General features: G+C 46.0%; 1 protein-coding gene across 1 annotated transcript; it reads left to right on the top strand.

Moving 5' to 3' along the window:
* The first annotated feature begins 30,154 nt into the window (after positions 1–30,154).
* Positions 30,155–44,096, top strand: DYRK3 (dual specificity tyrosine phosphorylation regulated kinase 3). The gene is made up of 3 exons (XM_072733409.1): positions 30,155–30,394; positions 32,459–32,570; positions 37,946–44,096. Exons 1-3 carry the CDS (start codon positions 30,318–30,320, stop codon positions 39,518–39,520), a joined length of 1,764 nt encoding a protein of 587 aa, XP_072589510.1. The 5' UTR covers positions 30,155–30,317; the 3' UTR covers positions 39,521–44,096.
* The last annotated feature ends 10,129 nt before the right edge of the window (positions 44,097–54,225 follow it).

The following is a 54,225-nucleotide window of genomic DNA, read 5'->3' as shown; positions in this document are numbered from 1 at the left end:
CTTAAGATTCTCGCTCCTCCTCTCCAAAGTTTGTTTTTTTTCTGTCAAATAAACAATCTTCCTACATTATTGGGCTGGTTTTAATAATTGTAAACAAAGGCTTTTCTTTACCTTAATGTAATCTACCTAGAAAAACAAAGATTCTATGTTTTGTCTTTATCAGATCTTTGATTACTTACAAAAAACTAAGTCTATTCAATATTGAAAGAGCTAAGGCTTTGGTTCCCATCCAAGATGGCAACATACAAAGACCCTCATCTCCTGCACACACATGTCACCTCTATACCTATTTATAAAGCAGTTCTTCCTGAAGAACCACCAAGGGCTGACTGAACAAAAGATATTCTGCACAAAAGATAGGCCACCTAGAGAATGGTGAGGTAGAAACATGGTAATAAAGGGATACTCCCACCCCCACCCCATGCTGCAAAGTACAGTGGGAAAGGATGGCACTGAAGAACTGTGAGCTGATTTCCCTGTCCTGGGGCAAAGGGAGAAGAAATTTGTTCAAAAGAGCAACTAGTTTATAAAAGAACCATCCCTAGAACTCCACCAAATGTTGGGGGCCTGGTGAACATGGTTTACACTCCCTCTCCACCTTAGGACTGCAGATGGGACCAGAATTGAGGCACCATAGCTGGCCTGCGACCTCAATGATACCAGGGCCCTAGCCTGGGCACAGAATAAAAGCGACAATTTAAAACAGAAAAATAGAATATAAAGGAAATAGCCCTAGAATCCTGCCAGCAACTCTCCATGTCAAAGGAGTTGGTGAGCCCAATAATTTGTGTTCCTTCTCTACTTTGATAGCATGGACAGGATTAAGGTCCAGATGCCCTTACCAACCTACTACTTCAGTGAGCCCCAGGCTCCTAGCTGACACCGGCCCTAGCCATCCCACCAGGACAGTCCCAGCACGGTGCATACCAGGACACCGGGGGCAGTGCTAACTACAGCTCCAGCCATCACACCAAGGTGACACAGGCACAAAGCACCCTCTAACGCTCCAAGTCCATACCACTTAGGCTCCAGGTAGCCACTAGGGCACTGCCAGTGCAGAGTTCTCTGGGACCTTCTGGATCATGCCTGCTTCAGCGCCAGCCATCCAGCATCCAATATCCCATGCTGGCCCATTGTTGGCTTTGGTTCCAGTCACCCAGCCCCTGCACTGAGAGCCTAGTGGCACCACAGTCCATGCCCACTTCACACAGCTGTCCTGCCATGGTGCCTACTGTGTTGGGCAACCCAGAACCCCTCAGCCTATACCTACTTCAGTTCTCTTGCCAGGGAGCCCTCTGCAGGGAGAGCACAGGACCACCCTGGCATTCACCCACCTCAGGTTGAAAGCATATCACGCATGTTTTCCAACTGCAACAATATAAAACCAGAAATCAATCACAAGAAAAACATATTGGAAAAACGTAAACATCTTCAGGCTAAACAACATGTTACTAAAGAGCCAATAGGTCAGTGAAGAAATCCAAGAGGTCATAAAAAAAATACTGGAGACAAATGAAAATGGAAACACAACAGTTAAAAATATTTGGGACACAGCAAGGACAGTTCTAAGAAAGAAATTTATAGCAATACAAGCCTACCTCAGAAAACAAGAAAAAAATCTCAGTTTAACATTACACATAGGAACTAGAAAAAAGAATAACAAAGCTCAAAGTTAATAGAAGGAAGGAAATAATATTAGTAAAAATGAAATAGAGAACAAAACAGATACATACAAACATGCAAAAAAGATCAATGAAACCAAGAGCTGGTTCTTTGAAGAGAGAAAAATTTTTTGAAAAGATAACATCGATAAACTTTTAGATAGACTCGTTAAGAAAAAGAATGAGGGCAGAAATAAAATCAGAAACAAAAGAGAAGAACACCAGAGAAATACAAAGGATTATAAAAGAATACTCAAAAAGTATAAGCCAACAAATGGAACAAACTAGAAGAATGGATAAATTCATAAAAACATACAATCTTCTAAAACTGAATCAAGACAAAATAGAAGATCTAAACAGACCAATTACATGCTAAAAACTGTTAAAGTGGGTTTAGAGGGAATATACCTGAACATAATAAAGGCCATATGTGAAAAAGCCACAGCTAATATACTCAATGTTGATAAATTTTCATCTAAGATCAGGAACGAGATAAGGATGTCCATGCTCACCACTTTTATTAAACCTAGTACTGGGTGTCCAAGCCACAGCAATCAGATAAGCAAAAGAAATAAAAGGCATCCAAATTGGTAAGGAAGAAGCTAAACTGTCACTGTTTACAGAGGACATACGCTGTACATAAAAAGTCCTAAGGGCTCTACCAAAACCTATTAGAAGTAAAAATAAATTCAGTAAAGTTGCAGGATACAAAATGAATACACAGAAATTAGTTGTTTCTATACACTTATAAGGAAATAGAAGGAGAAATTAAGAAAATATGTCCATTTACAATTGCACCAAAAAGGAAATACCTAGGAATAAACAAACATAACAAAGGAAGTGAAAGACTTGTATTCTTGAAAACTACAAAGCATTAGTGAAAGAAATTGAACATAAGAGAAATGGAAGGATATTCCATACTCATAGATTGGAAGAAATAATATTGTCAAAATGTCCATACTACCCAAAGTGATCTACAGATTCAATGTGAACTCTATCAAAAAACCAAAAGCATTTTTTACAGGACAATAAAAAATAATACTCAATTGTTTATGGAACCCATACAAAGATCCCAAATAGCCACAGCAATCTTGAGAAAGAACTAAGTAGAAGGTATCAAAATCCCAGATTTCAAGATATAGTACAAAGCTGTAATAATCAAAACAGGATAGTACTGAAGCAAATATAGATACAAAGATCAATAGAACAGAGAGCCCAGAAATAAACCCACATTTACATTATTATCTATTCATCTACAACAAAGGAGGCAAGAATATCCAATGGAGAAAAGATAGTTTCTTCAATATAACAGTACTGGGGAAACCTGGACCACTTTCTTACACCATACCCAAAAATTAACATAAAATGGATTAAAGACCCAAATGTGAGACCTGAAATCATAAAACTCCTAGAAGAAAACATAGGCAGTAATTTCCTTTTTGGCTTTAGTGACATTTTTCTAGATCTATCTCCTGAGGCAAGGGCAAAAAAAGCAGAAATAAACTACTGGGACCACACCAAAATAAAAAGCTTTGCACAGCAAAAGAAAACATCCACAAAATGAAAAAGCAACCTACTGAATGGGGGAAGATGTTTGCAAATGACATATCTGATATGTGTTAATACCTAAAAAATATATAAAGAACTTACATAACACCAATGAAGAAAAAAATCTGATTTTAACACAGGCAGACAGGGTGCCTGGGAGGCTCAGTGGTTGAGCATCTGCCTTTGGCTCAGGTTGTGATCCCTGGGTCCTGGGATCAAGTCCTGTGTCAGGCTCCCCATGGGGAGCCTGCTTTTTCCTCTGCCTCTCTCTGTGTGTCTATCATGAATAAATAAAATCTTTTAAAAAAATAAAATGGGCAGAGGACCCAAATAGAAGTTTTTCCAAAGAAGATATATGATGGCAAAGAAGCACATGAAAAGATGTTCAATATCACTAATCATCAGAGAAATGCAAATCAAAACCATATAAGCTATCACTTTCCAGCAGAATGGCTGGTGGATCAAAAACACAAGAAATCAGTATTATCGAGGATGTGGGGAAAAGTGCAACTGTTGATGGAAATGCAAACTGGTGCAGCCAATATGATAAACAGTATAGCGTTTCCTCAAAAATAGAAATACCACATGGTCTAGTAATTACTGGGTATATTTATCCAAAGAATACAAAAACACTAATTCAAAAAAATATAGGCACTGCTATGTTTATCGCAGCATTATTTGCAATAGCCAAGACTGCCCTACTGTCTATGGACAGATGAATGTATAAAAAAGATGTGGCATATATATATATGAAGGAGAAAATATGTATTTTCTTGCTCTCTATCTTTGAGAAGTGTACACACACACACACACACACACACACACCATGGAATATTACTCAGCCATAAGAAACAATGAGATCTTGCCATTTGCAGCAACATGGGTGAACCTGGAGAGTATGATGCTAAGTGAAAAAAAGAAATACAAATACCATATGAAGTCCAAAAAACCCAAAAGAAATTTTAAAAAAAAGCAAAAGGAAAAACAGACTCATGAATACAAAGAACAAACTGATAGTTGCCAAAGGGATCCTGGGATGGGCAAAATGAGTGAAGGAGGGGGAGGTACAGGTTTCTAGTTATGAAATAAGTGACAGGGATAAAAGGTGCAGCATAGGGTAATAGTGTTTTGTGTGACAGTAGCTACACTTGCAAGCACAGCATGACATACAGAATTCTCCAATCACTCCCTTGTACATTTGAAACTAATATAACATTGTAGGTCAGCTACACTTCGATTTCAAAACAGGGCTAGGGCTTTTTACAATGATTTAACCTTCTGTATTTGCCTGCTAAGTCTTTAATTGCTACCTTGGCTAAGTGGATAACTAAATAGTTTTTTATAATGGTCCGTGATTCCATTTTATCCAATGTCCATCCAAACACTGATTTTTTTTTTTTACAAAGTTCCCCAAATCAAATCTTAAAATGAAGTCTTTTGACCCCAAATTTGAAATTTCCAGAGCGTCCCTGGAAAATTTCCAAAACTTTGTTCTCATAAAAGAGAGATGTTAAATTAGACATATTTAATATGTCAAATTACATAAGAAGCATTGTCAGATACGTGATGCTACTCCTTAGATTATAATTGTGCAAATATATGTTAAGGTCAAGTGTTCCAGAAATCATACAAAATTCCTAGAAATTTGCTTTGTCCTGGTGTGTCATCAGTTGTAATTTTTGTTACCTCGAAGTATAGTGTGTCACAGAAATAATCAAATTTCCTTGTCAGTTGCATTGTAATGAGCTAATCGGATCTTTAGGCACCGTCATTTTAAAAACTTTGTCATTTACAGTTATTGTTTTGCTGATATTTTTACAAAAGTGTTTCATCTTCAAGGAGATTCAGGAAAGAGACTCTGATACGTACTCTAGAATAAAGCTCTCTAATAACTTAAACCTCACACTAATTGAAGTGGGTAAGAATTTACAGAAGTCTACTGGAAGAACTGATAGTCTTGTAAAACTACTTTTAAAAGATTAAGAGCAACAAATATTAATTACGTGGGGCTGAATGATTGTAATTATCGTGACTTTTTGTTTGATAGATTGCCGACTCCTTAAATTTTATTTTCCAGATATAAGAAGCTAACTATGACTGACAGCAATTTGGTAGGCTATGCCTTTCAAAACATTGAAATATTTACCTTTTTTTCCTACTGGATTCCTCCATAATTAAGATACTCTCAGTATCTTATGTTTTCATGGCAATATATTTATTTGCATAAGTTCAGTAAGACTCTGTTCTCCTTGTAACAGGACATCATTACAAACATGGCTTATAGTACCGAGACTTTGTTTGACTTTGTTTAAAATGTCATTTTAAGAGAAAAATGCATAGACTCAGATATGGACAGACACATTTAAGGAACTAAGATTAACTTTATGGAGCCAATGAAAAGCTTCCTGGAAAATCAGCCTGATAACTCACAGAGTTCCTAGCAACCTCACCAGGGAGCAAAGATTACTTCCTGGAAGGTGCAAGAACCTCAGGATATTTTTAGGACCTCAAGAAGAGATAAAGTAACCCAAATCTATAGGTATTGCAGGTGAAGTTTAATAGCAAGTATTTGGCTTGGCTTCTTAGCCTCAAGAGGCTATGAGAGTTCAACGTGGGGACTTCTGGGGTTCAAGATGGCAATGTAGGAAGATTCTGGACTCACCTCCTCTATGGAACACCTATTTTACACCTATTAATAGAACAATTTCTCCTAAAAAAGAACTGAGGGCTGACTGTACAGCTAGTGAATGACCAAAGACAGAACAACTGGAGAGCTGGAGACATAGTAACAAAGGGAACCCACACCCCCAATTCTGCAAACTGTAGTGGGAAGCGATAGTACTGAGGTGCCAAGAAGAGATCCCTCTGTCCCTGGGCACAGAATAAAAACATGCAGTTTAAAAGAGCAACTAGCATATAAAAGAGACAGTGTTCGAACTCTGCCAAGTGGCAAAGAACCTGCAGGGATGCTCTCCAGCTCAGAGGGACTGGAGAACCACATGCTTTATGTTCCCATTCCACCTTAGGAGCCTAGACCAGAGGAGGGTCTGGACACCATGATGGCAGGTCCAGTCATCCCAGTGAGCTTGCAACTTGAGCAAGCCCAGTGTCCACAAGCCACACCAGCCCTAGATGCACTGGAACACAGAAAAAAAGAGCTGTGGTTTAAAAGGGCAGAGGAATTGTGGGAGTGTTGGCTCCACCTTGACCTCAAAAGCCAGGACTAGAGCAGAGTCTGGCCATGATGCCCTAATTGGAGGGTCCTGATGCCATAACTGGAAGGTCAGTTTATCACATAGAGCTTGCAGCCTCAGCCAGCCCAGGGTCCTGGAGCCCACACCAGCCCTGGCGGTGCTGGAGCACAGGGGAGGAAAAGCCATATTTGAAAGGGCTGAGGAACTACAGGAATATACTCTCTCCCTCCACCTCCCTCTTCCAGCTTAGCCTACTCAGGTCTGGCTCACAGTGAGCTTCCAACATGGGCCAGCCCAGGGTCCACAAGCCTGCACCAGTTGCACTGTGGTGTTGCCATAAGAAAACAAGTTGCAATTTTGTCTTTGTTTTAATCTTTACTACTTTATTTCTTTACTATTTAAAATTTGTCTTGTTTTTTTTTCTTTTTGGTTTTGTTCTTTCTTCTTTTATTCTTCTCCATTTCTTGTTTTTCTTTTTTCTTTTTTCCTATTTTGTAATAATTTTTATTTTTAAAATTTTCTCTGTAAAAAGTTATGGTTTAAGAGTAACTAGCATTAAAGCCACAGCTCCAGCCAGCAATAAAAGTCACCAGGCACACACAATCTGCCTAGAGGTCACCATACACAAGAATACTACTTCAACTTTAAGTAGCTGTTTTGCCTAATACATAGAGGGAAAAAACCACATAGAAAGTCAAACAAAATGGGGAGACAGAAGTGGTTCACTGCTTTTCTGTGAGGGCTCACTGAAAAGTAGGGGGAACAAATTTTCAGCTCCAAGGTTAGAGAGCGGGACACAACCCACCCATCTGGGCTGAACCCACCCATCTGGGCTAAAAGCCTTCAGGGAGCAAACAGAACCACTTAGTGGAGTCCAGGGCCACTTACACCGAGCCATGCCTCCTGTGCTCTGAGGGGCATGTGCAATAGGGCAAATCCACCTGAGAATCAGCACAACAGGCGCATCCCCCAAAAGACCACAACTCCCTCGCACCAAGTTCACTAATCATAGAGGGCTGCAAAGTTTCAGTTCTAGGGGAACTGAGAAAAAAATAATAAAAAACTAAAGAATGAAGATACAAAGACTTTTTTTCAGTTTTTTCTTATTTTTTTCTATTTTAATTTTAATATATATTCTATAGATGTTTTTAATTTTTTGGTGCCTTTAATTGTATCTTATTATTTATGTGTACTTTTTTCTTTCTTTCTTATTTTGGGATCTAAGTTTCTTATAACAAGCAGACCAAAACACATCCAGGATCTTGTTGTTGTTGTTGTTTTCTATTCTTTTTTTTTTTTCTGAACAAAATGAGGAAATGGAGAAAATCATGCCAGGAAAAATAACAGGAGATAGTACTCATGGCCAGGGATTTAATCAATATGGATAAATAACATGTCTGAACTAATTTAAAATTAGCATAAAGATACTAGTGGGGCTTGAAAAAAGCATAAAAGACACTAGAGTATCCCTTACTATAGAGATAAAAGAACTAAAAGCTAGTAAGGCCAAAATTAAAAATACTATAACCAAGATGCAGTCCCAAGTGGAGGCCATAAAAACAAGGATGAACAAAGCAGAAGAGCAAATTGATGATGCAGAAGATAAAATTATGGAAAATAAGGAAGCTGAAAAGAAGAAGGAAAGAAAACTATTAGATCACAAAGGTAGACTTAGGAAACTAGGTGATTCCATAAAGTGAAATAATATCTGTATTATCAGAGTCCCAAAAGATGAATAGTGGGGGAAAAGGTGGTAGAAGGCTTATTTGAACAAATTATACCTGAGAACATCCCTAATCTTGGGAAGGAAACAGGCATTCAAGTTCAATAGGCACAGAAACCTCCCCTCAAAATCAACAAAAACAGATCATATTATATTATAGTGAAACTTGCAAATTACAAAAAGAAAGAGAAAATCCTAAAAGCATCTCAGGATAAGAGCTCCTTAACCTACAAGGATAGACACATAAGGCTGGCAGCAGACCTGTCCACAAAGACCTGGCAGGCCAGAAAGGACTGGCATAATATATTCAATTTGCTAAATGGAAATATATACAGTCAAGAATACATTATCCAGCAAAGCTGTCATTCAGAAGGTGAGATAAAGAGTTTCTAAGACAAATAGAAACTAAAGGTAATTCGTGTACACTAAACCAGCTCTGCAAGAAATATTAAAGAGGACCTTTGAGTGGAACGAGAGACCAAAAGTAACAAAGACCAGGAAGGAACAGAGACAATCTACAGGAACAGTGACTTTACAGGTAAAACAATGGCACTAAAGTAGTATCTTTCAATAATTACTCTGGATGTAAATGGCTAAATACTCCAATCAATATATATAGGGTAGGGGCAAGTTGGTTGGTTAAGTGTCTGTCTTTGGCCTAGGTTATAAACACAGAGTCCTGGGATCAAGCCCTACATCTGGCTCTCTGCTCTGCAAGGAGCCTGCTTCTCTCTCTGCTTGCCACTCTGCCTTCCTATGCATTGTCTCTCTCTCTCTCTCTCTCTCTCTCTCTCTCTCTCTTTTTCTCTGTCAAATAAATAAAATCTTTAAAAAAATACATAGGGTATCAGAATCGATAAAAAAAAAAACCCACAAGATCATCCCCCCAAAAAAACACAAGACCCATAGATATGCTGCTTATAAGAAACTAATTTTAGATTGAAAGTGAGTGAATGGAGAACCATTTATCATGCTAATTGACATCAAAAAAAAGCTGGAGTAGCCATCCTTTTTTTAAAAAAGATTTATTTATTTATTTATTTATTTATTTATTTATTTATTTATTTATGATAGACATAGAGAGAGAAAGAGAGGCAGAGACACAGGAAGAGGGAGAAGCAGGCTCCATGCCAGGAGCCTGACGTGGGACTCGATCCCGGGACTCCAGGATCGCGCCCTGGGCCAAAGGCGGGCGTTAAACCACTGAGGCACCCAGGGATCCCGTGGAGTAGCCATCCTTATATCAGAAAACAAGATTTTAAACCAAAGAGTATATTAAGAAGTAAATAAAGACACTGCATTATAATAAAGGGGTCAATCCAACAAGAAAATCTAACAATTGTAAATATTTATGCTCCTAACTTGGGAATAGCCAAATACATAATTCAATTAATAACTAACTTTAAAAAATTCATTGATAATGATACAATAATAGTAGGAGACTTTAACACCCCACTCACAGCAATGGACAGATAATATAAGCAGAAGATCAACAAAGAAACAAGGGCTTTGAATGATGCAATGGACCAGATAAACTTAATCAATACACTCAGAGCATTTCATTCTAAAGGGGCAGAATGCACATTCTTTTCAAGTGCATATGGAACATTCTCCAGAATAGATCACATACCGGATCACAAAGCAGGATTCAACTGGTACAAGAAGACTGAAATCATACCACACATATTTTCAGACCACAATGCTATGAAACTTGAAGTCAGCCACAAGAAGAAATTTGGAAGAACTACAAATTCATGAATGGGTCAAACAGGAAATTAAAGAAGAAATTTTAAAAATACATGGAAGCAAATGAATATGAAAACATGACAGTTCAAAACCTTTGGGATGCAAGAAAATTCTCAAATACACAACCTAAGTTGACACCTAAAGAAATGGAAAAAGAACAGCAAATAAAGCCCACATCCAGGAGAAGATTAGAGCAGAAATCAGTGATATGCAAACTAAAAACAGACAAACAAAAAAAACCCAGTAGAACAGATCAATGAAACTAGGGGCTGGTTCTTTGAAAGAATAAAGTTGATAAACCCCTAGCCAGACTTATCAAAAAGAAAAAAAGACAGAAATAAATTAAATCAGGATTGAATGAGGAGAGATCACAACCAATATTGAAGAAATACAAACAATTATAAGAGAATAATATGAGCAATTATATGCCAACAAATTAGGCAATCTGGAAGAAATGGATACATTCCTAGAGACATATAAACTAACAAAACTGAAACAGGAAGAAATAGGAAACCTGAACAGACCCATAACCAGCAAAGAAATTGAATCACTAATCAAAAATCTCCCAACAAACAAGAGTCCAGAGCCAGATGGCTTCCCAGGGGAGTTCTACCAAACAGTTAAAGAAGAATTAATACCTATTCTTCTGAAACTCTTCCAAAAAATAGAAATAGAAGGACAACTTCCGAATTCATTCTATGAGGCCAACATTACCCTGCTCCCAAAACCAGACAAAGACCTCCCTAAAAAGAAGAATTAGAGACCAATATCCCTAATGAACATGGATTCAAAAATTTTCACCAAGATACTAGCTAATAGGATCCAACAGTATATTAAAAGGATTATTCACCATGACCAAGTGGGATTTATTCCTGGGCTTCAGGGGTGGTTCAACACCTGTAAATCAATCAACATTACACACCACATTAATAAAAGGAAGAATAAAAACAATATGATCCTTTCAAAGGATGCAGAAAAAGCATTTGACAAAATGCAGCATCCTTTCTCATCCTTTCTCTGCAATGTGGGGATAAAGAGAATATACTTCAACATCATAAAGGCCATACACAAAAGATCCATAGCGAATATCATCCTCAATGGGGAAAAACTGAGAGCTTTTTCCTTAAGGTCAGGAACACAACAGGGATACTCACTCTCCCTGCTATTGTTCAACATAGTATTGGAAGTCCTAGCCTCAGCAATCAGACAACAAAAATAAATTAAAGGCATCCAAATCACCAAACTTTCACTATTCACAGATGACATCACCACTATGTAGAAAACCTAAAAGACTCCACCCCAAAATTGCTAGAACTCATATAGGAATTCAGCAAAGTCACAGGATTAAAATCATCACACAGAAGTCTGTCGCATTTCTGTACTCTAACAATAAAGCAGCAGAAAGAAAAGTGAAGGAACCCATCCCGTTTACAATTGTACCAAAACCCATAAATACTTAGGAACAAAGCTAACCAGTTAGTCAATCAGAGAAGGACAATCATCATATGGTTTCACTCATATGGGGATTATAAGAAATAGTGAAAGAGATTATAACAGAAGGGAGGGGAAATGAGTGGTAAAAATTAGAGAGGGAGACAAACCATGAGAGACTTCTAACTCTGGGAAACAAACAAAGGGTTGTGGAAGGGGAGGTGGGTGGGGGAGTGGGGTAGCTGGGTGGCTGGCATTGAGGAGGGCATTTGATAGGATGAGCACTGGGTGTTATACTATATGCTGGCAAAGTGAACTTCAATAAAAACAAAACAGAACAAAACAAAACAAAAAGGAATAAACCTAACCAAAGAGGTAAAAGATCTGTACTCTGAAAACTATAGATCACTTATGAAAGAAACTGAGGAAGACACAAAGAGAACAACATTCCATGCTTACAAATATTGTCAAAATGAAGAACAAATATTGTTAAAACATTTGTGCTACCCAAAGCAGTCTATATAGTCAATGCAATCCCTATCAAGATACCACCATCATGTTTCACAGAGCTGGAACAAGCCATTCTAAAATTTGTACGGAACTAGAAAAAAGAAACAGAACCCCAAATAGCCAAAGTAATGTTAAAAAAGAAAAATCAAAGCTCAAGGCACCACAATTCAAGACTTCATCTATATTACATTGCTGTAATCAAGACAGTATGGTACTGGCACAAAAACAGACACATAGATCAGTGAAACAGTACAGCAAACCTTGAAGTAGACCCTCAATTCTATAGTAAACTCATCTCTGACAAAGCAGGAAAGAATATCCACTGGCAAAAAGATAGTCTCTTCAACAAATGGTGTTGGGAAAGTTGAACAGCCACATGCAGAAGAATGAAACTGGACCACTTTCTTATACCATACACAAAAAATAGACTCAAAATGGATGAAAAACCTAAATGTGAAACAGGAATCCATCAAATTCCTAAAGGAGAACACAGGCAGCAAATGCCTTGATCTTGGCCATGGCAACTTCTTACTAGACGTGTCTCCAAAGGCAATGGAAACAAAATCAAAAATGAACTATTGGGACTTTATAAGGATGAAAAGCTTTTGCACAGCAAAAGAAACTATCAATAAAACTAAGAGGCAACCTACAGAATGGAGAAGATATTCACAGATGATATCAAATAAAAGGCAAGTATCCAAAATGATAAAGAACTTATCAAATGCAACACTCAAAAAAAATCCAGTTAAGAAATGGGCAGAAGACATGAACAGACATTTCTCCAAAAGAGACATACAAATGGCCCACAGACACATGAAAAATGCTCAACATCATTCGGCATCAGGGAAATACAAATCAAAACCACAATGAAAGGGATGCCTGGTTGGCTCAGAGGTTGAGCATCTGCCTTCGGCTCAGGGTGTGGTCCTGGAATCCTGGGATCGAGTCCCACATTGGGTTTCCCTCAAGGAGCCTGCTTCTCCCTCAGCCTGTGTCTGCCTCTGTGTATGTGTGTGTCACTCATGAATGAATAAATAAAATCTTTAAAAAAACACACACAATGAGATACCATCTCACACCTGTCAGAATGATTAAAATTAACAACTCAGGAAACAACAGATGTTGGTGAGGATGTGGTGAAAGGGTAACCCTCTTACATGGTTGGTGGGAATACAAACTGGTGCAGCCACTCTAGAAAACAGAATGGAGGTCCCTCAAAAAGTTCATAATAGAAGTATCCTAACGACCCAGTAATTGCACCACTAGGTATTTATCCAAGGAATACAAAAATAGTGATTTGAGGAGACACATGTATTGCACTGTTTATAAGAGCAATCTCGGGATGCCTGGTGGTTCAGTGGTTGAGCATCCACCTTTGGTTCAGGGTGTGATTCCGGTTCAGGAATCAAATCCCACATCAAGCTCCCTGTGAGGAGCCTGTTTCTCCCCCTGCCTACTTCTCTTCCTCTCTGTGTGTCTCTCATGAATAAATAAATAAAATCTTAAAAAAAAAAAGAGGAATCTCCACAATAGCCAAAATACAGAAAGAGTCCAGATGTCCATTGACAGATGAATATATAAAGAAGATGTGGTGTATATATCTATATCTATATCTATATATTTATAATAGAATATTACTCAGCCATCAAAAAGAATGAAATCTTGCTATTTGCAATGATGTGGATGGAACTAGAGGGATTATCCTAAGTGAAATAAGTCAGTCAGAGAAAGAAATACCATATGATTTTACTCTTATATGGAATTTAAGAAACAAAAAGATGAACATAAGGGAGGAGATGGAAAAATAAGATAAAAACAGAGAGGGAAGCAAACCATAAGAAACTCTTAACTATAGGGAACAAACAGAGTTCCTGGAAGGTAGGTAGGTGAGGGGATGAGGTAATTGGGTGACGGGCATTAAGGCATTGATATTATGAGCACTGGGTGTTATATGCAACTGATGAATCACTAAATTTTACCTTGTAACTAATATAACAGTATATGTTAACTAAACTTAAATGAAAAATTTTTTAAATAAGCAATATGCCTGATAAAGACTTTAAATTCATGATTATAAAGATATTCACTGGACAAGAAAAAAGAATGGAAGAACTCAGTGAGACCTTCAAAAAAAGAGATAGAAAATATTTAAAAGAACCAATCAGAACTGAAGAATAGAATAACTGAAATGGAAAAACACACTATAGGAAATTAACAGTAGGTTAGAGGATTTAGAAGAATGTATCAGGGATCTGGAAGACAGTAATGGAAAACACATAAGCTGAACAACAAAAAGAGAAGAGAACTTTAAACAATGAGGATAGATTAATAGATCTCTTGGACAACATCAAATAAACACACATTCACATTATAGGGATTCCAGAAGAAGAAGAGAGAAAAAAGTAGAAAATTCGGAGAAATAGTAACTGAAAACATGACATCCAAGTTCAAGAATCACAGAGTATCAAAGAAGATGAACCTAGGAGGTCCACACCACACACAGCATTATAACAATTAAACAATTAAATAATAATAATAATAATAATAATGTCAAAAGTTAAAGAGAATCTTAAATGCAGCAAGAGAAAAAAATTACCTATATAGACATCCTATAAGACTGTCAGCTGATTTTTTCAGCACAAATGTTGCAAACCAGAAGAAAATGGCATAATATATTCAAAGTGCTGAAAAGAAAAAACCTACAACCAAGAATACTTAGGAAGGTTATCCTCAAGATTTGAAGGAGGATTGTTTCCTAAACAAAAGATAAAGGAGTTTATCACCACTAAACCACCCTTACAAAGTTAAAAGGACTTCATTAAGTAGAAAAGAAATGGCCATAATTAGACATAGAAGATATGAATAAAAAGATATAAACTATGACAACACATACATAAAGTATGGAGAAGAGAGCAAAAATGGAAGAGAAGGGGGAAAAGTTTTTTTCTTTTTCTATTTCGAACGTATTTGAACTTAAAAGACCGTCAAATTAATGTAGACTGCTATTTACATAGAATGTTATATGTGAACCTAAGCAGGAGTCATGGGATCAAGCCCCACATCAGGCTCCCCACTATGCAAGGTGTAGTGGGTCACCTTGAGATTCTCTCTCTCTCTCTGCCCCTCCCCCTGTTCACACTCTCTAAAAAAACAAACAAATAAAATATTTTAAAGAGAGAGAGAGAGAAATTGATAGTAATACAATAATAAGAGGTGACTTTGACATCCCATTAGATCAATGAATAGATTATCCAGATAATCAGTGAGAAAACAAAGTCTTTGACACAATGGACCAGATGGACATAACAGATATATACAGGACATTTCATCCAAAAACAGAATATACCTTCTGTGGAGTACAGATGGCTCATTCTCCAGAATAGATCATATTAGGCCATAAAACAAGCCTTAATAAGTTGAAGAAGACTGGAATCATACCATGTATCTTTTCCAACCACAACATTGTGAAACTAGAAGAAAGTCACATGAAAAAAGTGGAGAAACAAAGATATGAACACTAAAGAACATGTTACTAAACAACCAATGGGTCACTAAAGCAATCAAAGAAGAAATTTTTAAAAATACACAGAGAAAAATGAAAATGAAAACAATGGCCCAACATCTCTGGGACACAGCAAAAGCAGCTCTTAGAGGGAGGTATACAGGAATACAGGCCTATCTTAAGAAACAACAACAACAAAAAAGCTCAAATGATCTAATCTTATCTTACACCTAAAGGAAACAGAAGAAGAAGAAGAACTACAATAGGGAAAAGACAGTCTCAATAAATGGCGCTGGGAAAACTGGGCACCACCATGCAAAAGAATGAACTGGACCACTTTCTGACACCATACACCAAAATATACTCAATATGGATTAAACACCTAAATGTGAAAACTGAAGCCATAAAAGTCCTAGAAAAGAACACAGGCAGTAATTTCTCTGACATCAGCCATAGCATCAATTTTCTAAAGATATCTCCCAAGGCAGGGGGAACAAAAGTAAAAATAAACTATTGGAGACTATATCAAAATAAAAAGGTTTTGCACGGCCAAAAAATCATCAAGAAAACAAAAAAGACAACCTATTGAACGGGAGAAGATATTTGCAAATGATATATTTGATAAGGGATTTATATCCAAAATATATAAAGAACTTATATAATTCAATGCCAGAGATCAATTAATGCGATTAAAAATGGGCAGAAGTTATGAACAGATATTTCTCCAAAGTAGACATACAGGTAGCCAACAGATACATGAAAAGATGCTCAACATTGCTAATCATCAGGGAAACGCAAATTAAAACCATAAAAAGATATTACTTTATACCTGTTAGAATGGCTAAAATACAAACAAACAAGAAATAGCAAGTATTTGAGAAAATGTGGAGAAAAAAGGAACCCTCATGCACTGTTGGTGGGAATGTAAATTGGTACAACTACCGGAGAAACCAGTATGGAGGTTCTTCAAATATTAAAGATAGAAATACCATATACCCAATAATTCCACTATCGGGTATTTACTGAAGGAAAACAAAAATACCAATTTGACTTCCTTTTTTTTTTTTTTTAAGATTGTATTTATTTATTCATGAGAGACACAGAGAGAGGCAGGGACACAGGCAGAGGGAAAAGAGAGTTCCCTGAGGGGAGCCTGATGTGGGACTTGATCCTGACCCTGGGATCACAACTTGAGTCAAAGGCAGACACTCAACCACTGACCCACCCAGGTGCCCCTGATTTGGCTTCCTTTTGGCCAGAACCCCATTTCCCAGTAATTCATCAAAATGACCAACACAAAGGGAAAGAGGACGGACACCTGGGTGGCTCAGGGGTTGAGCATCTGCCTTGGGCTCAGGGTGTGATGCTGAAGTCCCAGGATCCTGTCCCTCATCAGGCTCCCCTCGAATAACCTGCTTTTCCCTCTGCCTGTGTCTCTGCCTCTTCCTGTCTCTCTCATGAATAAATAAATTTTTTTAAAAAACCAAACCAGCAAAGAGGAAAGAGGAGAGGCACCGCTATATATTCTTTAGGCCTTTTAGAAAACATGGAATTGTTCCTTTGGCCACATACCGGCGGATCTACAAGAAAGGTGATACTGTAGACATCAAGGGAAAGGGCACTGCTCAAAAGGGAATACCCAGCAGATGTTACCATGGCAAAACTGGAAGAGTCTATGGTGTCACCCAACATGTTGTTGGCATTATTGTAAACAATTTAAGGCAAGATTCTTGCCAAGAGAATTAATGTAGGTCTTGAGCATATTAAGCAGCCAAAGAGCCGAGATAGCTTCCTGAAGCATGTGAAGGGAAATGATCAGAAAAAAGAAAGAAGCCAAAGAGAAAGGGTTCAACTGAAGCACCAGCCTGCTCCTGCTCCATCTTTTTTTTTTTTTTTTGAGGTTTTGTTGTCATTTATTTGTGAGGTTAAAAGCAAGTGATAAAAAGTAAAAACTGTTGTATAAATTTTTGTTTTGTTCTCAATTTCTTTTCAGTTTCCAATGTCCTCTTGAAGACCAGTCTGGGGAATAAGGGAGTGGGGGTGGGGGCTACAGGGGAGACAAGTGAAGGAGAAGGAAGAGAGAAGAGGAGCTGAGACTCAGGGACTGGGGTCGGGTGCAGGAGGGAAGGTATCCTGCAATACCCAGACCTGGTCCAAGGAATGTTCCAATTCCAACTAAAAAAGAGAAATAGCCAGAGTGACTTGTTTTTTCCTTTTTAAAAGTTTATTTTTAAACTTTTTAAAGCCAAGGGTATAGGAAGAAAATAAATTGCTTTCCCCTGAAAGAGGCAGTTTCAGGAAGCAAACATTATGAGAACCAATGGAAAGGAGCCTGAGCTTCTGGAACCCATTTGTGGCATGTTAAGTATAAAAAAAAAAAAAAATTAATTAAAAGACCTCAAGACAGCAAAAACAAAACAAAAAAAAAGCCCACTAATTTAAAAAGATATATGCACCCAGTTATGGGATGAATAAGTGAGGGGAATAAAAAGCACAACATAAGGAATATAGTCAGTGATACTGTAATAGTGATATAACAGGACAGATGGTTGCTACACTTGGGGTGAATACAGTGTAATGTATAAACCTGTGGAATCGTGTGCAACTGAAACTAATGTAACATTGTGTGAACCATACTTAAATTTTAAATTCCAAAAAATAAACATGCAATTTCCATATGAACTAACAATTACACTCTTGGACATTTATTCAAGAGAAATGAAAGTCTATGTTCAAACAAAAACATGTATGTGGAAAAAAAATAGAAATACCATATGATCCAGTAATTCCACTACTAGGTATTTACCCAAATAAAACAAAACATTAATTCAAAAAGATATGTGTACCCCTATGTTTTTTGCAGCCTAAAGACATGGAAACAATCTAAGTGTCCATCAATGGATAAAAATTTGATTATATTTACATATAATTTAATATTTCTCAGATATAAAAAAAGAGTAAGAGCTTACCTTTTTTGACAACATGGATGGACCTAGAGACTACAATGCTAAGCGAAATCACTCAGAAAAAAACAAATACTGGATGTTTTACATGTAGAATCTAATAAGCAAGTGAAAACAGAAACAGACCTATACATACAAAGAACAAACTGATGGTTGCCAGAGGGGGAGGGGTAGAGGGATACACAAAATGGGTGAGAGAGAAAGGGAGGTATAGACTACCAGTTGTGGAATGAATAAAGTCATCAATATATAGGAAATATATTCAGTGGTATTGTGATAGCATTGTGTGGTGACAGGTGGCTACACTTGAGTTGAGCATGACACGGCGTATAGAGTTGTCAAATCACTATTTTATACACCTAAAACTAATGTTGCATTGTGTGTGAATTGCATTTCAATTAAAGTAAAATTCAAAAAATCAACACATTTCAAAAAAATACATCTACCACTCTATCATTACATATAGGGTCCCAAGTAAAAATTGTGCAAGGATCTCCAACTAATGTAGAAAAATTTAACAATAAAAAGGGATTCATCGAAGGATTAAGAATAAAATTAACCCAAAGACATGAGTCCATAGATTGCTAATAATTGTTGATAGACTAGACCACTGTTTGGGAAGATCATCAAAAAGATGTGCCTGCCATCTGACCCATGAACTGGACCCAGGCACTCAGGCTTTCACCCCCATCCCTATCCTTGGAATGTATATTGCACCTGCCTTTCCAGCCCCCACAGCTTTCTCCAAGGACATAGCCTTGAGAGATGTGGTATTGAGAACACCCTAACTGAACCAACCCAGTGAAGGCTTCTACCTACACTTGATTTGGCGGGCAGGTATGCGCATCCCTTCGTCCTGCTACTGCCTAAGACCAGCCTTGTATGTAAATTTCCTTTGCTTACTAAAACTGTCACCTACCAATCTGAGTGGCTTCTTTCTTCACTCTGTCTCTGCCCTCTGGATACAAGGTCCAATTTCAGATTTCACCTGGGAAGCTCCTGGGGAGGAGATTTTAAGCCAACAACCACCCATTAAGGCTAAATGCTTTATAGGTCCCAATTTAGAAAACAATCTTGGAATAGATGTAATAAGACCTGTACGAATTAAAAAAAAAAAAAACCATTAAAGAACATCTAAAGGAACAAATTAATGCCCCTAGTATTTCACCATTTGATATCCAATCTAGCCTTGTTAAGGACAGTGTTTAGGTATAGAGACTATATATATGGGTATATAAACGTACAGTAGATTATAGAAAGATAAACACTGTCCCCAAGTTGAGGGAGCACTCCCAGATACAGGCACTATCATAAACAATATCACCACTGGATCAGGAACTTACTATATGGTAACAAACTTACCTGACATATTGTTGATATTCCAATTGATGAGGAGAATATGCATTCATATGGGAAGACAACATCAGTTCACTAGGTTGTCATAAGACAATATCAGTTTACTAGGGCCCAGTAGTAGTCCACAACCTTCTAATACAAGATATCCAGGCCTTCCAGGAAAACACAACACACACAAACCAGCAATTCCTATACTGATGGCATGCTTATTTATGGTGCTAACTTGGAAAGAACAAACTAGAGTCCCAATAGAGTTAACTGAATTCCTTACACTCAGAAGATGGACAGGTGACCCAAGTAATGTCTGACAACCCCACACTAAAATGTTTAGGTCTTCTAAAGGCAGAAAAATACCAGACCCAGTCACAGACAAGCTAGACAAGCTGCATTCCATTTGTACCACAAAAGCAGCAGCTCAGAAACCAATAGGACTGTTTGGATATTGGAAACAGCACATACCACATAGAAGGATCATATTAAAACACATTTATGAAATAACTAGGAAGAGTAGGGAACTTGGATAGAGACACAGAGGCAGCCTTCACTTATCTCACAAATGCTTGTCAGAACTTGTAGTTCACTGGCACCAGCTAATAGGGACTCTAGATGCAAACTGGAGTACCTACACTCAGAAGGGTTTGCGACGTAGTCTCTGTACACTAAAACACCAAGGATCCCAGATATTCCCCAATTGTATTTTGGACTAAGAAATTCCTATGGCCCAAGAACAGATATGAACCAATTAAAGGCTCACCTGGTCACTCTCCGAGCCCTACAGAATACAGAGTCACTAAGAGAAAATACATAAATTACACTTGAACTCCAACATCCTATACTGGAGTGGGTAAAGCAGAGCCCTGACAAACAGAGAGAAGCTACTCCTCACCATAAAGTCCTAACGTAGAAATGGCTATTTCGTGGGACGCCTGGGTGGCTCAGCGCTTGAGCTTCTGCTTTCAGCTTAGGGCATGATCCTGGGATCCAGGATAGAGTCCCACATCGGGCTCCCTGTGAGGAGCCTGCTTCTCCCTCTGCCTGTGTTTCTGTCTGTCTCTCTCTGCATCTCTCATGAATAAATAAATACGACCTTTAAAAAAAAAAAAGGAAAAAAATATCTTAAAAAAAAAAGAAAAAGAAATGGCTATTTCCAAGAAGGACAAATGGATTGAGGGTTCAACTTCCGTGTGAACTGAGAAAATCTCCAATTTGCCAACAGTAGGCTCACCAGAGTTGCTGAGGAGTGAGCCTAACCAAGCTCCAGCAGTTGGGCAACAGAAACTGCCTTTGACCATGGCACTCAACAATGCCTGGTTTATAGATGGATCAGCCTCCATGACACCGTCTGCAAAAATGCTGGCAGGCAGTAGCCTTGAGGACTAATGATGGTCCAACCCTGTCAGAATCAGGCTTGAGAAATTCAGTACAATATGCTGAATTAACAGCCATAAAATTGGCAATCGAATAATCTGTTAAGGAAAATCAGGATGATGTACATCTTTTCTCAGACTCATGGGTAGAAGCTAATGGAATAGCTCTTTGGTCAGAAACACGGTGGGAAAATGACTGGAAAAATAGGAAATATGAACATATGGAGTATGGACATAATGGCAGAAAATAGCACTGGGTGATATCTCCATGTTCATCACACATGTCTCTGCACATCAGAAAGCCAACTCTGAGTAATGGACCTTAATGACCAGATAGACAAACTCACTAGAAAAACAAAGAGGCTAAAAATCCTAAAATTTAATAACAAACACAATGAGTCATGACTAAGGAGGAAACCAATTCAAAACACAACCACACATAAGCAAGAAGGACAATGAAAGATCAAATCTGAGCACACAAATGTGCCAATTGGTTGTCTCATTCCATGGGCCCATATCACCAAACAGGTCATGTTGGCACACAAAGCACTGGAACATGGTCAGGAAAAGAAACATGTATGTGTCTACCAAATAGCTCCGATTTCAAATTAAGAAGTGTGGGAATTGCTGACAGTTTAAAGCTTGAAGGTCATTAATGAATTACCCCATGTAAGGTCAAAATTGATAGATCCTTCCAGATTATACAAATGATTGTATAGGACCACACATGTGGACTGAACACCTTGTAAGCCGGCCTTGGGCAGACCCTGCCTACAAGCCCTTGGAACCCAGGACAGTCCTGAGCTACTGCTGGCTTCCACGGTGGAGAGAGCCCACCGCCTGCAAACCTTTGAGGTTCCTACTTCAACTGGTGAAGGTCAGTCCCCACTTAGACCGGCTTTCTAACCAGGGCCTGGTCTTCAGCAATCCAAGCTGGTGGCTCCTACTGGCTCCTCCAGCCATCCCAGCTGGCCCCACGCTGGCAAGGCAGTCGGGATTTCTCCAAATCAGCCTCTGGAGAAATACGCATCTTTGTGTAGGTGAAGCCTCCGAATCAGGCATACGCCAGGTCCCTGGGGTTGAGGCCCCAACCTGTGATTTGGCCTCTCCATTCGCTCGCCCTTGGGGTTGAGGCCCCAACCTGTGATTTGGCCTCTCCATTCGTTCGCCCTGTCTCTCTGAGTACAAACTCCTGGCTACACGGACCTGCCCGGCCCACACATGTACAGCATGTACCCTGAAAGCCTCCCCCGGGGTGAACGGGGGTGTCTGCCCCTTGGGAGCTGGGGCCCATTCCTACCACCTGCACAGCTTCAAATGTAAAAGGAGCCCATTCCCCCTAAAAGCGATCAGAGACAGCGGCTAAAGCGAGCCACAGTCCCCCTGTAGACTTACTGGGTGCTGGCATTTCAGACCTCCAGCAGCAATCAGGGCTCCCGGGGTCCCTTACTGCAGCGGGATAATAATACCCGCCGGCCCCATCTTTCCCCAACTCTGCATTTTCAGGGGGAATATGCACACTTGAAGTTATGCAGATGCCTGCCCCTGCCCCCCTCTCCCCCACATTCCTCCAGCCCCGCCTTCCATGCACTGCCAGTATTGGGCAGGTTCAGGCTCAGAATTTGGCAGATGCCAGTTACTTCCAAAACCTGCTCTTGGGACACAGCCTCTCCCAACACTTGCCCTGTTCCGGGTCCTCGGCAGCTGGGTCATGGGCACCCCCTGCACGTGCCATTCGTACTCCATCAGTCACACCCAGGCCCGCAGACCTTAAAACGAGTGGCCATCCTGAACCACCTGCATTGCCTCCAAATGGAGGGTACCTATCCCGCTGGACAGGGGTCTGAGGAGGATGCCACATGGGTGACAGTCCCCAAGCGCAGTTACCGCCTGCTGGGGTCCGGGGCCTCTGTGGCGAGAGAACTCCCAGGTGCTTCTGATTGCAGGCTACCCCTGCCAGCCTGCCTGATGCAACGCTGGCAAGTCAGTACAGATCCCTGCAGCTCCCTGTGGGGGAGAGGGGGGCAGGGGCAGGCTGCGCTGCTGGAGACTGTAAGAGACACTTTCCCCTAAGAGGTGCCTCCCAGTAAAACACGCCCCGGGGCCCTGATTACTGGAGAAGCCGGGACCCCACCAGGCAGCCGGTCCACATGGTCCCTGTTAATGCTGCTGCCTCAGAATGGTTTTCTGGGGGTGGGTTCTCTCCACCCAGGAGGCGAGCAGGTGGTTGGGGAGCAGCCTGTGCCCCACAGGCCTGGAGGGCACCGTGTGCCAGGGGCCAGCTGGCAGGGTGCTCGCACTGCCCGGGCTGGGGCCACTCGGGGCAGCATAGCCACGGACCCGAATCAGGGTAAGCTTCAGCAGACTCCGAGTCCAACAGCAGGCGGTGAGGGAATGTGGCATCTGCATAACTTCAAGTGTGCATATTCCCCCTGAAAATGCAGAGTTGGGGAAAGATGGGGCCGGGGGCCGGCGGGTATTATTATCCCTCTGCAGTAAGGGACCCCGGGAGCCCTGATTGCTGCTGGAGGTCTGAAATACCAGCACCCAGTAAGTCTACAGGGGGACTGTGGCTCGCTTTAGCCGCTGTCTCTGATCGCTTTTAGGGGGAATGGGCTCCTTTTACATTTGAAGCTGTGCAGGTGGTAGGAATGGGCCCCAGCTCCCAAGGGACAGACACCCCCGTTCACCCCGGGGGAGGCTTTCAGGGTACATGCTGTACATGTGTGGGCCGGGCAGGTCCGTGTAGCCAGGAGTGTGTACTCAGAGAGACAGTGAGCGAATGGAGAGGCCAAATCACAGGTTGGGGCCTCTACCCCGGGGACCTGGCATATGCCTGATTCCGAGGCTTCACCTACACAAAGATGCGTATTTCTCCCAGAGGCTGATTTGGAGAAATCCCGACTGCCTTGCCAGCATGGGGCCAGCTGGGATGGCTGGAGGAGCCAGTAGGAGCCACCAGCTTGGATTGCTGAAGACCAGGTCCTGGATAGAAAGCCCGTCTAAGTGGGGACTGACCGTCACCAGTTGAAGTATATGTTCCCCAGCTCAGGGGGAACAAACCCCATAGCTTGCGTCTTGGAATTATGCAAACCCAGGTACTCCCAGCAGCCCCCTCCTGGCTCCGCCTGCTCACCTGCCGGTTCGCACACGTGCCGCCTGCCCTGTATCAGCTGGCCTTGGCCCGCAGGGGGCACTCCAAGCCTGTGGAACTCCAGCGGGATCTCCAGCACCTGATGGGCGTCAGGGCCTTCCCCGGGAAAATCTAAGGGGGCAGCTTGTCCTCGACCGCAGTGCCCAAGCATACTCACCGTTTCCTGGGGTTCCAGGCCTCTGTGGCCGCCACAGCTGGCAGGTGTCTCATATTGGAGGCTACCCCAGCCAGCACTCACAATCCGGCCCTGGCAAGGCAGCCCAGATGACTCAACTAGGCCTCCTAAAGGAATATGTGCATTGAGTAGGTTAGGTCTTGGAATTATGCAGGCTTTGCACTTGAGGCTGACACCTTACACCCCCAAAACCTCCCTCCTGGGACCTGACATTGCCCCGGTGCAGGTATATAGCTACTTTGACCTGTGCAACCCACACATGCCCAGTCTTCACCTGGCGGCTGCTGGTGCACCGCAGGGGCCAGTCCAGGTCTCTGGAACTCCAGCATGAACCCAATAAGCTGAATGGCAGTAATGGGGTCAGGCTTCCCCAGTAATTAAGGCTCCCAGGTGTCTCTTATTGGAGGTACCCCAATCAGTCAGCTGCCCCATCCATCTACTATTCTGCCTTCAGCAGAAATATGTGCCTTTGCACATGTCAGATGCCAGGTACCCCAAGGAGCCCCCTCCTATGACCCGGCCTCGCCCCATGTTGCCCTGCTCCAGGTGTCTGACTACACTGACCTTTGCTGCTGGAGCATGCCCAGTCCTCACCCTGGCAGCAGGCCTGTGGCTGCCAGGGCCCTTTGGGGTTCTGGAAGTCGGATGGAAGACCAGCCACGTGAATCTCCCCCAGGCTGAGGGAGCCCACCACCTGAAAAGTCTTTCTGGGGTGGCACCTTTAAACCGGCCAGAGTCAGTCCTCCCTGGTCTGGCTCCCTAATCAGGCCTGGGGCTCCTCCAGCAATCAAGGCTCCCAGGTGTCTGCTATTGGAGGACACCCCAGCAAGCCCATGGCCAGATGTGGCAAGGCACTCTAGAAGCCTCCAGCTCACCTCCAGCGGGGCTATGTGCCTTTGTGCATGTTAAGGCTAGCAATGAGGCAGATGCCGGGTACTTCCTATAACCCGTTTTTGCGACCCAGCCCGCCTCCCCACACACACTTGCCCTGTCCAGCTCCCTGGCTACCTCCAACTGTGCCACCTGCACATACAGTCTGTATTCCATCAGCCACCGTTGCACAGCCAGCGCTTACAGAGCCTGTGGAGCTAGGGCCCCTCTAAACCACCTGCATAGCCTCCAGGATGGCGGGGCTCCTCCCTCCTGAAAACTGGTCTGAGGCAGCCCCTAAAAAGAACAACCACCAGTCCCCAAGTGGACTTACTATTTGCTGGGGTCTGAGCTTCTACAGCCATCAAGGCTCCCAGGCTTGGGAGACCATCAAGCCTCCCATCCAGGCTTCTTGGATGATACCCTGACCAGCCTATAGGATCCAGGCCCGGCAAAGCCGTTCAGCTACTCCAGCTCCGCCTTCGGTGGGAGTATGCACAACTGTGGAGGGTAGGGCTCGGAATTAGGCAGGTACCTTGTAATCCCAAGAGCCTGTTCCAGGAACAGTCCTCTCCAGGCAGTAACCCTGGTCAGGTGCTCCTCCCGCCCGAGCTGTGCACCTGCACATGCACAGTGCACACCCCTAAGCCAGATTTGAGCAGGCCTGGCCCTCAAGCCTATAGAATTCTTGCCAGGCTCCAGCTACTGGCGTTGCCACCAGTAGCATAGTCTCTGGGAGCAAGTGGGGAACAGAGGACACCCCGTCCTGCCTGCCACCTGGCCCCACCCTGTCAAAGGAGTTGAAAAAACCCTCCAGCTCTGCCTTGGGATGAATACGCCCTAAGAGCAGGTAGACCTTGAATTAGGCTGATGTGTTGTACCTCCTAGAGCTTGCTCCTATCATCTGGCCTTTCCCAGCACTTGCCCGGTGCTAGGTCCCCGGCCCCCCGACCTGCACGTCCTGTGCATGCACCATACGTGTTCCATCAGCTGCCTTTGGGTAGGTGAAGCTCTCCAGGCCGCAACAAGCACCAATCCACAACCACCTTCGTAGGCACAAATGTGGAGATCGCCCAACACTGAATATTGCTCTGAGGTGGCCACTGGGATGGGCAATAGTCTTCACCTGGACTTACTTTCTGCTGGTTTTCCGGGCTTCTGCTGCAATCAGGGCTCCTGAGTATGTTATTGGAGGATATTCCAGCCAGCTTACTGTATTCATCCTACGCAAGACAGTCCAGCTCTGTTTTCAGGGGGAATAGTTAGGGCTTGGAATTTGGCAGATACCTTGTAATCACAAGAGTCCACTCTTGTGATCAGGCCCCTCAGGACACTTGCCCTGTTCCAGATCCCTGTACACCTGCACATGCTTAGTCTACACAGTCAGCAGGCACCGTATCAGGCAGCTAGTCCAAATGGGCCACCTGAGATCCGTGACTACTGACGATGCCCAGGACTCCAGCAGAGAGCGAGTCTACGAGGTGACCGACTCGCCAGCTTGAGCTACCACCTCAGAACAATTTTCAAGTGGTGGCCTCCCCACATCCTGGAGGCTATTCAGGTCATTTGCGTCTCACCTGAGCTCCATAGGCTTCCAGAGCTAAAGGCCTACTGATGCGTGTGGACCACATATGCCCTGGTGGCACAGGTCAGGGTAGTGAGGAATAGGGAAGGGGCAATGTCAGGCAAGGCTGGGTCATAAGAGTGGGCTAATAGGGACATCTAGCATTCTCTAATTCCAAGCCTTAATCTACACAGTGTGCAAATTCCTGCTCACAGCAGAGCTGTAGCAATATGGACTGCTTTGCTAAGGCAAGGCTGGACAGCTTGGCCAAAGTATCCTCCAAGAACACACACTTAGAAGGCTTGATTGCAGAGGGAACTGGGGACCCTAATAGGCAGCGGGTCCGTGGTGGGCTTAGAGGTCACTTTCTCTTACTCTTGAGGCAGTGCCAATGATTGAGGATGGATCATTGCTCCATAGGCCTGTAGGCCCCTGCTGCCTAAGGGCGGCTTATGGGGTGTACTGTGCATGCACGGACCTCGAAGGTCAGAGTAGCCAGAGACCTGTTCAAGGACAGGTGTCAGGAGTGGCTGTGTAATGGGAGTGGGTAGTTAAGGGTATGAGGCGTCTGCCCAATTCCAAGCCCTAACCTCTGCAAGTGTGCTTATTTCCTCTGAATGCAGAATTGGAAAAGACTGGACTGCCTTTCCAGGGTCCGGTCAGGCAGACTGGGGGATGAGGGTGAGGTTCCAGATAAATAAGATATAGTTTTAATGTTTCAAGGAGCTAGATTTCTGGGTTTCTGAAAAAAAAAATAGCAGGTATATTTTTCTGGAGCTCAGGTAAATTTGAGGTCCATACAGTTGGGGGGGAAAAAGGAGAGTTTCACAGTTTGTCTCCAAATGATTTTTTTTAAATGCATTCCAATTTTGTGATTCATAAGGCATGTTATGTATCAGCATAGGATGCTCTAAAGAATAATCCACGGCAAATGAAACGATTTTAAACTTAGCCCACCAACAGCTGTCTCATCACAAAACTGGAGGTGAAGACAGCCACGGGGATATTTTCTTACTCTTCATTTGCACCTGCAGCGATCACAATCTGAATGTCTCATTGATTTCTGAAGTCCCTGGAATAGCACCATTTGTTTATTTGTTACAGTTTCCTGATGTTGCGGATATATCAGAACTGGCTTCAAAGGTCAGGCGGGCATCTTATATTTGGCTAATCCACGTTGGCTAAATCTGGCTTTAGCTATGTGGAGAAAGATAATGGCTATTTTGAACTACGTTTGAGTGGGGCTTTGGAGGGGAAAAAAGGACATGAATCATGTGGGAGCTGCTCCAACCGCTCAAAAGGCCACAAGACACCTCTCAGAGAGGGTGTGGAAGCTCCTGCTAGATCCTTCACTGGACTTTAAGCCAGCCGGATGCTGAACCCAGCCAGACTGTTATGAAGCAGGGGCTCTTTGAAGAAATATTAAGTATTTAGAGCACTAAAGTCAGAGATCCATGAAGCCCCAGCACCTCCAAGAAATCCTTCCTTCCTTGGCCATGGGAACAGCTAAAGATCAAAGAAGCTTCTGTTTCCCACCTCGGGAGCAGGAAGGGAAGCAGGAATGCTTCAGGTTGGCTCCCCGAGGTATGTCTGAAACCTGAAACCGGAGACGGGGTCCTCTCAGAGCAGTGATTCAGGATGAGGCAAGAAAACTTGTGGGAGCAAGTCCCATTCCAATGTTCAGGGCAGGGAAGTGGTCTAGGGTGTCCGCCTGGGTACTGAGAACAGGGATTATTTAGTAGGGTTTTGCAAACATAGAGCTGGAAGGGACGTCAGGAGCAATCTCCTCTAAACTCTCTTGTTGCCATGGAACCCTCTCTTCAAACAAAAGCTTGCAGAGGGGCCCTAACACAAACCCGCAGGACAGCAGGATTGCTGGGGGTGCAGCAGGGAGGGTCAAAAACCCCACAAGAGCTTATGCATAAAATTAGAATAACTTTAAGCATTGGAAGTTTTATTTCTACCATGGAGAATTTAAAGCAACATTGGTCAAGGAGAATACGGCTCCCCCCAAGCGATACATTCTTAATTTTTTATCAAGTGAAAAGCCTTTGGATCCTTGAGGACATTTTGGCTTGGAGGCTTGAGAACAGGGAATATGACTTTTAGTCACCCGGACATGAGCCTCGGATGGAAATTCTCGGATGTACGGACTGTGCTGGGCGGGTTTGGGGCCAGGAGTCCCCGCGCCCCACCAGGCGGCGCCCCTGCTCGGCACCCAGAGAGCGCTCGTCCCTCTCCCCGAGGCCTGGGGGCCCGACTTTGCAGGTGTCGGAAATCCAGTTAGAGACGCGGCGCTCGCTCAAGGAAACCACACTCGGTTCTTCGGTTTTAACCTCCTTCCTTCTCACGTTCGTCCCAACGATCGAAATCCGCCTAACATTCGGGTTACTGAGGTTTCTTCGCTTTTCAGAAAAAGGAAGAAACAAATCCCCCAAATATTCCCGGGGACGGGGGTGGAAACTAAGATAAAATAAAGCACACAGAGGAAGAGCTTTCTGGGGGCGTGGGGGGGGGGGGGGCTGGTGCTGCCGAAGGAAGGCTGGGGACTGCGCTCGTTGCAGCGCAGCTCCGCGGGCCTCAGTTTACTCATCTGTCAAATGGCTCTTTGCGCCCGCCCCCCACCCACGGCGGAGCCAGACCGACGTCAGCTTTTTTTATTTTTTTAAGGTTTTATTTATTCATGACGGACACACACAGAGAGGGAGAGAGAGAGAGAGAGAGAGAGGCAGAGACACAGGCAGAGGGAGAAGCAGGCGCCCTGCAGGAGCCCGACGCGGGACTCGAACCCGGGTCTCCAGGTCACGCTAAAGCGCTGAGCCCCCTGGGCCGCCCCATGATCAGCTTAAATGCCGCATCCCGCTTCTGTCTGCAGAGAAGGGCATGTCACAGACCGGCCGCCGATTGAATAGCACCTGCTCCTGGGCGCCGGACACAGCGGCCCTGCGGGAGTCTACCAGTACCGCGTCCCGCGTTCTTACTGCTTCCCTTACCCTCCGGCGGGGGGTGGGGGTGGGGTGGGGGTGGGGAGCCCCCCCCCGTGGGAGAGCCTCGAGGGAATTGCACTTTTTTTTTTATTATTAAATGCATAGTCCAGGGAGGTTTCCGAAGTGCAGGCGCCAACGCGCCGAGGGGCGGCGGGCCGGGAGGGGCGCGAGCACCGCGGAGCAGACACCGGGGCCAGGCGCTGCTTCCGCACGTGCTCGGCCCGCCCCGGAGGCCCCGCCCCTCCGAGCCCGCGCGCCCGCCCAGCCCCGGCCCCGCCCCCGTGCGTCACCGCGCAGCTGCGTCGAGGCGGGCCCCGGGGCGTGCCGCCGTTGCTAGGCGACCGCGCGCTGCCCCTCCCCTCCCCTCCCGTCCCCTCCCCTCCCCTCCGCCGCCGCCGTCCGCGCTCCCCGCCCGGCGAGTCGCGAGCAGAGGCGCGCGGGTCCGCAGTGTGTGCTCGCCGGGCCCCCGGGAGGTGTCGCGGCCCCGGAGGCCGCCGCCCGCAGCTAGGCCGTGCACGCCGGGGCCTCAACCGCCGCCCCGCCCCCCGGGGCTCCCGAGCTCGCGGATGGGAGGCACCGCTCGCGGGCCCGGGCGGAAGGATGCGGGGCCGCCCGGAGCGGGGCTCCCGCCGCAGCAGCGGAGGTAACGGCGCCGCCGCGGGGTAACGGGCGAGGCGCGGGCGGAGGCTGCGGGGACCCCTCGGGGACGGCCGGGGGCAGGGCTCCGACCCCTCCCGGGGGACCCGGCGGCCGCCGCCCCCCCCCCCCCCCCCCCCCCCGGCCCACCGCGGTCGGGAGCAGCCGGGGCGGGGGCGGAGCGGGGCGCGGTCCGGAGCCACAGGGAGCGGGGCGGGCGGGCGGGCAGCGGGACCTTCGCGGAGCCCTGTTGCTCTCGGAGCAGCTCCCCGAGGGCTGAACTCTGGGGTGTCTCCGCGAGGGGTGCGGTCCGCCTTGGGATGTGCAGGTGCAGGGTCCTGCCGAGCCGGGCTCTCTGGGGATGCCGTAGAGAGAGACGCTCCACCTTGCATTGTATTTTACCCCGAAAAGGAGACCGGGGACCACCCCCCCCCACCCCCCTCCCCTCCCCTCCCCTCCTCGCTTCATTTGCATGCAGACTTCCTTTGGGTAATTTCCTCTGCCTATTTATAGGATTACTTGCAGGTCTTCAGTGTCTTTTTCCTCTATGAATGTGGACGCCTGTCCCATTTCATTTATTACAATCGTGCTGTTGGCCAAGAGTCGGTCACATGCAGAATTTTGGGTTGTCAGAGAAGCAATTTTCTTTTTCTTTTTCTTTTTTTTTTTTTTTTAGAGAGAGAAGCAGTTTTCGTGAAAGATGCAAATAATTTCTATCAGGATGTGAGCTAGTTTTTAATAAGAATAGTCCAAAAAGATCTTATTTCCTTTTTTATCTCATCTTATCTCTAGTCCAAAAATATCTTAGTGGGCTATTTATTATTTATTTGTTTATTTATTTATTTATTTTTTAGTGGGCTTTTTGAAAGTATTCTTTTGAGTTTCTAGAAGACGTCGATGAAGAAGGCCCTAGAACCAGTTTTTAACAAAAACGGTTTCTAAAGGCAACGTGAAGTATTGAAATCTTAAAAATCTGAAATAGATAGTTCAGCATGTTTTTAAAAGATTTTTAAAAATTCTCCCCGCCCCGGCAATCCGGTCACCACCACCGTTGTATTTGTATGTATTATGGAAAGATGATACAATGAAAGGCTTATGTATACGACTGGGAAATTCGTGTTCTTAGTGGTAGATGAAGTACAATATCTGGGATAGGACCCTCTGGTGGATTAAAGAAATCCTGTCCCTCGTTTGTGGTGGGGGCACAGCGCTAAAGAACGGAGAAGTGGTCCCTGGTTGTTCAGCATTTGGCTTCCCCCACCCCCCAGAAAATGAAGTGGGTAAAGAAGTGAAATTCAGTACAGTTTGTTATGTAGAGTATCCCTTTAGTATTTGGTGTAGTATTTATTCAGCTGTACGTTTCTACAAGTTAGGTAGGTGTTAAGTAGGTAAGTAAATAATAAAAAGAAGACAGCCCTAAGACCTTTCCTGCATGTAGCCTGGCACTATTCCCATTTTAACATGTGGAAAACAAGCTCAGAGAAGGAGGTAGTACAGCTAGTGGTAGAGCTGAGATTAGAATCCAAGACTCTGACTTGTAAAATGCAGTTACCTCCCCCCTTTCTCTCTCTCTTTTTCCCCCCTGTTTTGATTAGGTTTCAGGCTTCAGATTCAAACTAGCCTTTATTTTCAAGTAGTAATTTAAATGAGATCCTTTTGACAGTCCCTATTTTTATTTTTTAATTTAAAAAATATTTTATTTTTTAGTAATCCCTACACACAGCATAGGGCTCGAACCCACAACCGCAAGATCAAGAGTCGCATGCTCTGCCAACTGAGCCAGCCAGGCACCCCGATAGTCCCTGTTTTTTAGCAACATTCACAGAGTAAGACTTGTTCTATTTCAAAATAAAAACCTAGAAATGCTTTCCTTTTTAGAAAAATAAAAGTTAGGTTTCCTCTATTCTTTTGCCAAATACCCGCGTTGTTTGTATTTGATGCCAAAATGCAGTGTAGACCTTTGTTTGTGTTATTTGTGGCAGATGTGAAGCAATGAAGACTGAATGTTTTGAATATACAAGCTTATATGCTTAAGGTACTGACGGATTTTATCTGTAACCCTTTCAACTAGATTGGGGGATGGTGTCTATGATACCTTCATGATGATAGATGAAACCAAATGCCCACCCTGTTCAAATGTACTCTGCAATCCTTCTGAACCGCCTCTACCCAGAAGACTAAATGTAAGTAAATGAACTAGTTCTTTGCTCTCTAGTTGCCTTGGAAAGAAGGAAGTGCTACTTAATGCCCAAGGTACAGTTACAACATCTCGCTGGCAACCCAGACTCTTTTGTTTCCTTTTGGTTTCTCTTGACTTTGAAATAACAGTTGCCGTAGTCCCAAGTTTAGCTTTACAGAATGATTTTGGTTTGGAGCCTTACTCCTTTCAATCACGGGGGTAAATATGTGGCATTTTATCTAGGGAATATTTATTTTGTTTTAGAATGACATAGACAGCATGTTATGAAGGCTCATTTTAACAAAACCAGGAACGGAAGATAACCCTGAATTCATAGATATGCAAATTTTTTCTCCCTGCTAGATAGAAATGCGGTCCCAGCTTATTAGTATGCTACAGAGAATCACTTTATAGATCATAAAATAAAACTTGAGCGGTACAGTTTTGGCTTTTGATGCACTTAATCATTCTGGAGCTTGCAGACACTGAGCTTTTGACACTGTTTTACTTAAGGTAATAAAAAAGATTAATTTATATTCCCTCAGCATACACAAGAGTAGTGGGGAGAACAGGCTTTGGACGAGTTCCATGACAGGGAGAAGCTGTCCTGTGACTTTAACATTTGCTGCAGATACCACCTAATGAACAGAGTGAATAATTGAATATGCTAATTTGTAATTTCTCCTTCACATTTCTGCATTCAAGACCTCAAATTGTTTCTATATTCCAAAAAAAGTTACTTGTATTTTTCATAGCTCTCTCCAACTTTTTGTCTGCTTTTGCTATTAAACTCAATCTTTTCACTAGTTTGAAGGCTAATAATATTACAAAGTATTGGCTAAATATATTTGGAAGGCTGGTCACCCTATTTTTAATCTGTTCTCTGGAGTACAGTAAGTTTCCTTTCCATTCTAAGCAAGCCTATTTCTTTAATATGTGAAAAACCTCTAAGAGCTCCAGAACCACATACTCCTCTGGTTGACTCTCAGTTTTCTTGGTTACTGGCTGCCAATTAGCATGTCCCTGTGGGAAACTTTTTGCAATTGGGCTGGCGCATTAACATGTGACTTAAAAGTTCACTTTAACTTTAATTTAGAGTTAGCCCATGCTAATCATCTCCCAGTAGTTCACTTACATTGTATATTTCAGGATCACAATGAATTTCATACTGTATAACTGCACAGAATAACAGTTTTGGGGAAACCTAGGATTTTCCATTCTAGCCTAATGGTGTCTTTGCAAACTTTGCTGAAAAAAAGGCTCTGAGCTCTTGTTGACATTTATAGTTCATTATGACACAATTCCATCCCCAGACCCTATTACTCTTTTCACTCACAAAGCCTTTAAGCTTCATTGTTTATTCAAGATGTTCTTAGGTTCTCATTGTATACTATAAATCGTCTGCTTATAGGCTCTTATTGGGCTAAGCTTAGTGTTGCAGATTTAGGGTCCAGAGCTAGGGAAAGAGTGTTTCATATTCTGGATGAGAAGGATATTGCCTCTCAGAATTTCTCAACAAGATCTTCAAGACTTGATTAACATAGTTGAAGATTCTATTTGAAATGTCAAGAGCTCTCCAAATTAACAGTGTATGTGATGCATTCTTAAAACATGATTAATATGACATTATCTGTCCCTGTGGTATAATTACATAATGAAGAAAATAATTGATATAGTTGGTCAATTGTATTGCTCAGTTATTTTGATTCTAACTACAGACTACAAACATATGGTATTTTATAACTATTATACTTTAACATGCATGCAAATTGTAGATTCCCTTAGAACAATGGAAGGAAGATTTTATTTATAGCACAACCGTCTTGATACATAATTGATTCAGGCCAGTATTTGAGTTATTTACAGGAAAGGAAAGAAACCTAAGAGGAGAACCCCTCCCTGTGTGGAAAAATTCCTTCCTGGAATTCTTCAGATTCATTGGGGATTCAAAGCTTGATAATCCATAGTGGACTGTACCTGAAGCATGGTGTTCTGTTCTGGGGGGCCACACTTCAAGAGAGACGTGAAGTGCAGCATGTGTCAACACAGTCAACAGTGTGAATAGGATAGTAAGCAACCTGACACAAGCCATGTGAGGTAGAGGATGGAATGCGATGATGAGCCCAGAGAAGAATGGTGGGGGCAGGACAGCTGCACTTAGGTATCTGAAGGACGTTTACATGACATTTGGCCACTTCTGTGTAGTTCCAGGGGGCAAAATGAGACTCAATATTTAGGGAGGGAGATTTAGGCTCACTTTAAGGAGAAACCATCAGTCAGGAAATCCAAATGACATCCTTAATTTTATTGTTGATGTGAAAATTAAATGTCTGTTTTATATCCGTCCTTATGAATGTTCTGTGCCTGAGACCCTCTCTTTATCACAAACAGAAATGAAGACGTCCAGAGCCAGCACAGCCTTACATGTAGGCAGAGTAGGTTAAAAAAAAAAAAAAAAAAAAAAAAAACAGGGATGGATCCTGGACCACAAATCCTTTTCCTACCAGCTTGTCACTGATGATTGGAGGTTCCTAGAGTCATTTCTTTGCATTAAAGTTCCAATATCTTGGGATCCCTGGGTGGCGCAGCGGTTTGGCGCCTGCCTTTGGCCCAGGGCGCAATCCTGGAGACCCGGGATCGAATCCCACATCAGGCTCCCGGTGCATGGAGCCTGCTTCTCCCTCTGCCTATGTCTCTGCCTCTCTCTCTCTCTCTGTATGACTATCATAAATAAATAATAAAAAAAAATTTAAAAAAAAAAGTTCCAATATCTTGAAGAGGTGACACCTTCAATTGTATAGCAAGTCGCAAGCAGGTTTTATGTTGGAGGGAAAGTGGGTGAGGTATTTCCATGCGTCCTAAAGGAAGGCCTAGTGTGGGGGCCGGCATCCTGCAGGAGACATATCTAGTGCCAGATGTCTGGTGGAGGGAGCCTGGAGATAGGGGAGGAGGGCCTACGGAGAGAAGAGAGAAACTGAAGGGAAACAGGGCGCACAGGAGTTTCAACTTTAATATGTTGAAAATTTTGCCTAATTATTAGGCAGTGTTTATAAAATGTTTTATAACTTGTAAAGGTCTTTCACATATATCATTAATTATAATTTGGTTCACACAGCCTCCTACAAGGAGGTATTATTATCCACATTTTATAAATAAAGAAACTAAGGCTAATAAAGTGGGCGAAAGGTCAAGGGACCTGTCCAGGGACCTTACAGCTTTTAAGCAGGATAGGCAGGACTCCAACCCAAACCATTTGACATATCTTTTCTTCAGCACTTGACTCCCAACACCCTGTAAGTATGTAGATGTATTGACATTAGGTAGTAAAAACGTGAAGGGAAACTGAGATGCCTACAGAGTTTTGCTTTTATTATGTAAATCTATCTAAAACCAAACAATGAATTATGAATTGAATTTAATTAAAGAATTAAAATTCCCTCCTTCAGCCTAACCTATCTTCTCCTGGATTGTATTTCTTGAGGATACCTGGGGTTTTATCTTTAGCACTTTTAATAGTGAACAGTCGGGCTGGGTTCCCTGTGACCCTCACGTGGCTGGATGGATAGATGAATGGGACCCTCTTCTGTTTTTTTCAGTCCTAAGTACAGGAATAGTCATTTGACTTAATTTCTGTGAAGAAAAATGTCGCATTATATTTACATCTTAGCAAGGTATTTGTTGTCTGCAGGCCTGTTTTATTTTCTTGACCAGTGGTAGTTCTCTGTTTTGGCATCAGAGAGATTTTTTTCTCAGACCATATGTCAGCTCTTAAACACTTCTTGCAAAGTGTGGCTGCAGTCGTATTGGCCGCGTCTCACTTGTGTGTGCAACCGTAGTACCCTGTTTTTGTAACTACAGGACTCCATAAATGTTAGAATTGATTAAATGACATGAAAGGAGCAGCCGGCAGGAACAAATGTCCTGCTTTTATAACTACAGTTGTGTGTAAAATTTGCCAACACTTAAATTTTTCGTCATTTTTTTGCTATTTATATTTTATCCTTTATTTATATTGTTCTTTAGGCAATAGGCCTGTGCTGTTTTCTTAGGTTATATCAAAATTCTACCTTTTAAAGATTTGGCCACTTTGGATCATTACCTTTCCACAGGTAATAAGAAAAGAATCTTCTTGGTTTTTGATTTTCTTGAATCTTGAATCTTCTTGATTTTTTTTCTCAGTGTATATGTATAATTTTTTGTAATTCTCTTTTTTGCTTTTCTTTTTCTCCATCTAATTTCAAAGAATTGTATTTCATCTCAGAAGAATGAGTAGAACTTTCTTCAGTGAGTTACTGTTTCTTGAAGGAGAATGTTAAGCAAACTCAAGTAAAAAGAGTAGTATGCCTTTATCACGCAGGCTCTTGCTGAGGAAGAGTGGGTGATAGGTGTGGGTGAGAGACACAGGAGAGAGACTCCCTATTTCCTCAGGAGAGTTTTACAAGAACCTCTCCCGCCCCATCCCCTGGGTCCTTGGATCCTCACTCTTACTCATCAGATACGTAAAGAATTGTCCCAGTGGACCTTCGGAGTTCCCTCTGGCTTAGAACTCTTACGATTCAGTGAGCTGAGCCAGAAGCATTCAGTCATTTGGGGGCTGCGGGGAGGGGACCTGGGACTAGATAATGAGCTCTTGCTTGATTCCAGGCCATAGCCATCATTCAGCCCTAGTAAAGAGTAGTACAAGTACTAGGAGAACCTGGTGCCAAGTTGTGTTCATGAGAAGGGTGCTGGACTGACAGGAGACCTGGGTTCAGATCCTGCTTCTGTCCCTTAATGATGCTTTATCATTTATGGAACACTTCTTCTGTCTCTCTCTTTTTTAACAGAACACTTTAATATGTATATTTTCATTCTGATATATGCCCTTAAAAATTGGGAAGATACTTGAAACAGAAAATAAGAGGCAGTATGTATGTAATCAAGTGCCAGATTACATGGTACAGGTGTGAAAAGCTGCAGAGGTTAATCAGCACGGGCTTGGAGTAGTTCTAGATGGAAGTGGGGGACTGGAATTGGGCCTTGAAATACTGTAGGATTAGAGGGGATCAGGTAAAAAGATTCTCAGCAGAAAGACATACCTATTAGAAGGAACCTAGCACATTTAGGGTTTGGGAAGAAGACCATCCTCTCTTGAACAAAGCAAGGCATATATCGAGGGTTGAAGTGGGCATGATACTTGGGGGCGGGCGGTGTTGGGGAGGCCTGAAGATGAATATAACACAAATCTCTAGAGACTCCTGCTTTTCTTATCTCACTTTTGGGTCATTGTAACCTAACGTGACTGGACGGTTTTGTTGTCGTTCAGGCAGGGGAAGGATTCTTTTATCCTTCCACTGTTTTTAGGGGCTTTACCATCACATTCATTTTTCTTTTCCATAGATCACTGCTGAGCAGTTAACAAGAGATCACACTCAGCGCTTCCTGAATGGAGGTGAGGTGAAAGTGGAACAGCTGTTTCAAGAATTTAGCAACAGAAGATCCGATACTCTTCAGTCAGATGGCATCAACGACTCTGAAAAATGCTCTCCTACCGTCTCTCAGGGTAAAAGTTCAGATAGCTTGAATGCAGTAAAACCCAGCAATTCAGCCAAATCCTCCAAAGTGGTGCCACTGACTCCAGAGCAAGCCCTGAAGCAATATAAACACCACCTCACTGCATATGAGAAGCTGGAAATCATCAATTATCCAGAAATCTACTTTGTGGGCCCAAATGCCAAAAAAAGACATGGAGTGATCGGTGGTCCCAATAACGGGGGGTATGATGATGCAGATGGGGCCTATATTCACGTACCTCGCGACCATCTAGCTTATCGATATGAGGTGCTGAAGATCATTGGCAAGGGGAGTTTTGGGCAGGTGGCCCGGGTCTACGATCACAAACTTCGACAGTATGTGGCCCTAAAGATGGTGCGCAATGAAAAGCGCTTCCATCGTCAAGCCGCTGAGGAGATCCGGATCTTGGAGCATCTTAAAAAGCAGGACAAAACCGGTAGCATGAACGTCATCCACATGCTGGAAAGTTTCACATTCCGGAACCATGTTTGCATGGCCTTCGAGTTGCTGAGCATAGACCTTTACGAACTAATTAAAAAAAACAAGTTTCAGGGTTTTAGCGTCCAGTTAGTTCGCAAGTTTGCTCAGTCCATCTTGCAATCCTTGGATGCTCTCCACAAAAATAAGATCATTCACTGTGACCTGAAGCCAGAAAACATTCTCCTGAAACACCATGGGCGCAGCGCGACCAAGGTCATTGACTTTGGGTCCAGCTGCTTCGAATACCAGAAGCTTTACACGTATATCCAGTCTCGGTTCTACAGAGCTCCGGAGATCATCCTAGGAAGCCGCTACAGCACACCTATAGACATATGGAGTTTTGGCTGCATCCTTGCAGAACTTTTAACAGGACAGCCTCTCTTCCCGGGAGAGGATGAAGGGGACCAGTTGGCCTGTATGATGGAGCTGCTAGGGATGCCACCACCAAAACTTCTGGAACAATCCAAACGTGCCAAGTACTTCATTAACTCTAAGGGCCTACCTCGCTACTGTTCTGTGACTACTCAGGCAGATGGGAGGGTTGTGCTTGTGGGGGGTCGCTCACGTAGGGGTAAAAAGCGGGGCCCTCCAGGTAGCAAAGACTGGGTGACAGCACTGAAGGGATGTGATGACTACTTGTTTATAGAGTTTCTGAAAAGGTGTCTTCACTGGGACCCCTCTGCCCGTTTGACCCCAGCTCAAGCATTAAGACACCCTTGGATTAGTAAGTCTGTGCCCAGAGCTCTCACCATTGAAAAGGTGTCAGGCAAACGGGTGGTAAATCCTGCGAATGCTTTCCAGGGACTGGGTTCCAAGCTGCCTCCCGTTGTCGGAATAGCCAATAAGCTCAAAGCTAATTTAATGTCAGAAACCAACGGTGGTATACCTCTGTGCAGTGTACTGCCAAAACTCATTAGCTAACGGACAGTGCTGTGCTCAGAGATGTATATGTATGTATTTTTAATTATCCTGCAAACCTGAACATGGGGAGAAAATACAAGCCCATTGGTGGATATGTTTTTGTTACACTAGATTTCTTTTTTTTTAACAAGGCAAAACATTTTTATATGACTGTAACAGAACTCTCCAAGGGCTAATTACCTAACCAGCCTGTGTTGGCCATTCTGGAATGTACATTAAATGACGTTTTATAGGTCAGTGCATCTTCGTTATTGTCGTCAGATGTACATCACCTTATGCTCCCACTGCTTTAAGTCCCTTTCTCTCAAGATACAGGGTACCCGAGAAGTCTATCCTGAGCACTCGTCACTTCTCGTCTCCCTCAGCGTCTGTTCCAGAGGGGTAGTTTGGGACACGGCCCTGCTTCGTTCGGCATGAGAGCTGGAGCCAGTAGCCTTCTCGCCCCAGCAGGCCATTCCGTGAGCTCATTCCAGGGGAAAGGGCTCAGCAGAATATGGGGCAGGGGAAGGTTCTGGAAGCTCTTAGTCACTTAAAGAAGTGGTGTCACTGCTTCTCGGTGACTCATTCTCTTTCTCTCAATCCTGTAATGTGTGCTGTGTTAACTTTATGTTATGACTTTTATGATTATTTTGCTTCTGATTTGTTTCCTGGGGAAGGCATTTTACAGATGTCCTGCCACTTTACCAAGCACTGGTTTTAAAACTAAGCCCTGTGTGTCACTTTACCACCCCGCCCCACCCCTCTCTGCAGGGAACACAAAGCAGCGTGCAAACTGCAGTTCCGAATCCCGAATCGTGGAACCCTGGGGACCAGCCTCCTTGCTGCATTTCCATGGACTTCTTCCTTATGAAAGCCTCACTATCGGATAAACCTAACCACAGGCCCTCCTTGCCCCCCAGGCCCCGGCTCCTCCAAGTGCCACAGTCTTCCCCACTGTCCCTTTAAGCCCAAGACTATTCCTGAGATTCCGAGTGAACTTCAGTTCTAAGAAAATCCAGACACCAGTAGTCGTCCACTTCCTTTTCCATCCCTTGAGCCTCCTTCCTTTTTCTCCGTCAAGATTCAAACAGTGAGGGCTGGCGGTAAAGCTAACTGCTAACTGAACTTCCTCCTTGGAAGCGTGGGGAAGATACAGGAACCAAGCCGCCCCTACTGCTGTCTTGCCCTCTGCTTCTGCCCCCCCCCCCCATGGGGGCACCTGCACGCAGGCCTCCCTGTGCCCTCTAAGGGAGACCGTTGCTTCCTGCAGCACCATCTCAGGGGGACCCAGTTCCTTTTTTCCTGTTGAGTCTGCGAGCTCCACAAGGTGGGAAGACCTTAAGATCCCCGGGAAACAACCAAAAGAAGAGAAAGGCCAGGGGCGCACGGTTGAAGGAACTCCGGCCTTACCCCGGGCCCCGATTGCCACGGCCCAGGCTCTGAATACGGAGCATGAACGGGTGTCCACGTAGCGTGGCCTGAGCCCCCAGCAGGAGTTCACATCGAGGCCTCGGCCTCTTGAAACCGGGGATGTCCTGGTGCTTCTGGTGGCTGTGCAACCGCACTATTTAAAACTTGAATCACTTCCTTCACTCTTGGTTTCCAGAAGGCGAGAGAACACACCTCCTGCTGAGCTCTCTGCCTGATGGTGACGTTGCATAAGAAGCCCCTGGTTATCTTGCCAGAGCACGTGTTGAGGTTGTTTTGCCCGTTGCTATCAGTGTGGAAGGCAAACTGTTAAAGAAGACTGCTGCCCCAAACACATCTGCCGTGCCCGGGATTCGATGTTTGTGTTTTTAGTGAGTGGTCTCCTAGGTCAACGTGTGCTGAGGTGGGAGAGGAGGGAACCTGTGCATGAGGTTGGCAGGGGGTCTGTTTCTGCGCCTTGAGTGGACCTAGGCTTCTGAAACCAGGCCCAGTGACGGGCCATAGACAACCCGTGACACCAGAGACAAATTCTAGAAAGCTCTGGGAAGGTGGATGGATGTGTTTCTGCCTGTTTGGCAACCTAGGGAGTGACACAGAGCAGAGTCACCCAAGCTGGCACGCCTGTCTTCTGTTGCCGTGTCAAGTTGGGGAGGGTGGGCTGCTTTAAAACGTGATGGCTGTGCCAGACGGAGCTGGGGAGGTTTAGGAGTTGGTTTCAAGTTTAGGGGCAAGTTGTCATTTTTAGAGGCTGTTACCCAGTGCCCACTTTTATCAGCCACTGTGGAATTTTCACTTGGATCCCTGCCCCACAGCAGGGAGTGACTAAATTGGAAGAGGTAGTGCAGAGATCGAGGCTGACACTTACCGAATTGTTCTTTAGCTGTTCTTGTTCTTCTGGTCATTTCAATTAAACAGGTCAAGTGGGTTGACTACTGATTTTTAAATTGACTGAATCAACCGAGTTTCCAAATTGCTATTGACACCGTGAAAAGAGTTGGGTAGGAATTTTTGTTTCCGTTCCTGAAGTCATTTTTTTTTTCTTTCAATGTGGGAAATTGGCTGATCCAGCTCATACCTACCTGCGCCTTGTATCCGGCCCTCTCCTACCTTCTGTCGTCACAGTGATTCATCTGTTCATCACATGCTATCGTGGTTTCTCCTTTACTGGAATGTAAGCTTCAAATGGGCAGGCCCGTGTCTTCATGGTGCTCTAAATTAACCGATTGTAATGCTATTCATGTGCAGCTGATGGAGGTTCGTTTCCCTCGGTGTACCAGGAACGTGCTCAACTCCTGTCTTCTTTTAAACTGGCCCACACTACCTCCAGTCTCTAATTTCTTCTTTTTGAAAAAGGGGACTCGGAGAAGGGTTATGTGAGGACACCTCCTTTTGGTCTGGTACTTGACACCTTGATGATCATGAAAAATGCAGCCATAAGCTTAACTATGACTTAAAGATTCTGCTTCCAGCCTGCGGGGACTCTGAAAGAGGAGAGGGTCTAGCCTGGCTCTTGCCCGAAGACATTGGTTTAGGGCTATAGTAGCATGCTTTAGTCCTAGGTGGGGTGTTTTTTTGGGGGGAGGGGGTTGGTTTTGGATGTGGTTTTGTTTCTTGTTGTTTTTAGAGAGGGAGGGGGCAGAGGGACAGAGGGAATCTTAAACAGGCTGCACACCCAAGTTGGAGCCGGACGCGGGGCTCGATCTCACAACCCTGAGATCCTGACCTGAGCTGAAATCAAGAGTCTGCCACTTAACCCACTGAGCTGCCCAGGCTCCCTGAGCCCTAGGTGTTTTAAGAGGGTTTGAGACAGACGGGTTAACTGGCTAGTGTCCTCATACTCTAATGTTTTTGACCCCTAATCTGTTGAGAGTGGGGTTTATTGCATGATCAAAAAACAACAGAACAAAGGACTAAATAAGAAGTTCAGCTGTGAGACAGTTTGGATCTGTAGCAGCTGGTCGCCTTGAAACACTTTCTGTTTTCCCTAATTCCTAAGTAGGCATAATTAAAGTTAAATGCTAAATTTTAGGGAGCAGCTGATAAAATGCTTCTGAGCTTTCCTCACAGAATACTCCTACTGCTTTAGTGAGCCGTGGAAAACTTTTAATTATTTCTCAGGCATCTGTTGTTTGATGTCCTCAGCATGGAAGGTGGAAAAGCGACCACGATCGTTCTGAGCTGCCTCCGAACGCTCTTTTCTGCTCTTGAGAACTAAGGATAAGTCCCTAACCTTTGAACCAGGTGGACCGCGCATGTGTTCCTCCAGGTCTTCAGTCGTGTTGGAGATAACTGGTCTGTAGAGCACTGTAACTTCCTGGACGTAGAGCAACCGCAGCATCCGTGCTAGGAACAACCTGGAGTCTTCCAAATAAGGAGAGAGACGAGACAAGGGACCGGCACATCGGGCAAGAGTTGTTCTCTGCCAGCATCAGCCTTCCAGTTTTAAATAGTATTTTTAACATCCTCAGTTCAACATGTCCCACTTTCATCTTCAACCTGTAGTTCCTAAAGCCCAGGAATTTAAAAGAATTTAACTTCCGTATCTGGCCTTCAACCATAATGGGATTCGGGCAGTCCTTTCCAAGTGTCTGTTAGATTATGCCCACTAACTTCAGTGAGGCAAGGTTTTAAGAGTCACAGTGAACCCATCCATGTAAGGACTGAAAGCTCTGGTCCCCGAGATCCATAACCCCTGAGATAAGCCAGAGCTACAAATACATCGTCTAGACTTTGAAGGAGAGAATACGATTCTTAATATAGCTCACCAACCGCTAAGTCGTGCCTAGACTGTCATAATTTTTCTATAACGGGAGAAGCCTGCCTGGCTGCCTGTTGGCTAGAAAGAGTCTCACCTCCTCTGCCACCGCACAAAAAAAGCTAAAAAGAACGAAGGAAAAAAAAAAAAAGGAAAAAAAAAAAAAAAAGAACGAAGGGCCCCGAATCAGGGCAGATGGTGACCCATGACTGTTTCAGCTCAGGGTGTCAGCCTCTAAAGCATCAGGTTTGAATCATTTTGGTATCATGGGACTCTATCATTGTTCATTTGAATCTGCTGACACGCTTCCTCTGGAAAGTATAGTTTGGCATGGATGAGTCAGTGGGTTTTTTGTTTTGTTTTGGGGTAGGGGGGGTGTTTTTTAAAAAATAAAGATGAAATGCTTTGACAATTTTTCAGCATCTCATGATTGTTTCAGAACCAAGGGTGAGAACGTCCGCAGCTGGCCCCGCGTTCCCAGTGTGGTGAGTGGGTACCAGTCAGTATTGGTGCCCACAATGACAGAGAAAGAAATGCTCGAAAAAGGAAATAAAGGGACAGAGGGGTAGGACGAGAGGCAGACTTACAGAGACTGGGCCTGTTCTTGTAGTTCCCCAGAGCTTGGGGGCGTACACGCCCACTTTGTGGAAAAGGGTAGGGGGAAACCGTGTCGGGATGGCCGTTTCCCCGAGGCCCTGAGTGTCAGCTCTCCTGTCACGATTTCTTACATTTAGCCTTCAGGGCCCCAAGCTTAACTTAAGGATGAATCCTCGGAAGCAGCCTCAAGGAGTCCAGTTTATTCGGGAAGTCTCAGGGTTTGTCTTAGGTCCAGGCCTTGTGCCACTCGTTAACTTAAATACAGTCTGAGGGATGAAGCAAAAGGAAGGAAAGGGAAACGGACTTCTTAGCGGCCCTTGGGCAACTTGGCCCCTGCCTGCTTCTGATCAGGCCCTGCACCATTACTGCCCTGGCCACAGGAGCTCAGGGGACGCAACTCAAGGACCGCCTCTGCCACCCTTGAATCATCCCCTGGATTCTTGAACAGGTTTTCGCCTCCTGGGAGCCTGGCCTACGTGCTCCCAGGAGAGCCAGGCAGTCTGTCAGCCTTGCGCAGGCGAGTCCGACTTCCCCACCACCCGGTATGCCCCGAGCCCAAGCCAGCCTCGGGCTTTTTGCACCATCATCAGGCCAAAACTCTCAGAACTTAGAGCTTAGAAGAGGCAAAGAACTGGCACCGAGGATGCCCGGGGTTGTCCGTTGCTCTTCATTATGCAGGAAGGCATTTCAGTCCAGAGGCAGAACCCTAAGTGACTGCGGATTGACTGACAATGCTGCGGTCTGATCCTGATCTTTCTATAGCGTGAGCCTGGCCACAGTTCGGCCTTGTTTTGCAAAGGCTGCCCAGCCCTGCCTTTGCATCTAGCTGCTGCCAGGCTCCCGGTGCAGGAGCCGACCCAGGATACCCAATCCGAACCACTGCAGAGTCCTTAATCATTCCCAGGGTGGAGCCCTGGCCCAAACACCTCTGCCCTTCTGAATCACGTCCATACAGGCCTTTGTTAGTACGTTTATTCTTTCAACAGTGACTTATTTATTGAGCAACTGCTGGGTGGGAAAGGAGGGGCGGGGGGGGGGCAGGGGAGCACTCTAGTGGCCTTTGTCAGGGTTGGGAGCATGCACAGACAGCATTGCGGGCCACTTGCTCACAGGTTTTATTTAACAAAAGCCAGGCGATGGGTTTAGAGAAAACGCCCAAGTTACCCACGCTCTGTTCTGGTCTTAAACTTGTGCAGATCTCTGAGCGGATGGGGCAGGAAGGCGAGATGGATTCACAAGAGGATGTTGAATCTCTGCGGAGGGTGTGAGGCTGATAGAAGAGAAAGCTGGGGCAGGTGGGTGGGGGGCGAAAGGGCCACTATCCCACATGGCTCTCGCTCCATTTCCGACCTTGACGATGAGATTGGGGTCACCCCTGGGGTACTCCCTCTCCTCAAACATCAGTTCTATCCCAAATTAACCATCCCACAGGCAGCAGGGGGCCCTAGCAGCCTCCCTAGCTCCCTAGCTCCTCCGCAACTTGCCGGCCAGCTCTGCTGTTTTCTGCGGTTGCTATACCGACCTCGTGTATTTCTGTCCCATCCGCAAACCCGGTCAGGGCCTGAGACCGAGGGGACCACCCGGAGGGATCCAGACGCTTCCTCCCTGACTGAGATCACGCTCTGCAGGGTTTTGAGCATCTGTCCCACATTGTCCTGGTTCCAGCCGCGTCCCGGGCAACCTTCTTCATCCAAGAGCCCCTTTCTCCTCCTCGGATCCGCTCCCTGCTTCCGAATGCTGGAGGCACCGCCCGGGCCCAGGGGCACCGGGGTGGGGGTGGGGGTGGGGGTGGGGCTTCCGACTTGGGTGCCCGCGGCACAGGTGCTTCCCCTCCCTCCTGCCGCCGTGACCGGGGTCAGCAGCTCCGGTCTTCCTGCGGGGACAACTGTTTCCCACCTGCGGAGTCGCGCTCGCCACCCCGCCTACCCCTCCCAGCCCAACCTGGCCCCGGGGCAGCTGCATTTCAAAGGGAGAGTAATCCCTCCGCGCCTTCTCCGCGCCCCCCCATCTCCGCCCGGGAAGGTGCAGCACCTGCCGGGGAAGCCGGGGCGGAGCTGGGGCCGCGGGAGGGGCGAGGTGGGGTTCCCCCGACCCGGGAGGGGGCGGCCCGGGTGGCTCAGCGGTTAGCGCCGCCTTCAGCCCAGGTGTGACCCTGGAGACCCGGGATCGAGTCCCACGTGGGGCTCCCTGCATGGAGCCTGCTTCTCCCTCCTCCTGTGTCCCTGCCTCTCTCTCTCTCTCTCTCTGTGTCTCTCATGAATGAATAAAATCTTTAGAAAGAAAGAAAAGAAAGAAACCCGGGAGGGCGCACCCGCGGCGCTGGGAGCGCTGGGAGCGCCCCCCTCCCCTAGGCCAGGTGCGCGGCCGGGCCCCCTCCCCCCTCCCTCCCCCCTCCATCCTCCCCCCCCCCGCTGGGATTCCCGGGGGGGGGGGGGGTGCGGCGTTGACACGCGCTCGTGCCCGAGGAGCAAGAGAAACATTGCAGCAGGCGGCGGGGGAGTGGAGGTTAACAAGACCTGGCGGCCCCTCGCCATCACCCCCCATCACCCCTGCCCGCCGCCCGCCTCAGGGAGCCCGAATGAGGGTGCCCGGCTCTCTCTCCGGAACAGGGAAAGGGGGCGAAGGCCCCCCCCGAGACTCCAAACACACCTGTCGGGAGCCGCGGTCCGGAGCCACACTGCACCCGCGCCCCGTGCGCTGCTCACGCGGCCTTCGCGACCCTCCCTCCGCCCACCCAGCTCCCCAGGGGCCAGGGGGTGGGGGTACTTCCACCTGCAGGGCTGGGGGGCCGCGCGGCGCCAGCTGAGGCTTGGGTGCAGGGGGAAGCCCCGCCCGCCAGCTCTGCCGCTGGGGGGGCGGGGAGGGGCCCCCCCGCATCCCTCGCCTGGACCCCCGCGGGTCGCAGGAGCCCGAGCCGCTTGCAAGGGAGAGCCCGGGGCACCTGCAGCTGGAGCGTCTCAATTCCGCGGGGCGGGGAGGGGCGGGGAGGGGCGGCTCAGGCCCGAGGGAAGCGGCCCCGGGACCTCCCCCCCCCCGCCCCCCCCCCCGGGGTGGGGACCGTGGGGCCCCGCGTCCTGGCCCCGGGAGAGGGCGACAACCCCAGGGGGCAGAGGGGTGGAGCGGAGCAGAAGACACCCACAAGGCTTAATCTGGCCAAAGCTGTTGTTTCCAGGAGGCCTAGGTGCGCACGCACAGGTGCACGCGCACACCCACCCCCTCGCGTCTTTGCAGTCGCCCAGCTGTGTCCACCTGCGTGCATTCCCGCCCCGTCTCCAGCCCTCTCTCGGTTCAGACCACCTGCATTCGATGACCTTCAGGGGTACACCTGACTGCCCCCCCCACCCCGCGACTCCGGGACACAGGGCCGCGGCTGCTTCTCCGGTCTAGGACTCAGTTTCCCTTTCAGCGGCTGGTTTTGGATCTGGCTCTCAGGGCCCCCTGGCAATCTAGGGCAGCACGCAGAGAGAGGCTCCCAGGAGGAGAATTTTTCCTGAAGTCGGGGAACTAGGTGAAACGATTCGTCCAGCTAAAGCCCTCCTTGTTCTGATCTAAGCTCCCAGCCAAGAAGCTGGGGACCCCTGAGCCAGGAGACCCGTTCACTCAGGTCCTGCCGGTGAGAAAAGTGCCCCCGTGTATCATGGTGCACCTGTGCACTGCAGTGGGGGTCTGATGGCGGGCTGGGGGTCACAGGGAGCCAGAAAACTTGCCCCCTGAAGGCTGCCACGGTGCTGAGGAATGGGGAGACCCAGACAGCAGCGGGTCCCCAAGGAGCCTGAACTAGAGGAGTGACCTGGGGTGTGTGTGGGGGGCGGGGGTGCCGCCGAGGCCTGGCACATTCAACAGCACTGAAGACCATCGATTCATGCATGACTGTTCAAGAGAGACACCGGACCCCCCCCCCCCCCCCCCCCCCGCCAAAGAAACAAACAAACATAAAAACCACTCCAGGTTTACAAATCTAACTGGTTCAGAAAAACCCTGAACCTAGAGGGAAAGAGCAGGATTATCTGTGATCTCAAGGGCTACTGTGGATTCCAAACCCCATGAAGGTTACTCCGAAGGTCGGGGACAAACGTTCACTTTCTCTGGCTGGAAAACTGAAGACGCCTGGGGGGTGTGGGACGTATGCAGAAGCATGTAAGTTCCGGGGAGGTGATCAATATATTTGAATCTGAGCCAAGGTAGGGCCCAAGCGCCAGTGCGGAGCAGCCACCTGGAGGACGCACCTGCAGAGGAGCTGGCTAGGCCGCGGGGTAGACAGGACACCGGGTCTAAGCCCCACTCCAGGAGGGGTAATTGGGAGAGTCCGATGAAGAGGCTATTTCCAAAACTGGGCAGGGTTCCAGGAAACTAGGAAGGGACGGGGAAGCACCCAAGGGATGGCCACATTGGCCAAGGGAAGGGATCGGCAGGAGGCGGCCGCTCGGCAGAGGGCCTTGGGGAGAGGAAGGCAGGCCAGGCGGGAGGAGGCGAGGGGATGAGCCCGCTGCCCTCTCCGCTGACTCCCACTGTCCTGCTGGCCAAGCCTAGCTCAGAGCCAGAGTAGAAGAGACTGGTTGGTGTGCTCCTCAAAGGCCAGACCCAGGGCCCGGGGCCCAGTGGAGAAGGGTGGGGAGTGGAGCCAGAGGGACAGGGCATGCGCAGCGCAGTCTCAATGATCCTCAGAGGGCCACTCCATCAGCATCAAGAAAACAATCTGGAGGCACAAAATGTGCACCAGCATTATGCTGCCCACTGGGGATAAAACCTCAAGACTGGTGTTCTAGCTGGGAAGCTGGGAGCAGGAGTGCTCCGGGAAGCCTTCCTGGAGGACCTGGGAACCTGAGATGGGGCTCAGAGGTCAGGTGAGCACAGGGCCGGGAGCACTTGCTTTCACGGTAGCAGAATGGCCCTTGGCAACTGTGTCTGCCCAGCGTCAAGTTTCAGATCTTCCAGGGCAGAGGTTTGATGTAAGAGCCTGGGGGCAAAAACACCCACCCCGGCTGGGGCTGTTTCACTCCACACATTACTTCTTGCCTCACGTGGGAAGGATGGTTTTCCGTGCCTGCCTGAACTTTCTGAACCCTCTTTCCCGCTGCATTGTCGCGAGGGCAGGTTCCCACCACCTCCACGGGTGATGTCCTAGCCCAGCAAGCAGATCACCAGTACAAATTCGCTGGGCTCCATGCAGGGATCTCCCACCTGGATGGGTAAAACACACTCCCTGCTCTCAAGGAGCAAATATTTTACATAGAACAGAGACATGTGAAAAGAAAGAAAGAAAAGAAAAGAAAAAAAGAAAAGAAAAGAAAAGAAAAGAGAAGAAGAGAAAAGAAATCACTAGAATTTGGTCGGAGGAATGATGAAGGTATTTTCTAAGTTCTAGAGCCTTACAGCAGAGACTGTGACTGATTCCGAGGAGTGTTTTTAAAAAAGGAAAAAGCAAAAAAAGGCTTCGAAGAGGTAAAACACTGCAGTCCACCTGGGAGTCGACTTTGCTAGGCAGAGAAGGGAATTCCTGGTGGAGGACTCGAAACGTGTGGCAACAGCAAGAGGTGGGAAAGCATCGGGAAACACCCAGTGTGGCTACAACACAGGGTGGCAGGAACTGAATATGGTGAGAAAGGTCCGGACTGATTTAAAGGAAAGTTAGGGGTCCAGTTGTGGAGTTTATTAGTTTAGCAGATAAATAAGAAACCGAAAGGAGTTTTCGTGTAGGGGAAAAACATGGTGAGTTTTCTTCTTGGGGAGAAAGTAGTTTTCTGGGAGGACACAACATTTGTGCAAATGCAAGTAAAGGAAACTGAGCCCAGGGATCTGGACCTCTGCTCCACCCCTGCCTCCTCTCCACATCTCACCCCTTCATCCCAACTTCTGTCGTCTCTTTCCAGAATTTTATCCCTTAAAATTGGTTTGCAGTCGCCCTTCTGACTTGGCAGCAAAAAAACCAACTAAACAAACAAAAAACAAGGCGAAATAGACGAGTGGTCTCCTCCAGGATGCGTGGAACAAGAACCCCCAGGAGGATGTTTCCCATCCCTCCTGGTTTTACCCCATCTTTGCCTTTGATGACCCAGAGACTGGCATGGAACCCTAACTGGAGCAGATGGCCTCTGGGACTTAGGACCTGCCAGTCTTAGAATAACCAGCCAACTCAGGGCTTTTCAGGCTCCCTGGGGTTCTTTCCAAACTTTGTGGCTATTCCTTCAGGTCTTAGCTGAAAAACACCAAAAATAGGCCAGCTCTTTTCAATTTAATTAGCCATTTCTCTGAGGACAGCAGATGGAATGAAGCAAAGACAGATGCATTGGGGGCAAGGAGGATTGGGAGTAGATGCTAAATGGGGTTTCTCATGAGCCCAAATTCACCCCCACAAAGGGTACTTCTAGAATGAGGAGCTCAGAGGCGGGCTAGGGGGCCCTAGGATGTGGGCTCGTAGGCCAGGGGTCTAAGTGTTGCTCTCAGGCCCGGCCTGGGAAGTGGCCCCGAGGACGGCAGCAGGTGCCTGGGTCTGCTGGGCAGGAGAGAGGAGCCCCTGCTCCCTTGGTAGGGGCCAAAGCACGGTCACCCCTGAGGGGGGCTATCTGCCCTCAGGTGGCTCCTGTCTCAGGGATGCTGGGGACCCAGCAGCCAACAGCCGCCGAGCCAGGTGCCAGAGTCTATCTCTGGAGTTTTCAGGGTGGGGGAAACAGGCGGGTGCTGGGGACAAGATGACCCTGCACGCCTCCCTTATCTAAAACGGAGTGATGTTTGCTAAGTGAATGCAGGCCAAGCTGGCCCAGGGGAGGGCCCAAATGCCCCTGAGGGCCTTAGGGGGTCTCTGTCCTTGGAAGGCACCTTCTCCCGGCAGAGACCACCCCAGGTGGAGCAACCGCCCCCTCTAGTGGTGAGCATGGTATAAAGCTACCCAGAGGCCGCACCTCCCCTGGCACCTTCAGTCTCTAGCAATTTCTCTCCCAAAACTCTGGAGAAAGAAAGAGAGAAGAAAGGAAAGAGAGAAAAAAGGAAAGAAAAAGAGAAAGAAAGAAAGAAGAAAGAAAGAAAGAAAGAAAGAAAGAAAGAAAGAAAGAAAGAAAGAAAGAGAGAAAGAGAGAAAAAAGGAAAGAAAAGAAAGAAAGAAAGAAAGAAAGAAAGAAAGAAAGAAAGAAAGAAAGAAAGAAAGAAAGAAAGAAAGAAAGAAAGAAAAAAGAAGGAAAGAAAGGGGGAAGGAAGGAAGGAAGGAAGGAAGGAAGGAAGAAGGAAGGAAGGACGGACGGACTGCGAGTCCAGGCTCGAGTCCCTCTAGCTTCCCGGTCTTTCTCCTGACTGCTGCTATGGTCCCGAGCCAGAGCTTCCTCGAACTTTCTGGACTGACACATTCTGGTGGAAAAAGCACCGGAGCTCCTTCAACGAGAGCCTGGAGTGAGTCACTTTTCCTTTTTGGCTCCTTGGAGGAAAAGAAACTACCTGTTTGCATCTCTTCGTTCAGACCTAGCCCTTTCCATACCTGCGACCCGGAGCTGCTAGAGGCACGGCCTTTCCTTCCCCGGGGAAGGCCGCTGCCTGCCCGGCGTCATGTGGCTGGGCAGTGGGTGCTGTCCCCTGAGGACAGCTGCCGGCACTGTCCCCAGGGCCTGGACCTGAGACACCCCTCGGGGCTCAGCCCCTCGCGGCTGCCAGGCTCCTTCCACCGTTGTGGGGAAGTCACCTTTTCCAGCCGGCCAGGGCTGCTGGCCAGGGAAGGTCAGGGTGACCTAGTGACAGTGGCACTCTGTCTGGGCTGGAAAGACTTGGTCCTGAGCCTGTTTTGCCTTTGTTATCGTTACTTAACAGGCTTTAGGATTTATATTTATTTTTAGGCACCTTACTTGAACATTCCTTTTATGTGCACTGTGACGCTTCAGGTATCAGATGCTGGAGGCTCTGGGGGGCGGGGGTGGGGGGTGGGGGGAGCAAACCAGGACCATTGCTGCCTTTAGGGAAACAATTTGACTATGGCTTGGGGCTGTTTCCACAGGTAAATTAGCGCTTTTGCTAGAGCTTCCTTCCTTCCTTCCTTCCTTCCCTCTCCTTCCTTCCCTCCATCCTTCTTTGTACCGATAGCTTAAAACTAAAACAAAAGGAGTGGGGCGCATGGTCGTCTGCACGGCCAGTGCTTGGATAGGGACACATTGAGGAGCTATGTTGCATACAGTGGTTCAAAACTGTTCTCAAGGGGTACCCGGCCGGCTCAGCCTGTGGACTTGATCTCACGGTTGTGAGTTCGAGCCCCATGTTGGGTGGAGAGATGACTTAAAAATAAGATCTTAAAAAAATTTGTTTTCGAGAGTTTATTTTGCTAACTGTACCTTTAGACTTTTTTTTTTTTAATCATGGTAAGCTGCATGCAATACAAAATGGACCATGTGAGCCATTTTTTTTTTAATTTTTATTTATTTATTATAGTCACACAGAGAGAGAGAGAGAGGCAGAGGGAGAAGCAGGCTCCATGCACCGGGAGCCCGACGTGGGATTCGATCCCGGGTCTCCAGGATCGCGCCCTGGGCCAAAGGCAGGCGCCAAACCACTGCGCCACCCAGGGATCCCTGTGAGCCATTTTTAAGTGCATCGTTCACCTGCCATCAAAGCGCTTTTGCATCGTTGTGCGACCATGACCACCATCCATCTCCAAAGCTATTTCACCGTCTCAAGCTGAAACTCTGTCCCGGGCCTGTCTTTGACACAGGAAGCCGGGAGAGCCTGCCGGGGCCCGGTGTGACCCTCAGACTTCCCAGTGTCTTCCCCTTCCTCTGCTCTCCCTAGCCTGGCCAGACCAGTAGTCTGGGCCCTTTCCCTGGGGGTGGGGGTGGGTGGGGGTGGGAATCACTCTGATACTGAGAACAGCAGAGAAGGGGGCTGTGGCTGCCTCAGTTTCCTACAGCTGTTGGACTTTCTAGCCAGAAGGGACCTCGAGGGGATCCCTTGAATACCCCTTCCCCAGAGCAGAACCACAGCTACTCCATAGCCTACCCCTGTGCCTAGTCACTCAGCTAAGACTTGTTTAATGAATGAATGACTCTGGGAAGATGACCACTATCCTGGGAAAGGACACTTTCTAGATGGTTGCTCATGGTCGTAGGGAGATGACAAGGCATGTCCTTTGGGGTCAGAAAGATCTTTGTCCCTTCCTAAGGATGTGGCTAGATTTTCCTCTGTTAAGCCGCAAATAGAAAGAGCCATTCTCACCTTATGGGATGAGGCTTGAGGAGGCAATGCCTGGGAGGTAGTAGAAACACAATTCTGCTAGTTGTCTCTCTTCCACCGACTAGGGAATCTCACCGGTGCATCTCCAGAAAGGACTTCTTTCTCCACTCCAGTTCCATTTCTTAACTGGCTTTTTTTTTGGTCAGATCCTAAGAGAGAGAAGCTTCCTCGTTGTCTGAGCTCTGACCTTTTGCCTTTTAGAGCTGCGGTTCTAATACTTAGAAGATGTGAAAGGGGAGTCTTAGTTGCTTTAACCTGAAACTGAGCCTCCCAATTTCTATGTTATTGGACAAGGTTGTGGTTTATTGATGTTACGTGTTCTCTTCCCTCCCCTCGGCCCCCATCAACAATTACCCACACAGGAAACTCCTCTCATCCTCTACACTAAACTATCGTGTCTTTTACTATTTCCGAATCTCTAAGAACTTGACTACTACGTTCCCCTGGGACAGGGGACAGCACTTACTACGGGCACCCAGGTTTTAACAGTAACCGGGTCCTGGCACTCATTCTCCAAAATCCTTTTCATCCATCCCTTCATTCCAATTACTTGGTGTCTTTATTCCCACCTCCAAATTCTTTTATTTTTAAAGATTTTATTTATTTATTCATGAGACACACACACACACACACACAGAGGCAGACACACAGGCAGAGGGAGAAGCAGGCTCCATGCAGGGAGCCCAATGTGGGACTTGATCCCGGGTCTCCAGGATCGGGCCCTGGGCTGAAGGCGACCCTAAAC

The sequence above is a fragment of the Vulpes vulpes genome, chromosome 13, assembly GCF_048418805.1.
Source record: "Vulpes vulpes isolate BD-2025 chromosome 13, VulVul3, whole genome shotgun sequence".
NCBI classification, from domain to species: domain Eukaryota; kingdom Metazoa; phylum Chordata; class Mammalia; order Carnivora; family Canidae; genus Vulpes; species Vulpes vulpes.
Note: the sequence above shows the minus strand (reverse complement) of the source record. Positions and strands in the feature narration are given on the sequence as shown.

What these genes read in the sequence shown, in the direction of transcription:
- DYRK3 (XM_072733409.1), top strand. Translation starts at nt 30,318, where the DNA reads ATGGGAGGCACCGCTCGCGGGCCCGGGCGGAAGGATGCGGGGCCGCCC. An exon ending in CTCCCGCCGCAGCAGCGGAG is followed by an intron (nt 30,395 to 32,458) that starts GTAACGGCGCCG and finishes CCTTTCAACTAG; the next exon opens with ATTGGGGGATGGTGTCTATG. An exon ending in CTCTACCCAGAAGACTAAAT is followed by an intron (nt 32,571 to 37,945) that starts GTAAGTAAATGA and finishes TCTTTTCCATAG; the next exon opens with ATCACTGCTGAGCAGTTAAC.